The following is a 72,089-nucleotide window of genomic DNA, read 5'->3' as shown; positions in this document are numbered from 1 at the left end:
AGTACCGAAGCTGAAATAGCATAAATGAGCCGAGTACCATACGCTTCCACAGTTGGCTCAATCATGTATGCTATGACTTGTACTCGCCCCGATGTAGCCTTTGCCTTGAGCATGGTTAGTAGATATCAAGGGAATCCTGGCAGAGCTCATTGGGTTGCGGTTAAGAATATCCTTAAGTACCTTCGGAGGACGAAGGAATGGTTCTTGGTCCTCGGAGGGAGTGATGACTTAAAGGTGCGAGGGTATAGTGACGCCAGCTTTCAGACCGACAGGGACAACTACCGTTCGCAGTCGGGCTGGGTCTTTACCCTGAATGGAGGAACAGTGACTTGGAAAAGTTACAAGCAGGAAACCGTAGCTGATTCAACGTGCGAATCAGAGTACATTGCAGCGAGCGAAGCGTCGAAGGAGGCAATAGGGTTGAAGAACTTCATCGGTGATCTTGGAGTTGTACCTGCCATAAAGGAGCCCATGGAGATTTTCTGTGATAATGAAGGAGCGGTTGCCTTGACCAAGGAACCGAGAGATCATGGTAGATCACGACACATCGACAGAAAATATCACTTTATTAGACATCGTGTAGAAGAAGGACAACTCGTAGTGAAGAGGATATCGTCGGAAGATAACCCAGCAGATCCGCTTACGAAGGGACTGAGTAGGGTTAAGCACTTGCAGCATGCTAGGAGTATTGGGCTGAAGGATGATATTAGCATAGATTAGATAGTAGTAGAAACGTGTAATAGATAAATGTAATTAACATTTGATGATTAAATAAAAGAGTATTATTTATGAGTAATGTTACTGTCTTATGTTAATTGTTTAACTATTGTTTCATTTTGCATGTTTTGACTTACATAATAATTGAGTTTATTAAGGATAATCGAATTATTCAAATTGTCCACAATTGTTCATATGTTGGAAGTAGATATGAATGAAGATTGTCATGAATTGGTGTGTTGATTGTCTAAATGGTATTAGACATAGCAAAGGGTTGCTGCAACGTTCATGAGTGCTTATGAACTAGTTTTGAGCATTGGAACAAACCCGCGCTTGCTGGAATCACCTTATGGAATATGATATAAAAGGGTGATCGCAAGACGATAATATCATATAGTCTTAAAACCTAGATATATGGTTTGTTATTTGTTAATTGGTTATACATTGATAATGAGAAAACGCATCAGTAACTCGATGTTATAAAACGCATTATTGTATATAGTTGAGTAATGAATAAGTAAATGCATATAAGTCGAAGTTTATCTGTAACTTTTATCTGAAGAGGATAAAAGCGATATCTCGGCTGCTTGATGATTTGATTTGACTTATGTGCCAGGCCCGGTTAGAACTGAATTGATGTGTTCGATTAAGTTCTATGTCAAATAAATCGGAGATCAAGAAACCAAAATGCTAGACTAATTATTCCATAGAATTGTCAGCATGATATCTAACAGAGGACTGTACGATCCCTTATCTAAAGGACAAGATTGATTAGATCAGAGTTTGACAGCGTCTTTAAGAGCTACAATTGCAAATCGAATTGTACTTGTGCATATAGTTACTAGACTTATCCAAGTGGGAGACTGTTGGAATAGTGTCTAAGGCTGCAACTATATTAGGCAAGTATTTGATCCGATTGTGCATGGTCCTTTTGGGTTGCCTTCACCATAGCAACCTGACAGGATGATTTATTATGAGAGAATAAATATTATTGATATATTATGAGAATAAGATAATGAATAATAATATTGTTATTTGATTAATATAAGTCATAAATTAATTAGAATTAATTTGGTGACTTAAAGAGATTAATTAAATAAGAGGGTATAAACTGTCAATTATTTGATAGTTACACTTTGGGCTGTAAATCCTTCTTGGATAGGGTTGGACGATTTCTAGGGCTTAGGATAAGCCACAAATCGTCCAAGGGCTTATCATGGAAAGGATTTGGATTGCTTTAAGGAAAGATTATCCAACTAGGGTTTAAGGGTGAAAACCCTAGGAGCCTTACAAGTATAAATAGACCCCTAGGGCAAGGGAAATCGGCACCTCTGCTAAAGCAAAGAAACCCTGGCCGATTTCTAATCCCTCTCCTCTCTCTCAAATCATCCTCTTTCTAGTTGGTGTTTCATTAGAGGAGTGACAATTGTGACTCTAGAGCTCCAAGAACAAGAAGATCAAACAAGTGTTTCAAGGTAAGCTTCTAACTCTGATTTTGTATTGTTCTTATACTTAATTAGCCATTAGAAGTGTTGGATTCAATGCGTGTTTAATTAGAGAAACCTAGATCCAAGCATTAGGGTTTGCATGTGTACATAGGAATGTTCATATGGCCAAAACCCATCAATAAGTAACTTGGAGGGAATTTCCATCCAACTTTTATGCTTCATCTTCAAGGCCGATTTTGGATAAGATAAGTGTCGAATTAGCAAAAAGTGCGTGTTACATAAGTCATAAGAAATTTCATCTAGTTTTCAGAACATTTTAATCTCGTCAATTAGACTTATGAGTCATCAGATATACCCGAAACACTGAAGAGGAGTCAATCTGCCAGCAATATCCTTTTTGCATCTTTTCAACTCCATTCTCTTCCTTTTGCATTCCAGCTCCCATTTTTACTGTAATTGAATTTTTCAAAGCATATTAAGTATCTTTTAGTTCTAAATAACATAAAAACATAGTATAAAATAATAAGAAAACATCATAAATATATGCATAGAATAGACGTTATCAGCTGATACTTTCCAACTACATGGACCAAGGAAGGTCTAGATCTGATGTTGCAACCTTAGATCTAGACCCAGAACCCGAAATGAATCCTAATCATGCTAAAATGGCCCCAAATCAACATCCAAGACTAGATCTAGATGCAACAAGGTCAAGATAACAACTTGTTACCTTCAAACTGATGTCAATGAGCATAGAAGTCGAATCCCCTAGCTCCTCTTTGATCAAATCTTCTAGAACTCCAAGCCTTGTTCTTACAATTTATTCAAAACACTCCTTTCTTACTTTAGACACTAAAAAACAGGTTTGGAATCGAGTAGAACAACTTCTGGACGTTAAGGGGTGATAAGGAGGCTGGGGAAAGGACTCAAGGTCCTTTAAATAGGGTGCAAACCCTAGAAATTAGGGTTTTCTCTTTCCAGCACCAACTCGTCAAGTCCAGCCGCCGACTTGACGAGTTGGGTCACTTAACACGTGATCAACACCCGCTCTGACTTGACGAGTCAAGACACCTACTCGCCGAGTCGACTCCCTTAATTACACAAAGACCCCTGAACTTATTGTTAGGATTAAAACCCTAATTGTGATTTGATGAACAAGATGCGGAAAATAAGAACAAACACAAATAAAGAAGATATGTTGAATGATCACTCGATTTATTCAAACATGAGGAATAAATTACACTTTCAGCATAGACTAAAGAATCTAACACTACATAAGAAACCTCACAATGTGTCGGCTACATTTTTCCTCACTCTTAACCCTAATAATGAATAATACATGACTATTTATAGGGAAAAGACAAGCCTTGAGCTTTTAACCTACACTTCATCAAGGGCCCCATTGCCATCATCCATGGAGTGCTTTGAAACCCTACAATCTCCCCCTCAAAGTATGGAATGGATGACAATGCTTTAACTTCCAAAACAAGCATCTAGCAAATAAAAAGATCTCGCAACGAGGAATAGAGGAAGCAATCCACGAATCTTGATTCTTCAATAGTCTTCAAACACGGGCTCTAGGATATATAAATCAAGCACTGAAGTAATGTCTTTAAACTTCATTTTCAAATGTAATCCCAAAAAAATCTTCATGAAAACCAAACCCACCATAAAAACCCATTTCAAAACAAAGAAACCGAATCACTTCTTGTCTTTGAAGAGCTCTCCCTCCAAGTCACAATGATCTTCAAATAAGCTAATGATATAAGCCACCAAAAATTATCATGTAACAATCCAAAATTTAATATTCGTAATACCACTTGATCGAGAAAGTACTAGAAATCGGAGATATAACAAGTCCTTAGATGAGCTCGATGAAGAACTTCTACTGTAAATGATACTTCTCTGTAAAAGCTTTAGCAGAGCTCGATGAAGAACTTCTACTGTAAAAGCTACCTTCATAATTTTACCACAAGCTTTATAAAAAATCTTCAACTTTGAAAAGTCACAAATCCAATTTTGAATGGCCATACCAAATTCTCCCCCGATTTATAATCGAAAACGTAATTATAAATCATTCTAATGGTCATGAGAATGATCTTGAATGGATAAAAATTACTATGCTCCCCCATGACAAAATGATATAAACAATGAAGTATAAAATCCGAAAAAGTCGTGAAATTTTGTCGTTATCATGAAAAGCGACTTTCCGAACCGCCAAGATTTGATGGAATATTTATTTTTCTAATCACGAAAAAAATATGTGTGTTAAAAAATCCAAAACTGTTCACCGGCCCTCAAATTTGTAAACTTTTCTGAATATTGGGCATAAACTGTCGCTTGCTGAAAGACAGGGGCTGGAATGGAAATTCTGCATCAATACACCCCTTTATTTGTAACAAAAACCGAAAATGGTCCAAAAATACCAAATTGTGAAAACAATAGGCACCAAAAGTGCCAATTCGCTGAGGTTTCAGGGACTAAAAATGAAACATTAAGTCTTCTTCTCCATTTTAATCAACCAATGCAAATCGAACGTGAACTGCCAATCACGAGAACTGAGTTCGTTTGTGTGATGCGAATTAAGTCCATCCTTATTTCCGATTGCGAGAGGAGAACTGACTTCGAGCCAATTTTAAATGCGAAACCATGCAAAATACCGACTGCGAGAACAGGTTCGCTTTCATTCTTGATGCGAATCTCAGTCAACCTGGAATCCATAGATATTAAGCGAATCTCATTCTATACCACCTCAGCAAAAATGTGTGCGTGCCCAGAATAACGAGCTCCAATAGTTCGCAACGATTCTATTTGATCCAAATAAACCATTTGAAGTGCCTGCGACTGAATGCGAGCATTACAAGCATCAAATATACCAACAACAAACAGTTAAGTCTGAAATCGGTCTTGATTTTGACTTCAAATAAACCCTTTTGAGTGGATATGAGTGTGAACCCAGAATCCAATTCCAAATCCAAGTCGATCACAGGTGAAACAGTTCGTACCCAAAAAATTCACGACTTCAATTTTGACTTTTATTGTTTGACTCGCAACAACATCTGCTAATTCCGATAAAATCCAATCCTGATTTCATTGGTTCCGATCTCCAAACAAAATTTTCACAATTTCGATTTGATCTCCAAATCGCAAATCAAATCTGATTCCTTCATTGATCTCGAAAAACATTGAGCATCAGAACCTAACGCTTGACAACACCAAAATCATCTCCGCAAATCGATTTCTAGATCAAACCTAGATGATCGGTAGAATGCAACATAAATCTTCATGAATAGTAGCTTGAATAGAATTTTGATTCCAAGACGCCAAAACACAAATAATCTTCAATAACTTGTGCAGAAATTATCAAACCAAGAACCGATGCTTCAAAAATCAACAGATCTTCAAAGACCCGCTCTGATACCACTTGTTATGATTAAAACCCTAATTGTGATTTGATGAACAAGATGTGGAAAATAAGAACAAACACAAATAAAGAAGATATGTCGAATGATCACTCGATTTATTCAAACATGAGGAATAAATTACACTTTCAGCATAGACTAAAGAATCTAACACTACATAAAAAACCTCACAACGTGGCAGCTACATTTTTCCTCACTCTTAACCCTAATAATGAATAATACATGACTATTTATAGGGAAAAGACAAGCCTTGGGCTTTTAACATACACTTCATCAAGGGGCCCATTGCCATCATCCATGGAGTGCTTTGAAACCCTACACTTATACTCTTGAACTTTGGGATGTTACAATATCTCTTCTATCATCTAGTTATCCATAAGAAACACTTGATTCCTAGCCATGAAACAAGCACCAAATGCAAGATCTTCAAGAGTTCATGACCGTGAACCTTTCATGTAGCTATAAACCCTTCAAAGGTGCTTGATAGGACCGTGAACCATCCTTCCTTGGCCATAAACCCTTCATATGATCATGTTTGGGCCGTGAACACTTCTTGGGTGGCCGTGAAATCCTTTCATACCATCACATGTGATTGTAACACTTCATTCCAAGTGTTTCCTAGTCCCTAAGGTTGTTTCCTTGCATGTTAGTTGTTTTAAACACTAATTACATGCCTATATATGCCATTATATGTCATTTAGGACTCATTTGTGTCTTGGGAATTCATTCGTGGAACTTCTCATCCTTACACGAACCTTCAATTGAATCACCCACATAAGGAGAGTTCATACCCCTATAAGGCTATAACCAATCTTTTAAATGTTTTAAACGCTTTTAAGAGGGGGGGGGGGGGGGGATACAAGTTGAACACAATGATAATTGTGTAAATGTTTATCCGTGATAAACATCATTTTAAAGGATTTCTTATGCTTTTATAAGTGATCAAATCATTTCAAAAACTCTTTTAAAGTTATGTTACTTTGTTGTTTATAAAACTTTGTTTTTAAAGTATAATCATAACTCAGTAGATAATCAAGTCTTTTCTACAAATCAAAGACAGTACAAAACAAAATACTACTAAACTATAATAGGTATAGTATAGGGGTTCAGAACATACAATAACAAGAATAGGGAGGAACATACAATAACAAGAACAGAAAGGAACATACGATAACAAGAACAAGATAACATGTATGTGAGACTACTTCACGGCTTAGCATACTTGTTAGGTCGCGTTTTGTAACCAGAGTCTCCTGGAGGGAGAGCATGAGTTTGTGTATATATCTATACGTGATTGACACCCCATACCTTGCTACTAGCTACAGTGGGACTTGCAAGTCTACGGGTGACAAATGTTACATCAATTTCGGCGCCAGTAGGTCTTCGTGTTAAACACGTGTCATATCAGTATGGTTATAACCACATCACATTTTAACCTTAATTAACAAACTGGTTTTAAGGTAGTAAGTGCTTCAGTAATTACTTATACAATATTACTGAATACTTTCATTTTTCCCATTACATTCATATACTGATCTTCTCACATAAAAGGTAATGCAAACTATTTTCTAGTAAAGATCGTCTTAAACTTAGGAAAAGACAAACATTACAGTTGAGTCTTAGTACATTCAGTAAAAAGGGTGCCTATAATGCTAACTTTATGATTCCTCGGTAGATACATCAGGGATATATATTAATCAGGTCCGGTAGACATTAGAATGTGTGCTTTCCGCTTCATTTTCTGTTCCTTGTTTGGTTGTGGGCTTAGAGCAGATGCACCCAGTCTACTATCTATCCGATCTTAGTTATATATATATATATATATATATATATATATATATATATATATATATATATATATATATATATATATATTCCATATACACCAAGTAATCATAAAGAGTACGTTGGTATGGATCAGGTCATAGTATACAAGTTCAATATACCGTTTTCTAGTACAGAAACATAATTTTCAGATAGAACATTTAGTAGGCTAAACTAGAAACTTATCAGAAAAAGGGTTTAATTCATTTTATTAAACCAGTATAGCTTAAAGGACATTTAGTGGTTAATTCTTAATACCTTAGTTTATACATCAGGGTTATATGTAATTAATATCCGATAGGCAGTTGGATGTGTGCTTTTCGCCTTACTTCCTGCTCATTGTTTGGTTGTGGACTTATGACAGATTCACCCATTTAACTGTTCGTTCGATATTAGATTATATATAGCTTGTATAAACTAAGTGATTATAGAAGGAACTATTGTGGTTACCATTTTTACTAAAGGAAATATATGATTTTCTTAAAGAATGTTTTCATCAAATATAAAGAACTATTACAGTTAACTCCGTAAGTACCAAATGAGTACACCATGGTTATATACAACGAAGATCTAACAAACAATGGGATGTGTGACTTCTGCCTCATTCCCTGTTTCTTGTTTGGTTGTGGGCTTAGGGCAGATTCACACAATCGATTGTCTGTTTACTCTAAATTGTATATAACTTGTATCCATTTAATACTCATAGAAGGAATTGTAGAGACATTTTTACTTTCATTCATCATATCAAAAAATATAGGATTTTCTGGAGGAACATGTGAACTTTTCTAAAAGAACTTACAACTTACTTTTCATCACTTAAATACTTATGAACTCACCAGCTTAAATGCTGATCTACTCTTTCAAAATAACTTGTATTCTCAAGAAACTAGTAGACAGGTACACACATTGGGATTCAGAAGATGGAGTATAGTAGCTTCATGTCTTGTTTTGTTATTTACTTTTGGAGTCTATCTCTTGTGAACCACCTACTTTGTAAACACTTTCATATTAATGCAGTGGTTGTTTGTTACTTTGATTACTATGATGCATGTGTTGTGATACAAAACATGACGTCCTCCGCCCCCAAACGTTTCCGCCGTTCCAGCTTGGCGGTGTGACATTAACCGACGATTAATTGCTTCATACAAAATACCTACTTGATAGTGTTGTTCAAGTGCATGATTGTTATTCCTCATACGAGCTCGGACCCATCTACTAAATTCGAATGAAGATAAATCGAGGAGATATATATGTTGTATACTTGACAAAATGACTTAAGAAGATAAAAAAAATCACCTCATCTTTTACTTTTCACTTTTCTTTACCATAACACTTCGGTGGATGCAACTAACCTCGACACACTGAACATATCTTGATGTTGTATTTGTAAATCTTGACAAAGTAGATTAGTGACCATTTTTTCTCTATATACAAAACAAAATCTATTTCAAACGTAGTCATAGTAAGTATCGTAAGTCGAATCCACATTTTTTTAATTGAGGAGGGCCATAGTTAATAATTTTAAGTAGAACTTCACACATCGAACTAAGCAATTGAGATTAAAACCGATTAAAATGAGAACACAACTGGTTGCTGGTAGCCTACCTTAGCTTCTTGTAATGTTATAATTTACCAACCCAATTGAGATCTCTAACTGTCTCTAGCTCATTAGTAGAGATCAAATATGCAATTTGCTCGGTTTATGCAACTCTTAGTTTGTACGTACACTCGAAGAAGCAGAAGCACGAATAACATTTATAACAAAATATAACTTAGTAAAAAACTTATACAATGCAATGACTCTTTGTAAAGCATCTATTAATGGTATATGCAATCAATGAACAACACATTAAACATACATACATAATACACATGTGGAATTGTTAGCATATGTCAAGGGAAAGTAGATGACTTGATGATGTCGATTGTCGCATGTTCAGTTTGTAAAGATCTCTATATTCTAATAAAATAATAGTTTTATTCTTCTTTTGATATGTGTCATCATATTAGGTCTCATAACTAATGCATATTTCTTTTGCCATGTGTCACCCTATTTTGTCTCCTAATGAATGCATGCCACTTGTCAACCTATTAATTCTCCATTTTAAATTTTAAAGTCTAAATTTCTTACTCTAATTATATTAAATTGATAACATTAGAATAAAAATTAAAATAAAATTAATATACATTATAAAGTGATATAATTTTGCATATTTATTTAAATCAATGATTATAAATTTATATAACCAAAAAAAATCTATTAATTAATAATTTATTTAAAATAAATGATTAATAATTTTAAAATTTATTATTAAAATTTAATTAATTTTATATCAGGTTCATCTAACTTATAACCAGTTTAATTAATATCGATGGAATTGACTATTGAGTCCAACTCCCAACATTTAGCCAGCTATTCATTATCATTTGGGATGGCTCATGCCTCATGGTACCGGTTCAAGGCTAATATAGCAGGCCACATGCTGGGTCTTAGGATTACGACTTGGGAAACATATGGCCCAAATATTTTTTTTTTCTAATGTACATAATCATTAGCCAAAAAAATCTATTAGCCCATTTAAACATATTAATATAATTTTGTATTGATTTAATAGTTTATGTATATTTTATAAATAAAATTAGGTTTGACTATTTATTGAAAGAAAATACTACCCAAATATTTATCAAACATAATAAAATAAGTAAGTAAAGCAATTACAAAAACTTAAAAAACTAAACGACTTAGAGTTTTTATATTTTTATTTATTATTTATTATTATGCATTTTTTTTGAACCGGCAAATTTAATATACTCCTAAGCTAACAACACCTATTTCACCTATATCCACGACGGGACTTGAACCCGTCGACCTCAAAGAGGGAGGACATCACCTGATACCACTGGGCTACAAGCCCTTTGATTGGTATTTTCTGCATCCATTAGTATACTCCTTTAAAGGATAACACGTTTAGGAATAGTGACATTTTATGCTTCATAGTTTAGCCACAACAGTTTCAAGAAGTTGTCACTTTTGGTCCCTTATTTTTATGATTCATAGTTTAGCCACAACAGTTTCAAGAAGTTACCACTTTTGGTCCCTTTTGTTTTATGTAGTCCACTTTTTGTCCCTTGTATTTTATGTTTGCCACTTTTGGTCCCTTGTATTTTATGTTTGTCACTTTTGGTTCCTTGCATTTTATATATATTAAATATTAGTCACAAATGTTTAAAGATTTTGCTACTTTGGTCCCTTGCATTTATCAAATATGACCTCTAAATTTTTGTTGTTTTAAATGTACCGATTTTTGTGTTTCTTTTTATATATATAAAAAAATGTCTTGGGCGAAGGCTAGTTTCATTAATTTACCATGTTTTATTCCCAGTTTGCATTGGCTTTCATGCATACATTCCATTCATTAGACCATATTTCGGGACTTTGTGCATCTTGGTGCATTTGTTGCAATCTCTCGTTGTTTTAACGATGAGCACTCAAAAAATAAGAGAAAAATCACCATCTATTCCTACTTGAAAGATTAATAAAAAAGATGGTCAAACAGAAAATATTGCATCTGCTTGAAAAGATGTTGCATTTATTGTTGCGGTGAAGTCCTAGAACTTATTACTCCAAACATCATGAAAATAATGTTTCACTAGATATCAATGAAATATCAAGTCAAGATTATTATAAAATATTTTCAAACGTATTAAAAATAAGAATTTTTATTAATAATACCAAAGTCCACTTCTTGTATTTTACAAAAAAAATGCAAGTTTTAAATTAAAACTACGGGATTTTTTGTTCTTAAAATCAAAAAGGGTTTTACGGAAATGTTATACCTCTTATGTTATGTGTTTTTGAAAAAAAAAATCTCGTAAAAAAGTTTGTTAATTAAGGCACCTCACTTTATTTTATATAATTATAAGTTTTTATAAAATATAAAATTTTGTGTCGAGCTTTAAGGATGAGACAAAAGAATTGGGACTTTGGAATATCATTTTAGAATATATTAAATAAAATCCCATACAAACAACATTTTATCTTGCACTAATTAACAATCTAACCTTTTTTTTTTCTCCAGTTATGAGACACAATGTGATGTCTATTGATCATGTCTAGAAGATACAAAAATGAACCCAGTCACCTTATTTTGTACGATCAATCGATTTCTTAAAATATACGATCTTGATTAGTGATTGTTGGTGATTCCAATATATAAACAATGTTAACTTATTTCATAGGGTTTGCTTTTGACAGAATTGCTATCTGAACTCCATAGGCAAGCTTCCAAGTTGTAATATCAATATCTTCTACTTCATCACGCAATTTTTTTTATTCCCTCAACCTAAATACTTCATTTTGTAGTATCTAGTTGAGTGGTAGCTTCTAGATGACAATTGTAACAGCAAGAGAGTGTGAGTTTGATCCCATTATACTAAGACAAGGTTTCAAGTCTATCATAAAGGCTTCTCGTGTTTCTTGTAGATTATAGTTGAAAGATAAATCGATTAAACAAAGTAATCCATCGAAATAAAGTAAGCTCTCGATGTGGAGCTCAACCGTTATACATCTTTGTGTTTGTAATATGCTTACTTTATCTTTGTATCTTGACAATTTTAAACATTTTAAATGTAAACACTTAACTATTTGGGACCTATTTTGGCTAATTGTTTTCTTAAAAGTTTATTATTGTTTTCCAAAATACTTGAAATAATGACTTTCAAATAGTATACAAGAGGTGTTTGAGTAGCATGTGATTTATTGTTGAAAGTATATAATTTTATTTAATTTTTTATTCTATAACACCATTTTTGGATGCATCGAAAAAAAAAAGCTAGGAGTTTTTATTAAGCTTAGGGGTAATAGGGCTCATATGGCTTACCTACTATTTTGGAAATAGTGCTAGTGAGATTATATGTGTGTATATATTTAGTGATATAATACATTTATGTGATCTTCATGGGTATTGTGAAATCTTCCTATATACTAATAGTTTAAAATCCAATCTAAACATGAGATTAGTTCACTTTTATGAAAACATAATAATGTTAAAACGTGGTTTGTAACATTGCATGCATGCACATAAGTTATACATGTTCCCGTCAAGTCATTTACTCATGTTACATGTTTTAAATGACGAAATATATTGTTGGAAAAATATGTTTAGTATTTCATTATAGATGCAAGGTATGAAAATAAACAGATACATGAATTATTTATTTTATCTTCAATTTAATGATCGGTTCACCCTTCATTTTGTCAATAATAACTATTTTAACACGTAAAAGTTGATTTTATGTCCTTAGAGTACTTAAAAGAAGGTAAAAAAACCTTTTAAAACAAAATATCCGTTTGTAGGCTATATATAGCTTCATTTTCTGTTAAAAAAAATACCATAAATACATAGTCGTCAAAGGATGTGAAATGCTTATTAAGAAATAGGCACATCAAGAAATATCCATGAAGCTGAGATAAACTTTTAAATATTATTCCTTTCCAAAAATTATAATAGAATTTTCATTTAATATTTTTTGGGGCCCCTAAACAGTGGAATTAACGGTAACGTCCCAATTCCGTAACGGGAAGTTAACGTTCCAACAAACTACTACCAGAAAAGGGTATGGTCCCGTCTGAGCAAAGTTACCCGATCACTACCAACATCATCTTCCACTACACAATATAATAATATCTATATATGTAACTTCTCCTCGGTGCTTTCAATCAATCTTCATCTTCTTCCCAATTCCAGATTAAACCCTAAATCAAAATGCCAATTTGGAACTGGGGATTTCTTCTTTTCGTCTTCGTTTCAGTTAGTAGCGTAGCTTTGTCTGTTTCAGACCCGATTACTCAACAGAAGTTGGACCAGGTTTCGAACTTGCCTGGTCAGAGTTTCAATGTCGACTTTGCACACTATGCTGGGTATGTTACTGTTAATGAAGAATCCGGGAGAGCTCTGTTTTACTGGTTGACGGAAGCTGTTGAGGATCCTGCTTCCAAACCTCTTGTTCTTTGGCTCAATGGAGGTTAGCTACTTACTATGATGTATTTATTTCAGGTATTCCTGTTCTAAATACAGATTCTGCTTGATCATTGTAAATCTGGATTCGAATGATGTTAGGGCTTTGGATCAGCAATATTTATTGGTTAAAAAATTACAATAGGAATTCGTATTGATTGGAAGTGTAATATATGTGCTTATTTTAATGATCTTGTGATAATACGAACTGAGTTGCTGATCTAGATTGTTTCTATAGGGCCTGGATGTTCATCAATTGCATATGGGATGGCTGAAGAAGTCGGGCCATTTCATGTCAATAAAGATGGAAAGTCGGTTTATTTGAACCCGTATTCTTGGAACACTGGTAGGAGTTTACATTTTTTATTACCAAATTTAGTATCAGTTTATTATTGAAAACTTCGTTTAATAATCGTTAACTATTTGCAGTGGCAAATTTGTTGTTTCTTGATTCCCCTGCTGGAGTTGGATATTCTTACTCAAATACCACTTCAGATATCTTGAACAATGGAGATAAAAGAACTGGTATAACTTCAAACCTTTAAGTCACGTTTGGTTTGCAGAGAAGGAATTGGAATGTGAGATTCCATTCCATGAGAGAAATGAATGGAATTGAACTCATATACTGTTGTGTTGCAGCTGCGGATTCACTTCAATTTCTCTTGAATTGGCTTGAAAGATTTCCTCAATTTAAAGGAAGGGATTTCTATATTGCAGGCGAAAGCTATGCAGGTAAGTGATTGTAACATATAAGAATAAAACATCATTCATCATAATCTCAATTTGAAGTACAATGGATACTTAGTTTGACCTCAAAAGTCAATAATGTTATTTCTTTTAGGACATTATGTTCCTCAACTAAGCCAAGCCATTGTGAGATACAACAAAGAAAATTCAAAAAGTCCAATTAATCTCAAGGGTTACATGGTAATTTCTCTCTGACCCAATCTTGTTACAAAAGATATTAAAGTTGATCTTGCATAATTTAATTAATTTTTTTTTGTTGAAGGTGGGAAATGCCCTAACAGATGATTATAGTGATCATGTTGGACTTTTCCAATTTATGTGGGCAGCTGGCTTGATTTCAGATCAAACTTACAAGAAATCAAACGAATTATGTGACAAGGAATCTTTTATTCATCCATCACGTGAATGTGACCAAATAGTTGATATAGCTTATGAAGAAATGGGTAATATCGACGCGTATTCCATTTTTACCCCTCCTTGCACTGCAACTGGTGTCACTAAACGCCTTTTAAGAAGATGGCATGTGAGTATTTCCTTCAATTTGCCTTATATTTTGTGAGAAGGGTATTAATGGAAACATTTTGTTGTACTACAGAAAGTCGGGCACATTGGGCAGAGTTATGATCCTTGTACCGAACAACACTCCACAATTTACTTCAATTTACCCGAGGTCCAAAATGCCCTTCATGTTTTCCACAGCAACACATCAAGAAAATGGGAAACTTGCAAGTACTACTTTTACATAAAGATCATATCTTTAAAAATAACTTATTCAATATGATATTTTATGATTGTTTGTTAATATATTGAATTTTGTTTTGAAGCAATGCGGTAAACTTGAATTGGAAAGATTCTCCTATATCTGTGCTAGATGTTCATCAAGAACTTATAAGCTCGGGACTCCGTGTTTGGATATTCAGGTTCTTGATCTTTTGAAATTTTAAAAAGGTAAAAAAATGCCACCAATTTTGTTTTTAATTTTTAATTTAATTTTTTGTTATAGTGGTGATACGGATGCGGTGATTCCCGTTACTTCTACGCGTTACAGCATAGACGCTCTCAAGCTTCCGACGGTTAGCCCATGGCGTGCATGGTACGATGATGGCCAGGTAATTCCCTCCATCATCAACAACAAACCTGTATGAAGATTTGTAGGTCCCACATGTTGGGACCTTGGATGTTTGGCCCACTGATATGGGCCAAACATCCAGGATATATGTGGTCCCATTTTTTGGGACACACATAACATATGTAGGCCATGTGATTATACATGGCCTAAGTGGGGGGCCATACAGGATCACATGATTTATGGGATGTGTGGCCCACATGAGATATGAAGGTCTGATTGGTTTTGAATAATATATAGGTTGGAGGGTGGACACAGGGGTACGAAGGGTTAACTTTTGTAACGGTCAGGGGAGCAGGGCATGAGGTGCCTTTGCATAGACCGAAGCTAGCGCTTGTGCTCATTAAGAATTTCTTAGCAGGAACTTCCATGGCATCATTTGATCAAGTGATTGAGTCCAAAACTTCTGCTTCAGAACAAGTTAGCGGCTTCTAGAAACTTCTTTGAACTTTTGACTCTTGTTGACATATAAAACACGAATAAATGTTGTGACCATTTCCTTTTGGTCTTGAAAGAGCATCTAGTGGTGTTGTTTTTAGGCAAAGAAGTAGTTGATGTAGTTTGTTGAATATATATATATATATATATATATATATATATATATATATATATATATATATATATATATATATATATATATATATATATATATATATACTTTTTTCAGAAAGAAAGAAAGATGACTAGCAAAATACCAAATTGTCATTGCAAAATCTTTTATTAAAACACGATCGCAATTACCAAATAATTTAACACCCATATATGATATATATCCCATTCATCAACTATTGACCTCTGAAACAATGGTGACGAGAAAAGCTGCATTCCATGCTGTTTCAAGCACTAAACTTTGTTATGTTGCTACAATTTGCCGAATCTAACACTAAACTTTCAAGAATCTTGATCTTTTGGTAAAAGGTTTTTTTTTCCCTACATTATTAATTGGCTGTTCAAGATTGCATTTTTGATAATATAACATCAATTTTTATTCTAATATGTAATCACTTGATTTAGTATCTTACACTACCTGTCAATTGTATAGTTCTCAATGTCCATCATACTAAAGCGATAAAAAACTTCACTTGAAACTTCAATCATCCATATACACTAATTAGACTTTGTGTTATACCCATTGAGGAACTTTGGTTTCAGATCTACTATATGGTTGTAGAAAAACTTTGATCTTGGATATTGCAACTTTGTATTTGATCGTCTGATCTTTGATTTATAAACTTTGGTGATTCATATTCTTGGATGAGTAGAAAGATGTTGTAAGTTGGGATTTGGATCTTGAATTTTTTACTCTAAATTTTGTGAGTCTGTGAACTATGGAGGTGATGTTTGAGATGTGATATCTAAAAATAAAATAAAATTGGAACTGTTAATTAAGTTGATGTTTGAGCTTTAATTTCTGGAACTATTGGGTTGATGTTTGATCTTTCAGTTGATTAGTTGGAATGTAATAGGGTTTCTTGTCTTCAATGTGAAGTGTTGTATAACTTGTTAGACATAAGTTTTGTATATTATAGATTTTCATCTCATCTTCTGCAAAAGGACACTTGATAAATATTCATATAATTGAATTCTTCAACTAGAATTAAAGATTGTTTGTTACAAGATAATACAAAATCCTTGACGATTTGAAATGATTCACGCCAAGTCAACTCATAAAAGACCTAATCCGAAATGATTGACGATTCAAATAACAAAACTAAAGAGTATGGCTACACCAAGCTCAAACCAAACTAACTTTTTTTATTTATTTAGCCAGACTTTGATTAAAGGAAATAAAAAAAAAAAAATAGCAAACAAGGAGTATTAATTACATCAAGGGAGAGCATTATATATATGCTTCTTTTTTTTAATCTGTTTTGATAATATACGCTTCTTCATTATACGACTTGGTATTTCTATGGTTGGCATGTGAAGAAATTTAGCAGCATCTTGTCCTGTAACGAGAGCAGTAGGAGTAACAAGTCGACGATGAACTGCGTACTTGCATTCCAAGCAATTAAAGATCATCCTGTACTGCAACTCTTCACCACAGTGATTGCATCGACCATGACACTTGATCCCTTGAGTAAATGTTAGACGATGTTGGTGATCTTTTATTAGACACGTCCCTCCAAATTTGACATTGGCGAAATAGAAGATACATCTCTTATAGCGGGTATATACAACCTGCTCACACTGTAAGATTAAGGGTGCACAAGCAGTATGCATAGACTGGACACAAAAACTACAATGATAGAACCAAGATTCTGGGTTAAATTCGTCCTCACAAATTTCACAAAAGTAGTCGCTAGGATGGTTCTCGGCTGGATCATATCTAAGGTTTAATGGATGGTCATCGTACTTATGGCTAATCATTCCAGGCAAAAGAAAAGCACACTCTATATCCAAGTAGAAATCGCAAGAAGGGCAATAGAAGGCGATGCAATTTATTAGGTAATAACCACATGCATTGCATGGTGTTTCCGATAGACTGGATGAAGCATCTATTCTTGAGAGAAGATGGTCGGGGTGAGCTTCATGCGTAATTTCTTTGGGTAGGAATGCACAATGGACATCTACATAATACTCACAAATGCTACATCCATACACAAAACCATTGGAAGGTAACATGCAAATCTTACATCCAAAAACACCAAAGAACTTTCCAGTAACGTTACGCATGAGAAAAAGTGTATGGTTTGGATGGCCAGGGCGGTCTTCTATTTTAGGGGGTAGCCTAGCACACCACTCACGAAGAACAAACCCACGATGTCGAACACACATGTAAAATGGCATTTTTGTGATCGGTTTCACACATCCATCACATAATAGTTGAATTTTCTTCAAGGGGTTGTGAAGTAAAATCGAATTCTTATTGAGTGATGTTTACTTGTCTAAAAGAACCAGTGGGTGATTATGAGTAAGATGTTTGAGCTTTTCACCATGGTTTTCCTTAGCTACAAAGTCCTTGTGATTCTTGATAAAATGGTGCTTGAGAAGTTGTAACTTTCATCAGGAAATGGACAACGGAGAAGATTAGGATGGTCATCATCTTTGAAATTTTTACAAATCTTTCCACGACCTGATAAATATGACATACTGAAATTTTATCTAATAATCACGAGCTCTCGGAGCCTCGACCTTCCCCGACCGACCATCAGTGACACACAAGGCAACAGGAGTAGGGGCCAAGGCTGGTCTCTGAATGAGCTGAGGACACTCGACCTTCCGGTGGCCAGTCTGATTGTAATGAAAGCAAACTGAAAATCCCTTGGGGCAATCGTTCGCCATATGCCCCTCATTGTCGCATTTGTAGCAAATCCCCGATCGGCAAAATCCCTCGTGATTCTTACCGCACTTGCCACAGGTGCGGCTCTTTTGGCCTCCTGCTCTAGTATCAGCGGGCTTATCCCGCTTGGTTGCCGGCTGCGACTATACTGGTCTCTTGTCTCTCCCCTGATACTCTCTCTCCTCCCTCTTCTGAGTCTCCAGCTCGATCTCCCTCTTCCTGGCATTGGTTTGTAGCTCAGCCAATATCCGATATGATGAGTTCGCCACGAACTCTCGAATGTCCCTCCTCAAGATGCTCAAGTACTGGCTCACACGTGCCTGCTCCGTAGACATGTGCTCAGGGCAGAATAACACCCTCTCATGAAACATCCTTGTGATCTCCATCACCTTCTCTGTCTTCTGCTTGAGAGACAGAAACTCCTAGGCCAACTGTTCCCTCTCCACCTGGGGAATGAACTCATCTCGAAATAGTTGGGTGAATCTCTCCCAAGTCACTGCAGCATGATCTGTAGGAGTGTAATCAGTCGTCACAAACTTCCACTAGTCCTTCACTCCAAAGCGAAGCTGGTTTAACACAAATCGAACCTTTAGGTTCTCAGTGTAACAACGTAAATTTTCAAACAATTTTTCATTTTTAAAACATATGTCATTCATAACAAAACCCATTGTATCACATAATATCTCAATAAACAACCCCAAAATCTCAAGTAAATAAATCTTCATCAGTGTGTACAGATCATGCCGGCGCCTTCCCGCGATCCTCGCTAGTACCTGAAACACATAACACAACCACTGTAAGCATAAATGCTTAGTGAGTTCCCCAAATACCACATACAACACATACGCCTTTCCAGGCCATAACTTTGTGGGATCTTTCGATCCAAGTGTCTCAGGGGACTTCCGTCTCGAATCCCGGCAGACCTTCCGGTCCTACCCGTATCGACCTTCCAGTCAATGTCATCTTTACCTTCCGGTCCATATCATCTTGACCTTCTGGTCCTTACCATACATAACATACATAGCATATACATATCACATAACCGCATATAGCACATACATCTCATAGCATACACGACCTTCTGGTCACACATAGGTACCCTTCCAGGTACAGTATAGTGAGAAGACTCACCTCCCATGATGTCTAGTAAACCTTCTGGCTTGATAACCTCGATCGAGCCTCCACCTAACACATAAGGCAAACATCTCTAATTAATACTTTCTCTTGTTCTCATCGCTAATAATGGGTAGAAGACCATTCTACCCCTCCCTGACCTCTCTTGAATCAGCTTGACCAAGACCCCATGGTCAACTGAAGTCAATTCTAGTCAACGGTCAACTTTGACCAAACTCGTCGAGTGCACCCAGGTGACTCGGCGAGTCCACGCTTGTCCTCTGAATCCTCCTAAGGTCTCACTCGACTCGTAGAGTTAACCTTTCACTCGACGGGTTACCACTAGTCACGAATCGTGGGGCAACCCGACTCGACTCGTCGAGTCCCCATATGGACTCGGCGAGTTCCCTCCATGGCATCACTCAAATGACCTTCTGAGGTCAGATCTGTTTTTCTAACTTATAGATCTGACCTTCTTACACCCAAAAATCACATAAAGGTTCAAACTTTAAGCTCATGCAACACTCTTATGCCCTTATATGAAGAAATAGCTCCTAAAATGGCAACCTAGATCCATACAATGGAACAACATAAAACAGAATGGTTGGGACTCTCTGGACCTCTTAAGGTCCAGATCTAAGACTTATTCCACCTTGGGACCTCATAAGCTTCGAATCCAAGCTAAAGAAGGAATAAGAAAACCCTAGATTCAAGAAAACCACCAAATACATGAGAATGAGCATAGATTCATACCTCCTACAACAGTCCCATGCGAAGAGATGCTAGATCCACTGCCCCATCTCGTTCCTTGCTTGAGTCATGCCATTTTCCTTCCACAAAACCCACTAAATTACTTGATTTCATCATAAGAACTCTCCCAAGGCTCCAATGGCGATTTAGGGTTTCTCACAAGAGATATGAGGCGCATCCAAGGTCATAAGTTCCTTTAAATAGGCTCCAACCCCGGAACTTAGGGTTTTCTCTGCCCAGCACCTACTCGGCGAGTCCATACTTGGACTCGTCGAGTCCTTTCATTAAATACCCACAATCAAATCAACGTGACTCGGCGAGTCAGACTCCGACTCGCCGAGTCCCTCCTAAATCCTCCAAATTAAAACACAAACTAACATACCCGAAATCCCAGATGTTACACTCAGGGCATGAACAAGTATAAAAACATCCCTCGACGTCAGAGATCCATCTCATCGCAACAATCGGGTCTTGGGTCCTGTCAAACTCTGGTGGCTTCATGTTGCTAAACTCTCGAAACATCAATGAATCACTCCCTGTGGCCTTGCATCTGCAAGGGCTACGGTGGCTGCGACAACGGCAACCTCAGTGACGGCAGCATAACGCTCATTAAATGTCTCGATCAACGTAGTCTTAATAGACTCGAACATCTCCGGAATGGCCTCCCTGATAGCTACTGCCACCTCATCCGCAATAATCATGTGGATCTCCTCGTCACTGGTACTCGCCCTCTCGGGGTTGCTGGAGTCTGAACCTAGGGTAACCACCATAGTCCTCTCTCTGGAACACAAACACATAAATCATTAGGGACAAGCTAAAGCGCACACACACATTTACACACCCCTACATGTTCCTTAGTATCCTAAGATTCCTACTTGAGTCGCGTACGGATCCGATGCTTTCAATAGTACGGGCCCAATACTGCCTTCCACACTAACCTGTATTTATCCCAAGTCCTCCTCTTAGGACCCTAATTGTCACACCCCCAAACCGGAACGGCAGAAACGTTTGGGGTCGGAGGACGTCATGTACAGTATCACAACAATTGTATAATAACAATCAAAGCAACAACAACCATTGTGTTCAAAACATTTCCTGATTTACATTAATACTATAGCAAAAGATAAGACGTAATATTACTATGCTTCGTCTTCGCAACGCCTGAGAGGGTACATGTCTACTAACTTTCCTGAGAATACAAATGGTTTTGAAAAAGTGTTAACATTAAAGTTGGTGAGTTTATTAACGTTTTTGTTATAGAAAGTATATTCTTTATTCTTTTGGAAAAGTTCGTGTGTTTCTCCAGAAAATCCTATATTTTCTTATTAGTTGAATGGAGTGTAGTCTTAGTACCTTAAGACAAAAATATATAAGTTTCTTATACTTAAAGAATGACGCTTTGAAATTATATAAGTAATCGTATTTGTTTCCAGAAAATTTGATTGTAAATCGTGTGCTTGTAAAATAATGATGTTTATCCTGGAAAATCCTATATTTTCCATAAGTTGAGTTGTAGGCGGAGTCTAGACCGATAGTTCGAGTGCGAGACATACTTTTTTTACTTACGAGGTGAGTCTTATTACTATACTTACATGAGTGGTAATTATTGTGCAACCGTATGGGCTTATCTGTGATATTGACCGGAGGTTCTTATTTTCTTATACTGAGATATGTGATATTATGCATTCTGTCTTTGTGATTTATGTTGTATATTAGTCTGTGTATTTATTGAGATAGGACCGGAGGGTCCAAACCGAGTCGTGAGACCGGAGGGTCTTCACTGAGACACAGGACCGGAGGGTCCAACCCAAGCCGTGAGACTGAAGGGTCTTCACTGAGACACGTGACCGGAGGGTCCTTATCGAGATATAGCTATGGCAGACTAATTATTTGTGTGTGGTATTTTGGGGAACTCACTAAGATTCGTGCTTACAGTGTTGTGTGAAATGTGTTTCAGGTACATCTCAGGATCGCGGGAAGGTGCCGACATGATTGTACACACTAGCTTGTTGATTTGTGTTTTGAGGATTCTGGGATATTTGACAAACAATTTTTATGTTTTGTGTTTCGAAACATTAACAAATTGGGCATGAAAGACGTTAAACTATGTTTTGTGTGGAATTAAAAATGAAAATTTTATTTGAAAACTTAGAGTGTTACAAGTTGACATTGAAATGAAAGAAGATAATTTGAATAAAAATGAGTTATTTGTCACTTATACGATATTTTTTTTTAGTTTTATAAAATAATCTTTCATGGATATTAACTTTAAATAGTGTGTGCATTTTTGTTCCTATTTGTGAGGAATCAAGTGTCAGAGTTCTTGGTGGTATAAAGTTGTGTTGATAAAGGTGGTTGTATGCAATTAGAGAATGACACATGTCAAGACCTAGAGACCACGGATGTTAGTTTTGTAATTTCCTTCCTAAATAAAATTATTGCATACCTTTTTTATAAATGCTAAATGTGTTGGTAATTTTGGTGTGGTAGATGATCCGTAATATTCAACACAAATGTTTAAAGAATCAAATCTGAAGACCAATCGGCAAACACAATATTTCCTTCCTCATTTACTTTTGGTCAGAATTGGAGTTCAATTCCATTCCTATCTCGCATTTGGTTTAAAATGAATAGACACCAATCTCCTTTTCATCAACATAAAAGCTTTGCTTCCAACAAAAATCCCTAATCTAGGGAAAAGCAAGAAGGCATCAAAGTAAGTAGCACCCGGTCCTATTTCCATGGGACTAAACAGGAACTGGAATCCAGTTTCATTCCAATCCTTCTTTCGGATGTAAGATATCAAGAAATAGAGAAGATGTATGTGGAAATGCAAAATATGAGATGAAATTCAAAATTATGGTACATTATACTTTGAAACAAATATTACTCAATGTTAAACTTTGACACATGCTTTAAGTATTTTAATGTTAATGTTTGGATTATATAACTATTGGATGTGTTTGATATTTAAATGTTAATGTTTGGTTTGAGATTTTATAATTATTTGATGTTTTTGATATTTTTGTTTCACATTAATAACGAAAAATAAAATATGATACTATATATTTGCGAGGGATTAGCTAGGGAAAGAAAAAAAATCACATCCTAAATTTGCGAGGGATTAGCTACAGAAAAAAAAAAATCACATTTTAAATTTGTGAGGGATTAGTAACAAAAAAATTGAGATTTGCAAGGGATTAGTGACGAAATATTGTATTAAGTTCTGTCGCTAGTGTCCTTAATAACCATATTAAGTGACCAATCGTCGCTATGGCCGTCGCAAGAAAAAAAACTGATCCGTCGCTAAATCTCTCGCTAAGTCATTAGCCACACTTTAATTGGCTATAGAGTAAATATGTCGCTTATCCGTCGCAACGCTCTTTGCGACGGACTCGTCTGTCTCTAAAACCTATGTTTCTAGTAGTCAGCTGTGATATCTAAAAATAAAATAAAATTGGAACCGTTAATTAAGTTGATGTTTGAGCTTTAGGTTGATGTTTGATCTTTGAGTTGATTAGTTGGAATGTAATAGGGTTTCTTGTCTTCAATGTGAACTGTTGTATAACGTTTTAGACATTAGCTTTGTATATATTATAGATTTTCATCCCCTCTTCTGCAAAAGGACATTTCATATATTTATTCCTGTGATCACCATCCGATCATGAATAATTGAGTTCTTCAACTAGAATTAAAGACTGTTACAAGATAATATAAAATCCTTCATGATTTGAAATGATTCACACCAACTCATAAATCCAAAGCTAGTTAAAAATGATTAACGATACAAATAACAAAAGTAAAGAGTATGGCTACATACACCAGGCCCAAACCAAACGACTTTTTCTTTTTTTTTTTTTTTTTTTTTTTTAATTATTACATCAATGGAGAGCATTATATGCATATGTTGGTATTACAGGGGAGGCTAAAACTGGTATATATGCAGGTTTTATGAATTAAAACAGGGGACAGAAGGACGCAAAAAAAAGGCTGCACCTTTATTCACTTTCACAGTAAAACAATAAGAACAAGATGGGACGATACCATCAACGTACACTTTGCCATTTTAAACTAAAACAAATGCAAGAAATAAGGAAACTGACTCGGTACTATAGCCAACATGGCATATGATTTATTCAAAACTCTAATAAAACAAATACTTTCTGCAATAATAATTAAATAAAAAAGCTCAAATATCTGGATTAAGTCAACAATGATTGGTCCTCGTTTTTAATATGCTTTGATAATCTAGGTTGTTGCTCCTTCATTATGAAATATGAAATAAGTTTTGGGAATTGCTCGTTTCGTCTATTGGCTGGTTGACGACATTCATAATGAACTGCGTACTTGCATTTCAAGCACTTAAAGATCATCCTATATTGCAACCTTATTATACAGTGATCGCATCGACCATGGCTCTTGATCCCTTGAGTAAACGTTAGAAGATGTGGGTGATCATTTATCTTAAACGTCCCTCCAAACTTGACATTAGCGAAATAGAAAATAGATATCTTATAGCGGGTATATACAGCCTGCTCACACTGAATGATTAAGGGTGCACATGCAGTATGCATAGACTGGACACTAGAACCACAATGATAGAACCAAGATTCTGGGTTAAATTCTTCCTCACAAATTTCACAAAAGTAGTCGCCAGGATGGTTCTCGACTGGATTGTATCTTAGGGTGAATGGATGCTTATCGTACTTGTGCCTAATCAATCCAGGCAACATAAAAGCACACCCTGTATCCAAGTAGAAATTGCAAGAATGGCAACAGAATGCGATGTGATTTCTTAGGTAATAACCACATGCATTGCATGCTGTATTCGATAGACTGGATGTTGATGAAGCATCTATTCTTGAGAGTAGATGGTCAGGGTGAGCTTCATGCGTGATTTCTTTGGGTAGGAATGCACAATTGACATCTACATAATACTTCCAAGTACTACATCCATACGAAAAACCATTGGAAGGTAACATGCAAATTTTACACTTAAAAACACGAACCATTTCGGTAGTAGTAATATTGTTTGGCATGAGAAAAAGTGTATGGTTTGGATGGCCAGGGTGGTCATCTATTTTAGGGGGTAGCCTAGCACACCACTCATGAAGAACAAACCCACAATGTACATCTTCTAAACACTTGTAAAACGGTATTTCTGTGATTGGTTTCACACATCCATCACATAATAGTTGAATTTTCTTCAAGGGGTTGTGAAGTAAAATCGAATTCTTATTGAGTGATGTTTGCTTGTCTACAAGAACCAGTGGGTGATTATGGGTATCATGGTTGAGCGGTTCACCATGGTTGTTTTCCTCAAGTACTACAAAGTCCTTGTGATTCTTGATAAAATGGTGCTTGACAAGGTTGTAACTTTCATCAGCAAATGGACAACGTAGAAGATTAGGATGGTCATCATCTTTGAAATTTTTATAAACCTTTCCACGACCTGATAAATAAAACAAATACTGAAATTTTTATATACACACTCAGTTTTACTTTCTTATTTTTTTCATTTCTTTGTTTTTTATTATTTTTATTTTTTTTGTATTTTTTTAAAATATATTTACTATGAAGTTACTAATATTTGTAGGTTATATTATTTTTGAATCCTAAAATTTTGGATTATAAAATTTTAGATCAAATAATTTTAAATTATAGTATTTTGGATCATATCATTTTTAAACCCATTATTTTGTACCAATAATATATTCAATAAATAAATTTTTGTTTACAACAAATTTTGGATCATTATATATTTTGAATTATAAAAGATATATAATTAACGATTATAAAATATTTGAATCAAAACTGTTTTTTAGATAGTAATAAATTAAAGATTATAAACATAATGAATAATAACTTTTTTTTATTCATAAATATTTTAAATTGTCTTATTTTGTATTATATAATGTTTAATATTTTCTTTTATATATATATATATATATATATATATATATATATATATATATATATATATATATATATATATATATAATGTTTTAAAATTAAGTTTGGTGTCTTATTTTTTAAAATTTCATTTCAACAAGTTCATAATATAAAATATCAAGTCTTATTTTTCATAAAAAGTTAGAAACATTTAAATAAAACGTTTGTATCTTTAACAATAGTATTTTTGGAAAAAAATAGTTACAAACTTACAAAAATGGTATTATGAAGAACTCTATCATTTATTTTTTTGAATTTGAATAAAAAATAAATTTATGTTATACTTTTTAAAAACAAATATTTCTTAAAATCAAAATATAAATACTTAAAAAAACTTATTTTTTTAAATTCTTTTTACAAAGTCGCTACTATAATAAGTAGAAATATTTTTTAATTTTTTTTTGAAGAATTTTTTTCAAGTTTTTTTGTATGAAAAATAAAAATTAACTTTTTTTTTTTTCGGATTTTCATTATTGTGCTTATTTTGTAGAAATTAAATTTTAATAATTCTGGGTTTTTCACATTTTTATTTTTCCAAAAAAAAATTATTGACAAAAAAAAAGTTGTTGAAAATTGAAAAATACCCACCTTCCCGGGAGGCGACACGTGTCACATGTGGGGAGAATTAGGCACATGTGGCACGTTCTGATGAGGATACCTCAACTACTCTAATAAATGAAGGTTTATTTAAATTTAAAAAATAAAAAAAATCAATTTTAATAATTCATTATTTTTCTTATTATCTTATAAATCGAAAATTCTTTGATATTTAGACCTTTATATTTAATTTTTTTTATTAATTAACATATGTAATATATGGATCATACACCTAGTATTCTATTATTTTTCTACTCCCAACTTAAAAAATGGTCCCTTCTTTTTTTTATGATAATTAGGTAAATAAACCCATGTTTTCCTAGACTTGTTTATTTTTAGCTTAATAAATCTTAGCTATCAAAATTCATCAAGAAAAAAATTCTATTGTCTTCAAGTATGTAGTAAAAATATAAAAAAAAAAACAAAAAAAAAAAAAAAAAAAAAACAAAATAATTTTTTTTTTAAAATGGAAAAAAAACGTTAAAACCAAGCCTATCTATTTGATTTTTTTTTCTGATTTTTTTTAACGAAAAATAAAATAAAATAACAAAAAAAAAAAACTTATTTAAATGACATTCTATGGACGTTCGTCGCACATGATTATTCCCTCAAAATTGTATTACGTTCCATGAACATGCGTCGCGTACGAACGTGACACGACCAAGGAAATGAGTTTAACATTTGTGTCCTTAATGAAATCATTGATGGAGAATAGTCCTTACGATTCTTACCAATTTTTGGGTTTTTATTGTATCGGGACCTATATATATATATATATATATATATATATATATATATATATATATATATATATATATATATATATATATATATATATATATAAGGTGATGTTCAATAGAGAACCATAATTAACCAAGGAACCAAGAAACCAATATTTTTTTCAACTTTTAGGACTTATTTTTTATCAAAAAAAAAAAACTAAAAATACAAAAATTCATAACTTTTTATCCTTTTTCAAATGATATCAAATTTGATAAAAAAAAATTTTTTTTCGTCAAATTCACAATGTGAATCCAAGAAATATATTTAACATTCACAATGTTAATTTATAAATTTAGATATTTTTAGTTTTTTTTTTTCGATAAAGAATAAGCTAAGCTGTAGAACTTAAAAAAAGATTTGGTTCCTTGGAGAACCAATAATTATGGTTCTCTATTGAGCTTTTGCATATATATATATATATATATATATATATATATATATATATATATATATATATATATATATATATATATATATATATATATATAAACTTTCATAGTAAAAACTCAAAATTATTAATCAATTATTTTAAATAAAGTATTAATTAAGAGATGTTTTTTTAGTTATATAAAATTATTATAGTTGATTTAAATAAATACATGATTTATTAACTTGATTTTAATTTTTATTCTTATGCTATTAATTTAATGTAGTTAGAGGAAAATTTTGAAATAAAGAATCAATATGTTAGATAAATGACATGAAATTAATTAGGAGACCTAATAGGATTAGGTTACACATGGCAAAATAAAGAATAAATCTTTTTTTTATTAGAAAACGAATATATATATATATATATATATATATATATATATATATATATATATATATATATATATATATATATATATATATTACCTGGGCGCAAAAACTGGACGAACTTTGAAGTTGCACAGTGAATGTGGACATAGTATCGACATTTATCACACTTGTAAACCCAAAAGTAAATATAGAAGCGTGTATCACAAATTCTACATCTGGGATAGAACTTGACTTCTTGATCAGTGGCGGGAAAGGAATATGTAAGGGTAAGTGGATGAGAATGAGTGAAAGTGTGATTAGTAGGTTGTTGGATAAGTAATTTGGTAGGCGACAAAGCACAATCCTGATGGATCCAAAACCAATAACAAGTGGTGCAGTGGTAGAAAGTCCCTTCATGTTCACGACCACATGCATTGCAAATAGATACCAATTTCTTTGGGTTACGTTGCAGTTGGTGATGGTGGCTAGGGTGGTCTATCTTTTGTTGAGACATGGTAGCACAAATTATGTCCATACTGAATTTGCAAATGGAACAATGGTAATTGAACATGTTCTTCCGTTTACGATTGCAAACACCACATGTCCATTCTTGATCAGAATGAAAATAACGATGACTATATTGAAATATCTTGGACAAGGTAAGGTTGTGGTTAGGATCATGTAATGGGTGGTCTTGTAGGGTTTTGGGGATTTCTGCACAAAATTTGTGTAAAGAGTAGTTGCAATTCTTGCAGGTGTAGTAACACAAATGAAATGAATAGATGTCTTCCTCACACATGTTGCATTGGCCAACATGGTGGTCTTCAACCACAAAGTCATCTACATCTTCCTCTTCCTCTTCCTCTTCATTGTGGTTTGGCTGTAGTTGGACAAGGTTGAGTGGATGATTGTGACTGAAGTGCACAAGTTGCTCCATTTCAGATATCGATGAAATGTCTAGCTACACAAATGGATGCAGCTAGAAACGTGAATATCTATGCCCTCATAAGAAAACAAAAAAAAAATCATTGGTCAATCGTGCGTAGAAATATCTTACACTCTTAATTAAGTTTATCAAGTAGAAACCATGAGATCAAGGTTCGATCTCAACTTGCACATTAAGTGAAGTTCATGGTTTCAACATCTAAATAAATCTGAATACGACATATAAATCATGCAGACAAATGCTCGTCTTAATTAGCTTGGTTTTTTTCCAAACAAGATTTTATGATCAAAGGCAAACTCATGATCAATTTCCTTCTGCTTATCAGATATCATGGATACAGGATACACAACAAAACATATATCCTTTTACTTGGTGATTTCAACTCAATCTTTGTGAACCATTTTAAAATCCACAACTAAATATCACACCACCGTTCTAATGAACAATAATAGAATTGAAAAAGCATATAACATGATTAAATCCTACTTCTTTATGTTTTTCAGTATTTCCACATATATAATAAAAACTCAAAAATGAAATAGAAAAAGCCTTACATGTTGTATTGAGATGAAACTTGTACCTTAAAGCAGCACAGTGGATACAAAAGTTGGAAGGGGACTAATGTTTGGGCAATAAAGACGCGATATTAACTGGTCCTTACTCCTTATAAAGGAATGAATAAGAATATGTTAGGTTACACGTAAGGAACTTGCTGTTTATCAAGAAATCTCAACTTTCATGCTGCAATAGAAAGTCATCCTAATTCCATTCTTAGATTGAATCCAAAGCAAATAACACTTGTAATATTCCCCCTTACTGTTTTAAGAATAACTTTTTAAAAACAGTACTTATAATGGAGTCGAGGAAACAACTAACTGCATCAACGGAAGGACATACAGAAAAAAAAAGTATACAAAATTGTAATGAAGAAAGCAAATAAAGAAAAAAAATACATATTTAAAAGATCTAGAGGAATGCATTTGATAGAAACAGAAAAATACGCAAAAATGTGTACTTTAAGAAGGATTTTACAAGAGCAAGAAGATGACCACTAATCACAAAGATGGCTATGTATGGTCAACATGAGTTTGATGTAAATTTGAAATACTATTTCATTTTATTCAGCGTTAAATGTATATAAAGTAGTAACATAAATTTATCTATGTGGCATCCTAGTTTCATTAATTGTTTCTGTTACCACATTTTTTTTAAAAAAGTACCAAATTATAGCAATATCATGATAACTGCTTTGGGAGATGTTATAAAAACTGTAGTTTTTTTTTTTTTTACCAGTTCTAAACAGTAAACAAATCTTTAGTAACAGACACACACAAACAAATACTCTCTCACATATTTCATTAACAACTTAGAAAACTTACAAGAAAAATAATTACCAAAACAAATCAATCCCCTGTGAGAGCACGTGGTCTATGCTCGAAGGTAAAAAGAGACATTCCTGTTTGTGAAACAGCTCTAACAAATCCCATGTTAGCAGTTAATGTTGGAGCATGCCAATAATCTCCTGTCCCAAAAACAATCTTATTCTTCAATGCCAGTTTTCTAGTGGTTGGAAGACTCATCATTCGTGTTGAAGGACTATCTTTAACAACCACCACGTGTTTCACCAACTCACCTGCCCTTAACTTCTCATTTACCCCTCCACACATCAAAACCAAATCCTTAAACTCCTCAAAAACACTCTCGCATACAATACCTTTTCTCCCAAACATAACCTTCCCTATTTCCACATGTATCGGATCCTTAATCTCAGACATCACCTGGGAGATAACAAACTCCGTGTTCCCTTTAAACTGGGATCTTAACTCGTCTTCAGGTGTATCCAAAAGCTTTTGTGTTCCACCATTGCTGATACCCGATACAATAGCAATCAAAGCTGTTGTATCAAAGTTTATGTAATTTTCATTATCTGGTGAACTCATTTGTGAAACAAGATCGCCAAAAGAGCCTTCAAATTTGACATCACTAGGTTTTACCAAAGGGTTAGTTACAAAAGGCTCCTTTATGACAGGTGGAGAATCGAGCTTTATTTCAAGAACAGATGCATACTGATATGATCTTGAAAGAACATCTATCCATCCATCTTCTAGTTCTTTGGAGAAATTAATGTCAAAATTCGAAAATGTTGATCCCATGTCAACGGGTTGAAATTCGTTAAGAAAATTATCGAGTGTGAATCTGTCAAGTCCGTTTGAGAAGAAAAAGATTATGGAAGTAGGTTTTAATGCTACAGAGGTGTGAGCTGCTTCAAGAAGAAGATGGATTTTAGCCTGTAAACCTTTGTTTTTTAAAGATTCTTGATGGGTGTTCCATGATATATACTTTGGGTTCCTATCGGATACAATAAACCAAACTGGGTTTCCATTGAAAGTGCAAACTATATCAACATGCGCACCTTTATGAAGCTCGTTGTGTCTTCTGGGTTGGAATTTGATTGTTTTGCAGACGCGTGTCACACCAGATATGTCTGGATGTTGAAGGACGTGAACTACTGCTTCAAAATGGCCGATGTTGACAGAAATCGATGGGTCGGAATTTGGAGTGAAGTCATTTGATGAAACGCGAGAGAGGAAAGAGAGCTCTGATTGGATCAATCTGAGGAGAGTATGCTTGCAGGATGGATTCAAGGATAAGGTTTCTAGTGTACTAATCACAGCCTCGCATCTCTTTTTTGCTTCTTCAACCATTGCGCCTAGAACCCTAAAAGCCCCATGAAAATTTTTAATTAAATTTAGGATCTTGCATTAGTCTCCGCCAAAAAAGGACTTGACTTGTTGATTTTATTTCCAACACGAATGAAAGCAAATTAACTAGGTGATCAAATTCTGATTGATTTCGAACTTTAGGGTTCCACAAAACGTGTTGCTATAAGTAAATTGAATGGATGCAATCATCAATTTGGGGTTAAGATCAGATGTTTGAACTCACCGGAGGTCAATCAAGAAGATTCGGTCCCTTCACTATAAATTGTCCCTGAAAAAAAAAAAAAAAAAAAAAAAAAACACAGAAACCCTAATCCGGATTTCACCAATGTACACATGGAGGGCGGGGTTCATATATTTTTTTAATTCGATTTTTTCTATAATAAAAATTAAAATCTCTCAAAAAATATTTACCAAACACACCTTTAATTTGAATATCAATAATGAATTTTATAGATTTGATTTGGTTAATAAAATTCTCTTTTCCAATTTTATGGTAAAAATAATAAAATTGAAAAAAAAATTAGTGTAACAAAATTGATTTTTATAAATAGATATAAATTTATTTAAATATATTTTAATACCACCATACTTCTTTTTATTAGCTTATTTTAGTTTTCAAGCTTGATACTAATTTGTTTACTCAAACAACCAGCCCTAAATAACTCTGACTCTGTAATATTAGTATGAAACTTTGGTGGTGGAAATATAATAACTAGACCATGTTGGACTATTATGAAAAGAGTTTGAAAAATGCCATAAAAATCCTTAAGTGCCTAAGTTTTATGGGTTTTTATGTAAAGGTGTATTTTAGGTCTATTAATGTTTCAAATTTATAATTTTTTTTAATTTTACCATTTTGCAAATATATCCAATAAAATTAAAAATTTCTGTCAAATTTAAGGGTTTTAATGAAATAAAAACCAAACTTAAGAGTTTTTATGAATAAAAAATAGATAAAATCAAACAATTATGTGAAACATAAGAGCGTTAATAAACCAGAAGCTAAAATTGGAAAAAAGAAAGTTACAAACATCTAATTTTAATGAATTTAAAATCCACAAAAAGAATAAAACAGATAAAAACTTACAAACTTTAAGGATTTTTATGTCCCTAAAAGAAAAAGAGTTTTAAAGAGGAGGAGGCGCACAAAGAAAAGTCGAATATGACAGCGTATGGCTAAACTATTGAATTTGCAGAGCACACACACGTATATATAGACACGTATATATAGACGCTTTCCCCAAATTAAATCATTCACACCCGTAAAGCCCTAGAAATTTCAAGAAGGCGAAAATGGCGAGACCTGCAAGGCAATTGGCAACGTCTTCAATGGCAACGACCACCACTACCATAACCTTAGAGAACCCATCTCCGCCGCAGACAACAACCCTAACATTGACGCTCAATCCAAGGAAGAAGAAGGTGACATGGAAAGAAGGCACCGTCGATAACGAGTTTCTCCAAAAGAAGAGCTCAAAAAAATGTTGCATCTTCCATAAACAAAAACCTTTCGATGAAGATTCCAGCGACGACGAGGATTGTCACGATCATCATCATGACCATGATTGCAGCGGATCGAAGAAGGATGACGACGGAGCATCGACGAGCTAGGTTATTTCTATCCGCTTTTGATACTATACAGTTTGTAAAATCTATGGGTTTTTGCGAGGGCTAAAACTTCTCGGGAAAATTTTGTGTATATAGAAACCTAAACATGATTCCAATATATCGAGTCGGATGCTCTAGATCTGATTACGTATTGGAGTTGGATTTGTGTGATGTTCCAGCATATTGATTGGATTTTGTATTCTATGTGGCTGTTGAATGAATTTTGATTTCTAGATGCTCGATTCTACTGTTTTTTACGAATTGGTATCCTAGAAGCCTTTCCTAACATTTATATCATATGGAGTTGGATTTGTGTGATGTTACAGCATATTATCTCTGATTTAGGTTTTGTTGTATGTAAGCGGATATGAATGTGATGATTTCAATTGCCTCTATAAGTTGTTATATTTGGAAGAATGTGGGTATATGATGTTCTTATTGATGATAATTTGATTACTTGGTATCGAATTTTGTTTAGATTTATGATATTGCTTAATCTTAATCTGCAATACACTGAATTTGAAGCCCTGTAGAGACTGTAAATACTACTATAGTAGTAAGACAAACGATGGATTATAAGCAGGACAAAAATGAGAATAATGTTAAGGAAATAAACATACTTTTGCACTATAATGTTAACTGTAATAGCAATGTATTTGTAATTTTCTATGGATTATTGCATTTTTCAACCAGAAGAATTTTGCTTATTTGTTAATGCTTGCGTGGCAGATGAAGTGGAATAACCCATGCCATGTAATTCTATGTATAGGTCTCACGTTTCATATTTGCCCAAGCTAGAAAATTAAAATCAATTTAATAAATCATAGGTGAAAATTAAAATATAGTGCATATTGATGGAACAGGCAAACTACGTTGCTATTTTTTGCAATTTGTCTTTTTTATATTCAAAACCAGCTTTTAGGTCAGCTAGTTGGGTAATATAATGATCTTGACCGATAAGATAAAATCAGTACAGATAGTCATTTTGAATAAAAAATAATGTATAAAATAAGGAAAAGAAAAGTATACCAGTTTATGATCTTAATCTGCTAAAATTTACCCATTGGAATTTCCATTATCTCACTAAAAGTGATCACAATCTCATCTAAAATATGACTGGGAAATTTTTTAGAATTCCAATTTCTTATCGACTTGGAGATTGGAGAATGATACGTAGGGGGTGAGGGTCTCAACTTTGTGATTTTATTTTTGAGTTATTATGTATCTTATGTTAGTATTATGGATTAAGATGTAACATAACAAACTTCGTATTCTTATTACCACATATAATATTCAAATGTTATTTTGAAAGTGCATATATTGATAATAAAATTATAAATGTTATGAAAATGTAAATGGTTTGGGGTCAAATAAATGAAATCGGGTATGTAAATGATTTTATTTTTGAATTATTATGTAACCATACCAAGCCTATGACAATAAATATAAATTATTTTTTGACAAAACTTCAAAAATGGTCCCTATGATTTTTGAAAATATCAAGTTTAGTCTTTAATTTCAAAAAACCTCACAGATGGTCCTTGTGGTTTCAAAACTTTTAATATTTGGTCCTTATGACTAACTCTGTCAGTATTTGTCCGTTAAATGAAGACATTTTCGTCATTTCACTATCCAAGGACCATTTATGAGGTTTTCGCTTACGTTTTTTAAAATAATAATAATAATAATAATAATATTTAATATTTAATATGAAAGGGTCTCAGATCTCTGTATCTCACTCATCTGCAAAAATATGAAGCCATATGTTCTTTACCATTTTAGAGGGCAAGACGATTACATGAACTTTGGGATGGACTTGAGGCGCAAATTTGAATTTTCAATACCCAATTAGATTTCATATGTAATTTCCAAGAATTTTATTATAAATGCCCCATGTTTCAATCCCAAATATCGATCCAATTTTTTGGGTTGTGGTTGTTTCTCTCTTGAACCACTTCCAACCCGTTTCGATTTGGTAAAAAAATTCGTTTTTATTAATTTAACCCACGAAAATGACGACGAGATGGAGTAGATCGAAGAAGGCGAGAAGAATTTTTCAGCAATTTGATTTTAGCAGAGATGGTGGCTTCAACAGAGAAGAGATGTTTGTTGTCGCTGTAAACCCTAGGGTAAAATTCAGTGACGAACAAATCAGCGCTATCCTCGACGAGGTTTTCCAAACGTTCGACGACTTCATTAGCTTTAGAAGAAGCTTCCACTTCATTGGTGCTGGAAAATGCTTCATCTTTCTCAAGAGAATTAGAATGATCCAAATTAGGTAAAAAAGGAAACATATGGTTGTGATATACTGAAATCCCTTTAATGGATCTCAAGCAGTCCGATACATCAAGCAGTGAAACTCCTTGGCTCAAATGATTCAAGGTGATGGTTACCGCTGTTTGGGTGTTGATTATAGATATAATGAGGGTGATGAAGGAAGGGATTTTGTGGGTTGTCTTGATCTCTTTGAGCTAATAAACTGGTTGCAAGATTTCTTGATGGGTTTGTAAAGGAGAGGTTAGTGTAAGTAGGTTGTTGCAAAGTATTTGATTTGGATGATAAATCAATATTATCACTGTGAATCGAAGAGGACAAAGAGGAAGTGTTAGGAAGGCTGATGTCGAGAGAGAGATCAGGAAGTTGAGTTGAAGAGGAAGAAACACAACACCGACACCAACACCAAACACAAAAGAAAAAGTAAAAAATTGAAGGGTAAAAAGCTAAGAAATCTCTTTGAATATAAAAAAGGAGAGAGAGAGAGATATATGACCCTTCTATATTAAATAATTATATATTTTTTATTTTTTTAAATAAGGCAAAACTTCATAAATGGTCCCTATAATAGTGAAATGATAGAAATGTCCTTCACTTAACGATCAAAAGCTAACGGAGTTAGCAGAAAGGACAAATTGTTAAAAGTTTTGAAACCACAGGGACCATCTGTGAGGTTTTTTGAAATTAGAGACTAAACTTGATATTTTCAGAAACCACAGGTACCATTTTTGAAGTTGTCTTATTTTTTTATTTATATAATCAAGTTGTAAAAAGAATTTTGATTATTATGTAATCAGACCAAGCCTATGACATTACTGTAATCAAATTTTATAAAAAAATTCACACTTTTGTTTTTCAAATATCAGAAGTAAAGATTAAAAAGAACAAACAACATAGAATCTTCCTCCCCTTTTCCACATACAACAAAATCAAAATCACAAACTTTTTCTTTGTTTCTTTCTTTTTTACTTCTTTTTCTTTATCTTTGCCTCCCTTTTTATCCCGAAAAACCATGAGAACATAGTGTAAAGGTTGGTTGGAAGTCACTAATAGAGGTGCCAATCAAATCATATGAAAACAAACTAATTTGGGTTGTAATTTATTTACACAATAGAAAAATAAAATAAATAAATAATACCAACTATAAAAATTATACTTCTTAAGTATCTTTTAGCTAGAATCAACAATTACACTGCAAGAATTCATTTAGTGTTATCTCAAAATACAATTCCACCACTATTGAGTCAACTTTCACTGCAACTGCGACTTCAAAAATACAGTATATGATATGTACAAGTATATATGCCATAGGTACAAACAAATCTAAAAAGCCACCAACCAATCAAATCACAAGAACCACTCTCACTTTACACACCAAACCTCGTAGTTAGAAACATAAACACTTACATGGTAAATCACCAATTAGGAAGATTGTTAAATCACATTACAGCCAAAAGTGCAGCATTGCCTGTTCATATATTTCAACAAAACATACTCATTAGTTATTCCCAATAAAGACCAAAATTGCAAGACAAAGCTTTTAGGGACCAAAAATGTAATTAACTCAAACTTCCCATCAACCAAACACACACAAGTGAAAGATAATAATAATAAAAATACCTCTGAAAGTTGAAGCATTTGCAAGTCATAGCTCTGAGACATTTTTTCATTTTTCTTTTTCCCATTTCTGATCTCAAATTGTATTGAATCCAATTTCTGATTTATCTCATTTAACAATCTCAACACTTCTTCTTTTCCTGTAATTCCAACTTGTTCATCTTCTATCTCATCTTCTCTTCTCTTCACTTGTTGAGATGACCCTTCAACAGGACAATCAATCGCCATCTGGCAATCCACAACAATATTCTCTCTAGGCAAAAAAACCTCCTTTTCTTTCTGTTTCAAAAGTAACATTTTTTCGTATGATTTTATAGCCTCTTCAGGAAAAATCAACACTTTTTCCAACTTATTTTCACTTTCCAAGATCAATTTCCCATTATTATCTTTCACCTCGTTTTCATGGTTTAAAACAATTTCAGGGACTTCAAACACATCATGCACACTTAAAGAACAAGTATCCGAAGGCATCTCATCATTTTCCAACTTTTTGACACTTTGATTTTCATCTAATTCATTAAATTGAGATAACCCTGATGAAGATTTTGAAGATTTAACCCTTAAACTGACATATTCATCATCTGCCATCTCTTCAACTATCTTATCCAACTTTCGAATCTGATCCCAATAACTTTGTTTCTCTAAACTTTCATCTTCCCCTTCATTTTCATCCAATGTTCTTGAAATTATATCAGAATCTGGACTTATGGATCGATTTCTTTTCAAATAAGCAAGTCTCAGAAGTTTTGGGGGTGCAGAGTTTCTTCTCAAAAGACTTTCATGGCTTGTTTCACTGGCTCCAATATCTTCAAACCCTAAGCTTGCTAGCTTGTATCTGTAGGCTTGAAGTTGACAATCTAATGAAGCAATTTCCATTTCTTTTTGGTGGATTTGTTCTTCGAATATTTCAATCGATTCCTCTGCATGACACATTTTTTCTTCTGCTAATCTTTTGTAGTGCTCCGACTCCATTTTTACAGAAGCTTTTTCTCCTTGAAGACGAAGAATCATTGCTAATGCTTCACTAGCTGCTGATGAAGAGGCTTCTCTTTCTACATCTAATTCATTGTAAAGTTTTTGAAGTAGTTGTTGTTGAGCACGAAGAGTTTCTTTTAAAGATTTGCCAGTTTCTTCTATTGCCATTATTGAATCTGTGTTGTTTTCTGTCATTTTAAGATTGATATTCGCTATCCCATAACATCAAGCCTCTAATATATACCAAAGATTCTGCAAAATAAGCATGGAAGGTTTATATTATTAGTATAAATATGGGTAGTTGAAGAACTTGAAAGATTTACCACTATTTTTCTTAAGGTTTCTTGTGATTTTATATGGAATATAGATGCGGATTTAAGCCCTTGTTTAGAAAAGTCGACTTGAAAGTGTTTTGGACTGGGAATTAGGAACCTCGAACAGCCCAGGTCCAAGAACATAATTATTAATTAAAGATAATGAAAAAACAACTCAAGAACAACGCCAAAAGGCAAAATATATTTTACCCAAACATAAGAAAGGAGAAAGAACAGATGCAAAAACTTCTCACAGACACTTCCACAAACAGTTTGTATGCATTCGAAATAGTTTACCTTTGCACGTCAAAGAACATCCAAATGTAAAATCCACGCAAACACATCGTTGATCAGAAAGCCACAGCGACTCATCAACGTCCAATACTTCAAATTTGAAAATGAATCAGTAGATGTTCAGATAAGAACCCTGGGGAAGATTCGATCATGGAATCCGATCAAAATTGTAAAGAAGAAACCGATTCTAGTAAACAGTATACAAAAAGAAAAAGAAAAAGAAGGTGATTCACAAGATTAATCCAACAAATCGATGCGTCTCGTAACTGTTTGCTGTTTTGTCTTATCGAAACGAGAAACAGATACCGATTTTGGGGTTTAGGTTGTTTGGATGAATAAATTTGTTTGTTAGTCTCAGAGCCTAACTATATGGGTGTTCAATACGACTTTTGAACTGTAGTCATAATTGAAGTACATATAAATACATATTTAAGCATTATATTCATATTTATTATGGCTATAATCGCTTTAATTAAGTTTAATATTTTCAAACATGCCGCTTTTTGAATTTTAACATCATGAAATCTAATAATACCAGATAAAATAATTAATATTAGTCGGTAGGATTTAATTGTATGATTGTGATGGTTAGACCTCTTTAACATTTTCTTAAAATAACTTATATTAATCGATCGTGAAACTTGGTTGATGTTCTTTTATAATGTATTTTAAAATACAATTTATTTGATTTTATGACACATGGGGCCACATTAATGAAAGGGTGGTAGAAGAAAATAAAATAAAGGATTTAAGAAGTCGTTGGATCCCATATTTCCCGGCCGTTCTGCTTAAATATGATCATATGCTTTTTCTTTCACAGTTCACACCTCCAACATAATGATCCTTTAAGCAGAAAGATCTTTTGAAATAAATGTGAGATTTATTTATAATATATAATTCTTCCAAAAATATATGTTCCTTTTCGAAAATTTGTTTTAAAGTTCAAACTAGATTATAGCCCGCGTTAAACGCTGAAAACATATAAAAAAAAATATAATTGTCTACACATATTGCATAATGATTATAAAAAATATTTGGTTATTGATATTATTGAAATGTATAGAAAATAAATTGAAAACGATAAATATCTATAATCATTGAAAAACCTCTTTGTAGACAACATTTTTTTGTTTTATTAGTTGAACGACCTTCATCGTCTCATATAGTTATGATATTGTTATATAATTATAAACATTTTAATTAGACGTTCTTTCCATAATAAGGTTATCTAATTTAAACATATATTGATAACCAATATACCGTTTTTTCCACTACATTAAATATTGACAGCTATTTCATTTATTCAAATAAAGTTATATAATATAATTTATACAATGTTAAATGTTATATGGATTTAATTTTAGTATATCATCAATGAAGATGCTTTTCTAAATCATGATTGGTTTATTTTAAATTGATTATGAATATAAGTGCTAGCTTTTATGTTTATTATTATTTATTTGGTGTTCGCAAGAAATTTGCATTAATTTTGGCGCAACTTTAAATAATTTTAGTATATCATCAATGTAATTTGGTATATCTTATTATATGAAATATCAAATAATGACATTTCATTACTATTGTGATAATTTAGTTTATATATTGTATTTTTACTAATTTTAACGGTCTTCTTTTTTCTAATAACTGTAATGCTTTTACTAATTGTACTTTTTACAAATCTCCTAATATCTTATAATTTTTATCTTACTGTATAATTTTTCATAACTATATTATTTTCAAGATTAACTGCCTTAATAGTATTTTTTTCAGTCTATTCAATTTTATATTTCATTATACAACATTATCGTTTGTATGTATTCTAAAATTTCACTTTAAAAATGCTTAATGTTTACACATTGATATTAAATTTTTTTAATAAACTCGTGTAATAATCTTCCTATCCTAATAAAAATAAGTTTAATATCCTATTGACAAGTGACATTATATTAGAAATTCTCATTAAAGTTATATGTCCCTTATCATGCCACTTGTCAACATATTAATTATCCATTTTAAATTTTAAAATTTAAATTTCCCACCATAATTACATTAAATTTTAAATTTCAAATTTTTTCACTTTAATTATATTGAATTAATAACAGTAAATTAAAAAATAAAATAAAATTAATATAGATTTTAATATGATATAACTTCACGTATTTATTTAAATCAACTATTATAACTTTATATAACTAAAAAAATATATGTTAAGTAATAATTTTTTTAAAATAATTCATTAATAATTTTGATTTTTAATATAAAAGTTTAATTAATTTTATAACCGTGGTTCTCACGGGTTATAAACTAGTTATAGAATATATATCTCGTTTCAATTAACATTTACTTCTTTCATTAAATCAAATTCCTCATTAAACGAATATATTTTTGGAAAATAATAATTATAATGGGGCAACATTATCTAAGACGTAAATGCTTGATATACTTTTGGAGGAAAAAAAATCAGGATCATTAAAAAAATTTCTATAAAGAAAATACAAATTTAAATTTGGTGAAATTATGGATAAAATTACTGACGAAAATTATTTTGGAGGGAGTTGTATTTTGTAAAGTATAATAATATTACAAAATTCGAAATATGTATATTTGTTGTGTAAATTTATAAGTTTTATTATTACTATATAAAGATTAAAAAAAAAGTAGGTTGATATGATATACAAAACATAATAATTTCAATGATACTTTAAATTTATGTCAAATTAACCGGATTCTTATGAAATAAAAATTAAAAAAAAAATCATAATCATCTATAATATATAAAAGTAACATTTTCGTAATTAATGTCAGTTCCCAAGATAGTTAATTTCTGTTTTGTTAAAGATACTCTTTTCCTGTTTATTTGAAAAGTTTCAGAAAAGTAGGTAACTGATTTCATGTCATTTATGACAAAGAAAATCGAAATATATGAATACATATATTTGATATAGGAACAAAAAAAATAATCGAAAAAAATATAAAAAACGAACGAAGGTACTAACCTTCTAGTGCACAAGAGCGAATGTTTGAAACTGAGAATGATGATGGAAGTTATAAGCAATAATAATGATGTCGTAGGAGAAGGTTGAAGAAAAATAATTGAAAATAAGTGTGAGCCGCAGATTCAATGATGAATCGTATATGTATGTGATAAGTTGAAAATGATTTTTTTGTATTAATGATTTCCTAATAAAAATAGATTTTATATTAGTGTTTTACTAATTTAAACGGATTTTATTAATAGTTGATATTAATGTCTTGATTGAAATGGTTTGTTACTAATAGGCTTTTATATTGACCATATTAAAATCTTCATAACCGGAAATTCAAGATTTCAAATATGGAAAACTTTTATTGGAATTAAATACATTCCATTTCAAAGAATGTAAGTTATTGTTTGACGATTGGAAAACATTTATTGGAATTAAATACATTCCATATGGGAAAGATGATGTAAGCAATTTAATCTAAGGGTAAAAAAAATAAGATTGAAATACAATCAAGTGTCCAGATTATTTAAGATGATGTCATAATGTTTCTCTTTTAATAATATTTAGATATTATAAGCATTTTAATTAGACGTTTCTTCCATAATAAGGTTACCTAATTTAAACATATATTAACAACCAATATACCGTTTTTTCCACTGCATTAAATATTGACAACTATTTCATTTCTTCAAATAAAGTCATATAATATAATTTATAGAAAGTTAAATGTTATATGGATTTAATTTTAGTATATCATCAATGAGATTCTTTTCTAAATCATGATTGGTTTATTTTAAATTGATTATGAATATAAGTGCTAGCTTTTATGTTTGTTCTTATTTATTTGGTGTTCGCAAGAACTTTGCATTACTTTTGGCGTAACTTTGAATAATTTTAGTATATCATCAATGTAATTTTGTATATCTTTCAATTATATGCACTATCAAATAATGACATTTCATTACTACTGTGATAATTTAATTTATATATTGTATTTTTACTAATCTTAACGGTCTTATTTTTTTCTAATAACCGTAACGTTTTACTAATTGTACTTTTTACAAATCTTCTAATATCTTTTAATTTTTATCTTACTTTATAATTTTTCATAACTATGTTATTTTCAAGATTGACTGTCTTAATAGTTTTTTTTTTTTTTTTTCAGTCTATTCAATTTTATATTTCACTGTACAACATCATTGTTTGTATATATTCTGAAATTTCACTTTAAAAATGTTTAATGTTTACACCATGATATTATTTTTTTATAATAAATCTGTGTAATAATTAAGAAATATATATTTTGTTTTAATTAACATTTACTTCCTTCATTAAATCAAATTCCTCATTAAAGGGATATATTTTTGGAAAGTAATAATTATAATGGGGCAAATTTAAAAAAATTTATATAAAGAAAATACAAATTTAAATTTGGTGAAATTATGGAAGAAATTACTGGTGGAAATTATTTTGGAGGGAGTTGTATTTTGTAAGGTAGAATAATATTACAAAATTCGAAATATGTATTTTTGTTGTATAAATTTATAAATTTTATTGTTATTATATAAAGATAAAAAAGTAGGTTAGTATGATATACAAAAACATAATAATGTCAATGATATTTTAAAATCATGCCAAAATTAACCGGATTCTTATGATATAAAAATTAAAAAAAAAATCATTATCATCTCTAATATATAATAGTAACATTTTCGTAATTAATGTCAGTTCCCAAGATAGTTAATTTTTGTTTAAAGGTACGTAATATCTTTTCCTGTTTATTTGACATGTTTCAAAAAAGTAGTTAACTGATTTCATGTAATTTGTGACAAAGAAAATCAAAATATATGAATACATACATTTGATATAGGAACAAAAAAACAATCGAAAAAAATATAAAAATCGAAAGAAGGTACTCAACTTCTGGTGCATAAGAGCGAATGTTTGAATCAGAGAATGATGATGGAAGTTATAAGCAATAAGAATGATGTTGTATGGGATGGTTTGAAGAAAAGAAACGATTGAAAATAAGTGTGAGCCGCGGATTCAAGGATGAATCGAATATGTATGTGATAATTTGAATATGATTTTTTGGTATTAATGATTTCCTAATAAAAATAGATTTTATATTAATGGTTTACCAATATAAACAGATTTATATTAATGGTTGATATTAATGTCTTGATTGAAATGGTTTGTTAGTAGTACGCTTTTAATATTGACCATATTAAAATATTCATAACCGGAAATTCAAGATTTTAAAATATGGAAAGCTTTTATTGGAATTAAATATATTATATTTCAACGAATGTAAATTATTGTTTGACGATTGGGAAGCATTTATTGGAATTAAATACATTCCATATGGGAAAGATGATGTCAGCAATTTGATCTAATGGTGAAAAAAATATGATTAAAATACAATTAATGGTCCAAATTATTTAATATGATGTCATAAGGTTTCTCTTTTAATAATATTTAGAGATTAAAGGTAAGATTTTGACGAGTGAACTGTTTTTACTTTTTATATTTTGTTTTATGATATTATTGTATTGGGTTAATGATAAGAAAACCTTTATATTTTTGTCAGGGAAAAACCATAGAAGTCATTTGACTTGTAAAATCAAGCCAAATAAGCAAGGCAACTTAGCAAAGTCGAATGAAACCAAAACTAAAAAGAGACAAGACAGAGGGACCAACGACACACGGGATGGATTGGTCATGTGGTTGTGGCGGATCGATCAGGCGGTATCGAATGAGCCAGCGGACAAATGACAATCGCCCTGAAGAGCAATGATCGATTTGATCAAAGCTAAAAGCGAGGTTTCGTTTTAAGCTTTGTGGACACAAGTTTCGAGCTCTAGCTTTTGAGAGCTATGATTGTTGACAAAAATTAGGCATTTTGTTTCCTTAATTTTAATATTTAGAGTAAATTACAATCTTATGTGATTTACATAATAAAGCACTTTTGATCTAACTTTTGGCAAAATAACACTATTTAGAGTAAATTACAGTCTTATTCATGATTTTAAACCGTATGTAAGAGTGGTGATTACCATGCTGTCTGATTTCTTTGGGGTTTTGAGCGTGGCTTTGTTGAATCTTTGAAAGAAGACACTGATAGATTCACATTCTCCTTGTCTACATCCCAAGATAGCTTGTGCGTCTGTCGTGTACCTTCTTTGTTGTATAAAATGGTCAATGAATTCTTCTTGTAATTGATTGAAATCACGTATGCTTTTTGCCGGTAAGCTTTTGTACCATAGTTGTCCTGCTCCCGATAAGGTAGTTGGGAAGAAAATACACTAATATTTTTCATCAAGGTAATAGGCGTTCATCGTCCATTTATAGTTCTCTATATGGTCATCGGGGTCTCCGGTCTCATCGTACTTATTGATCTATGGTATGTTGGCTCCAGCTGGTAATTTATATTCCCTGATGCTTCTTACCAGTAGTAAATTATCTGATTGTAAAACTCGTCTGATAGAGGTGCCATTATTCTTGTGTTGCTCAATCTGTGTGTTTGGTGGTTGTTGGGATGTTGGTTGTCCCACTAAGGTAGGTTGTAGGGTGTACGGTTGTTGATATTAGGGCGACCAGTAGGCTTGGTAATGTGTAAATGGTAAAGGTGGCGGTAGTGGTGTGTATGGTTGTATGTGGTGGTCGGCCATCAGGCTTCTAGCGAAGTGTTGTTGTAGCAAAGTTGACAATGATTGTGTTGTCGCTTCCTTATTTTTCGTTGTAAGTTTGGTTGGTTCTATGGGTGTGCTTGCACCTGCCGTATTCGAGTCACTGACTGTTTTCCATTGTGACTGAATTATCCTTCCTGGCTTTCTTTGCTCAGCCTGTCGCTCGTTCACTTGTTTCTGCCTCAATAAGTGTGTTTGGTTGGGGTGAAGGTGTGATGTGTACTTGTGGGTCAGTGACCTTGGTTGTAGACCTGGCAATGAAGCGGGTTTTGACCCTGATCCGATCCAAATCCGTAAGAATTATATGGGTTTGGAGCGTAGTTTTTGATTCGTTTACTCGTTAATGATCCATACTCGCTAACCCTTTTATTAAATGGGTCGGGTATGGATCATCACCTATCCGCCCCATTTATAACCCGCCCCATATAAATTTTAGAATTATATATTTATATTTTATACTTCTTAACGTTTAATTTTAATTCCAATAAAAAGTCCAAAGAATAAAATGCTTTTACATAGGAATCGATAAGTCGGTTTCTAAACTTATAGACTTCTATCAAGAATCATAATGCCATTCAATTTATATTCATCAAGAAATCGTCATATGCATTTCTAATTCAATAAATCATTTTTTAACATGAAAAAAGTTGGCAATTGTTATTCGCTATCACTACAACCGACAGTCATAAATCAATTTAAAGTTGTTGCAATAGTGATTTTTAATTCCGATTGAAATTCAATTAAAATGTGTTTGATTATTTAAAAAACCTCTGGGTTACGGGGCGGGTTCTGTAACACCTGTGTTTCTGGGTCTGTCATTAATGTTGATATAATAGTCTAGGTTAACATTTGTAACCCGTTTTGAAATAATAGAAGTGTATTATTTGAGTATTATGTGTTTTGTGTTTAATTGCTTAATTATATGGTTTGATTAATTAAGAATAAAAATAAGCGTCAAAATTTAAGTGTAAAATAAACTTGATATCTTTGGTTAATGTTGTAGTAGTTGAAACGAGGTTTCCGAAAATATATAGAACGCCCAAATCTGACTTCGTATGAGGAAGTTATGACTTATCGAAGTTTCGACTTAGCGGTATGCAGCCTGAAATACTCGATTTGAGATCGAGCGGTTTTTAGCCGAAGCAATCTAAACGAGGATCGAAGGTCTCGTTATTGGTATCGAAGCGATGAAAAGTTAGGCGAGAACGGACGTCAAACGAAGAAGTTATGAATTTATAACGAAGTTTTTCCTGTCCCGACCTACTAAAAATAAATAATAAAAATAAAGTCAAAATTAGCCGACGAAGTCTAAACGAAAGTTGTAGAGCGTAGTCTCACCTACGCGTGGATATAAAGAACGTCGAAAACGGAGTTCGTAGGAAGAAGATATGAATTTCCGAAGTTTATTAAATAATTAATATTTAAATTTAATTATAAAACCCGGTATTATCTGAAGGGGGAGTCACCGGGCATATCCGAAGTACGCCCCGCGTACAGCGAAGCATGACGACCTTCGCACTCGAGTTCTTCGGATGACGAACGCAATGACGATTTCGGACGAGTACGCCTTGCATACTTCGAGGCTCCAGCCTCCTATAAATAGGAAGCGAGGGCAGCCAACTCCTTTGCTATTTTTCTCTCTTCTCTCTCCCGTTTTGCATCGATTTGCATGCCAGAAGTACCCCGAAGCCCCGGTATCATTCCCGAGTCCCGAAGCAAGATCCGAAGCCCTGAGAATCCCAAAGAGCGTGATTCCCGAGCCGAAGCTCTGCCCGCGAGAAGTTCGATTTTTGTGAAGATCTTCCAGATCTGCTGGAGAATACTACTTCTACAAGCCGTAGTGTTGTTTGATCGTCTTCTGATCACGTGAGTGTATACTACCTTTCATAAACACGATAATAATACAAGTATGGTTTGAGTGTATTAAGTATATTGTGGTTTATACGTGTGAGTGTGTAGTTACTTTTTTCTAACACATAATTATGAAGTATTTTATACGAAATACGTGTTATGTGTATAATTTTGTTGTTATGTGCGTGAATATATATATTCATTCTCTTCTATCTCATAGATCTGATTTACTTTCTATGAAATACGTGTTGTGTGAGTGTGCCTCATCTGTTATGTGGAATATGTATTGAATGAAAATGATATACAGGTTTTAAACTATGTATGAAAATATATACTTTTATCTACTAATATGTTGGGTAGAACATGGGTAGATAGTTGGTGTGTAATAAACAGATGAGAGGCCTCGATGTTGTTGTTGTTGTTGATCTAGTTATTCAGCGGAGTATGGATAACGACCATAGACTCTTTCTAGACAGTCCAGTGGAACACTAGCAGGTTCATAACTTGTAGGTGTTGTGAACGATGTGTTCACCGGTGTACTCTATCCCCCTCATGGTTGCCTTTAGGATATCTATTGTTGAGGAAACCCCTTAGCAGTGATGTCCGTCCCGATGAAAATCCTAGATTAGGTCCCTTGAGATAGATGTTGTTTTAGGGACGTAAAGTGAGGATAACGGGAATGGGTAATCGGGATAGTGATTGGTTGGTGAAATTAAATATAATTAATTTATTGTGGGTTGAAAACCCTATATGCTCACCAGGCTCCCAAGCCTGACCCACTCAGTTTTATTTGTATTACAGGAAGTGGCGCAAGGGCGTAAGATGGATGAATCATCGAGTTGTTTTGTTTACAAGTCTGTATATGTATATATTTGTTCAATGACTTGTAATGTTATCGTTTATGCTTTATGGTCTGTATCGGAACATGACATCCCAAGTTTTGATTATATAATGAAAATGCATCTCTTGATGAAATGCTTTGATAAATATTATTTTATCATGTTTTGTTTTGGGAACAAATTCCGCAACACTTTTAAATCAAAAGGATTTACTCTGAAATTATTTTAAAAAGCATAAATGAAATCGGTCTTTTTTGGCCGAGATTTTGGGGATGTCACAGTTGGTATCAGAGCATTAGTTTAAGCGAACTAGGAATTTGTAGGATTTCTAGACTTAAACTTAGAATGCTAAGTGGAGATTGTGAGAAGTGTGTCTGATATATTATAGACACGAGCACTAGTTTATTTTAGGAAAGTTGCCTAAAATGCTTTTATGTGCTAAATGTTATATGTTGCCATATATGATATTAATTGTTCGGATCTACGGTTTGTTGCCAACCAGATCTGAAGGTTTATGTGTTTAGGATTCTAAGCGTATGTTTACGATATTAGAACTAGCATGTAATCGTTTCGGAGTAATAAGGATGATTTGAAATCTATCGTGAATGAAGATCTAAATTTCACCTTATTCGGTGTGTAGATCAAAAATGGTGAGAACAAGGAGTGGCGTTGGAAATGCGGATGAAAACAGGAATCAACCGCCAGTGATTGAGCAAATACCTGTTGTAGCAGCAGTACCAGAACCAATAACAATGGCTGGGGTGTAAGCCATGATCCGGGCTATGTTAGCCGAACAAAGGGATGAGATGTGACAGATGTTGCATGATAATAGGGACGAACCTATTATACCTATTGAGGAACCCGAATTGATTCCTGAGCAATCGGAGGAAGGGAACAATAGTCGCATTATGAGTCAAGTTGGGACTCAAGGAGAACGAAGGAACGATCCGGAAAGGAGAAACAACAAGGATGGGCGAATGTACAAGAACTTCTTGGGCGCCAAACCGCCAAGTCTTTCTGGGAGCCCAAAGCCTGTTGAGATAATGGATTGGATCTCCGAAATGGAGATGGTGTTTGAAAGTTGCGACTGTAGCAACAAACAAAAGACTGTCTTTGCAGTCAGACAACTGAAGACTGGAGTCTTGAGTTGGTGGAAGTTGTTGGCAGATACTATGCCACGAGGGGAGCCCTGAAAATGTCATGGGAAGAGTTCTTGGAACAACTAAGGGTGCAATATTGTTCAGAGATAGATCTGATTGATCTGAACAATGAGTTCCAAAACTTAAAGAAGGGGAGGATGAGCATAGATGACTATGCTACTGCATTCACTGAGAAAATGAAGTTATTTCCATACCTAGTGCCTACAGAACTCTCCAAGATTGAGAGGTTTGCTAATGGACTGCCTGCCGACTTTGGTCCGACAGTCAAGATGGCAACTACTCTGAAAACGGCTGTTTGTGCAGCTAAGAATGTGGAGGCCCAGCAGATGGAAAAGGGTCTAGAAAGGATAGATGTTGGTGAAAAGAGGAAGTTCGATGGAACTTCAGGGTCCAACAAGAAAAACAAGTTCTCGAAGTCTGGTTCGAGGGGAAGTGGAGGCGAAGTTGCTAGTGGCAAGTTTGTACCTGTTAGCCATCGTATGAAAAACATCTTAATTGATATGAATGGGAATAAGTTCCACGAGGAATTATTGCCTATCGAACTTAATGGTTTCGACATCGTGCTTGGAATGGATTGGCTTAGCGCCAATGATGCCGAAATTTTATGCAAGAAGAAGATAGTTAAAGTGAACCCGCCTGGGAAAGATTCGTTTATGGTGTATGGGGACAAACGCAGAGTAAATTCTGGAATCATTTCCCTAATGAAAGCCAGAAAATGTTTGACTAAAGGGTGTACATCATACTTAGCATTCGTGATCGATGCTAAGAAGGAAAATAAGGTGATGCAGAATATTCCTGTTGTGTGTGATTATCCGGAAGTATTTCCCGAAGATCTTCCTGGATTACCGCCTGATAGACAAGTGGAGTTTAGAATAGACTTGTTGCCAGGGAGAACGCCAATAGCAAAAGCACCTTATCGATTAGCACCGACGGAGATGAAGGAGCTGATGATGCAACTTCAGGAGTTATTGGACAAAGGTTTCATTAGACCTAGTTCATCGCCCTGGGGAGCTCCAGTGTTATTTGTGAAGAAGAAAGATGGAAGTATGAGAATGTGCATCGATTACAGAGAGCTGAACAAGGCAACAATAAAGAATAGATATCCGTTGCCAAGGATTGATGACCTGTTTGATCAATTGCAAGGTTCGAGCTATTTCTCGAAGATCGACCTAAGGTCAGGATATCATCAGCTGAAAGTAAGAGAGCAGGATATAGAGAAGACTGCATTCAGAAACCGATATGGACACTACGAGTTTTTGGTTATGTCATTTGGACTAACCAATGCTCCAGCGGCATTCATGGATTTAATGAACAGAGTTTGTAATCCGTTCCTAGATAAATCTGTGATAGTGTTCATAGATGACATTCTGATTTATTCGAAAAGCCAAGAGGAGCATGGCAGACACTTGCGAGAAGTGTTAGAAGTCTTGAAGAAGGAGAAGCTGTATGCAAAGTTCTCCAAATGTGATTTTTGGATTCGTGAAGTCCAATTCTTGGGTCACGTGGTCAACCAAGAAGGGAGAATGGTTGATCCAGCGAAGATCGAAGCTGTGATGAAATGGGAACAACCGAAAAGTCCCACGGAGATCCGAAGCTTTTTGGGATTAGCCGGATATTACCGAAGATTTATCCAAGGCTTTTCTTCGATCGCTACTCCATTAACAACTTTGACCCACAAATGAGCTACTTATGCTTGGAATGATAAGCATAAAGAAGCATTCGAGAAGCTAAAGAAGAAGCTATGCGAGGCACCGATACTTTCTCTACCCGATGGAGTTGAAGACTTCGCTGTTTATAGCGATGCGTCTGGGGTTGGATTGGGTTGTGTTCTGACCCAAAGAGAAAAGGTGATAGCATATGCGTCTCGACAGCTGAAGGAGCATGAAAAGAACTACCCGACTCATGATTTGGAGTTGGCAGCGGTAGTTTTCGCTCTGAAGATATGGAGGCATTACCTGTATGGCACGAAGTGCAAACTTTTCACTGATCATAAGAGTCTCCAATATCTCTTTAATAAAAAAGAATTGAATATGAGGCAACGACGCTGGCTAGAGTTACTCAAGGACTACGACTGTGAGATACTTTACCATCCCGGTAAAGCTAATGTTGTTGCTGATGCTCTCAGTCGGAAAGTCAATCTTGAAAGGAAAAGGCCAAGAGCGTTGAGAATTGAAGTTGTCTCGACTATTTTGGAAAGTATAAAGAAAGCTCAAAGCGAAGCTTCTGAGAAGAATGACCGAAAGGAGGAACGTTTGGGCAAAACGTTGGTGTTCGGTGTAAACAGTCATGGACTGAAGGTGTTCCAAGATCGGATTTGGATACCTAAGACAGGAGGAGTCAGAGATCTTCTGATGGAAGAAGCTCACAAAACCATGTACTTGATTCATCCCGGTAGCACAAAAATGTATAGGGACCTAAAACCCTACTACTGGTGGCCGACGATGAAGCTTGATGTTGCAAAGTATGTGGCTGAGTGTGTGACTTGTGCGAGAGTAAAGACACAACATCAGAAATCGTACGGGAGTTTAGAACCTTTGCCTGTGCCTATGGGTAAGTGGGAAGACATTATTATGGATTTTGTCACTAAACTGCCCAGAACAAAGAATGGTCACGACATGATTTGGGTGGTCGTTGATCGATTCACTAAGAGTGCGCATTTCATAGCAGCCAAGGAGAAATGGTCTATGGAAAAGCTTGCGAATTCTTACGTGAAGGAAATTGTGAGGCTTCACGGTGTTCCGTTAACGATTGTGTCGGATCGTGATAGCCGTTTCACCTCGAGGTTTTGGAAAAGTCTACAAGAGGAATTGGGTACCAAGTTGTGTTTAAGTACAGCTTACCATCCGCAGACTGATGGTCAGAGCGAACGAACGATACAAACACTTGAAGATATGCTGAGAGCTTGTACCTTGGAATTCCTAGGTAATTGGGATGAACATTTACCTTTGGTAGAATTTTCCTATAATAATAGTTTTCACTCGAGCATTAAGATGGCACCTTACCAAGCTTTGTATGGACAGAAGTGTCGTACGCCGTCTTGTTGGCTTGAGGCTGGGGAAAAGCAGTTTATGGGACCGGAGATGGTTCATCAAACTGCTAAAAAGTTGAAAATAATTAGGGAAAGAATGTTAGCAGCTCAGGATCGTCAAAAGAGTTATGCTGACAAGAAGCGAAGACCGATGACTTTTGAGGTTGGGGATTCGGTTTTGCTTAAAGTCTCGCTGTGGAAGGGACTTATAAGATTTGGTAAAAGGGGAAAGTTGAGTCCAAGGTTTATTGGACCGTTTAAAGTTCTTTAGAGGATTGGGAACCAAGCTTACAAGCTCGAACTACCAAAAGAATTGAATGGAATTTATAACACTTTTCATGTGTGTTATTTGAGGAAGTTCACAGGAGAAGTTCCCGATACAATTCCAATTTCTGAATTGAGAATTGATGAGAACAAAAGGTTGATTGAAGAACCAGAGGCAATTGTTGACCGAAAGACTAAGAAGTTGCGACGCAAGATGGTCGCGTTAGTGCTTGTCCGATGGAAACACACGAATGGGCCGAATCTCACCTGGGAAACGGAGAGTGACATGATGGGTCGCCATCCGCATTTGTTTGTTGATGTGTGATTCCGGGGACGGAATCATTCTAAGGTGGAGAGAATTGTAACGCCTGTGTTTCTGGGCCTGTCATTAATGCTGATATAATAGTCTAGGTTAACATTTGTAACCCGTTTTGAAATAATAGAAGTGTATTATTTGAGTATTATGTGTTTTGTGCTTAATTGCTTAATTATATGGTTTGATTAATTAAGAATAAAAATAAGCGTCAAAATTTAAGTGTAAAATAAACTTGATATCTTTGGTTAATGTTGTAGTAGTTGAAACGAGGTTTCCGAAAATATATAGAACGCCCAAATCTGACTTCGTATGAGGAAGTTATGACTTATCGAAGTTTCGACTTAGCGGTATGCAGCCTGAAATACTCGATTTGAGATCGAGCGGTTTTTAGCCGAACCAATCTAAACGAGGATCAAAGGTCTCGTTGTTGGTATCGAAGCGATGAAAAGTTAGGCGAGAACGGACGTCAAACGAAGAAGTTATGAATTTATAACGAAGTTATTTCTGTCCCGGCCTACTAAAAATAAATAATAAAAATAAATTCATGATTAGCCGACGAAGTCTAAACGAAAGTTGTAGAGCGTAGTCTCACGTATGCGTGGATATAAAGAACGTCTAAAACGGAGTTCGTATGAAGAAGATATAAATTTCCGAAGTTTATTAAATAATTAATATTTAAATTTAATTATAAAACCCGGTATTATCCGAAGGGGGAGTCACCGGGCATATCCGAAGTACGCCCAACGTACTGCTGTACGCCCCACGTACAGCGAAGCATGACGACCTTTGCACTCGAGTTCTTCGGATGACGAACGCAATGACGATTTCGGACGAGTACGCCTCGCGTACTCCGAGGCTCCAGCCTCCTATAAATAGGATGCGAGGGCAGCCGAATCCTTTGCTATTTTTCTCTTTTCTCTCTTCCGTTTTGCATCGATTTGCGTGTCAGAAGTACCCCGAAGCCCCGGTATCATTCCCGAGTCCCGAAGCAAGATCCGAAGCCCCGAGAATCCCAAAGAGCGTGATTCCCGAGCCGAAGCTCTGCCCGCGAGAAGTTCGATTTTTGTGAACATCTTCCAGATCTGCTGAAGAATACTATTTCTACAAGCCGTAGTGTTGTTTGATCGTCTTCTGATCACATGAGTGTATACTACCTTTCATAAACACGATAATAATACAAGTATGGTTTGAGTGTATTAAGTATATTGTGGTTTATACGTGTGAGTGTGTAGTTACTTTCTTCTAACGCATAATTATGAAGTATTTTATACGAAATACGTGTTATGTGTATAATTTTGTTGTTATGTGCGTAAATGTATATTCATTCTCTTCTATCTCATAGATCTGATTTACTTTCTATGAAATACGTGTTGTGTGAGTGTGCCTCATCTGTTATGTGGAATATGTATTGAATGAAAATGATATACAGGTTTTAAACTATGTATGAAAATATATATTTTTATCTACTAATATGTTGGGTAGAACATGGGTAGTTAATTGGTGTGTAATAAACAGATGAGAGGCCTCAATGTTGTTGTTGTTGTTGTTGATCTAGTTATTCAGCGGAGTATGGATAATGACCACAGACTCTTTCTAGACAGTCTAGTGGAACGCTAGCAGGTTCATATCCTGTAGGTGTTGTGAACGATGTGTTCACCGGTGTACTCTATCCCCCTCATGGTTGCCTTTAGGATATCTATTGTTGAGGAAACCCCTTAGCAGTGATGTTCGTCCCGATGAAAATCCTAGATTAGGTCCATTGAGATAGATGTTGTTTTAGGGACATAAAGTGAGGATAACGGGAATGGGTAATCGGGATAGTGATTGGTCGGTGAAATTAAATATAATTAATTTATTGTGGGTTGAAAACCCTATATGCTCACCAGTCTCCCAAGCCTGACCCACTCAGTTTTATTTGTATTACAGGAAGTGGTGCAAGGGCGTAAGATGGATGAATCATCGAGTTGTTTTGTTTACAAGTCTGTATATGTATATACTTGTTCAATGACTTGTAATGTTATCGTTTATGCTTTATGGTCTGTATCGGAACATGACACCCCGAGTTTTGATTATATAATGAAAATGCATCTCTTGATGAAATGCTTTGATAAATATTATTTTATCATGTTTTGTTTTGGGAACAAATTCCGCAACACTTTTAAATCAAAAGGATTTACTCTGAAATTATTTTAAAAAGCATAAATGAAATCGGTCTTTTCTGGCCGAGATTTTGGGGATGTCACAGGTTCGGATATTTGTTGATTCGATGGATAAGGGTATGGGTCTGATTATTTAAAACCTTGCGGGTTACGGAGCAGGTTTGGATCGGATTTTGAAATTTGTTAAAAGGGTTTGGATCAAGGCCGATTCGCTCCAAACCCGCTCCATTGCCAGGTCTACTTGGTTGTTAGTGCGGTCAGCATGAAGGCAGGGATTAAATTGATTGGGCTAAATGGTGTTTGGTTTCCTAGCCGAGTTGATTGTGTTTTTTCTTGCATAGTTATATACGGATGACACTAATGTTGCTACGTAGCTTCTCGGATGCTTGCGGTAGACTCTTTTAGGGTTTTCTCCAATGAGCAGTCCAAGTAGCACATTGTATGATATGTGACAAGTATAGGTTAGAAATCCATACCGAGGGCGGACCCCTGATATTACTCTTTGATGCCTAAATTAGAAGTCATGTTTAAGGATTTAAGTGTATATGAATTGCTTAGAATGTTTTCTCCTTACCTTCCACCGAAGGCTCATTGTTAAAGCAAAGGATTGGACCAGTTCTTGGCTTCTTCTTTTGGGTTTTACATTAATCTTTAGGTCACGGTGGTGAGCCTCCTTTTCTATTAAAATAGTCTTGTTCTTCCTATGTTTCCTGGAGATGCTTTAGGGTATGTACAATGATAGGGTGATTCTTGCTTTAGTGCTCGACACTTAGGTAGATGCTTGTGCTCCGGGCAGGTAGGTCAGGTTGCTCGACCAGCCTGGTTTTATGTGGATTGGTGGCCCTACCCCATTGCATTGTAAATAAGAGTTCGTTGTCGTATAATAAGTTAGTGTGAGTTGAGCTTTTGGTAAACTTACACAATAATTAATGTAACATCCGGATTCCCAAGTATCTTATTTTATTTAATTATTTTGGAGTTTGTGGAGGAACTCGGCGAGTTGGAGCCAAGACTCGCCGAGTATGGTCGCGGATGTTCATCCGGGTTCACGTCCGGACTCGGCGAGTCTATTCGTGGACTCGGCGAGTCCACGCTGTTTAATGAAACCCTATTCCCCCGGGTTTGGAGCCTATTTAAGGGCCACTTATAGCCTCCCATTACGGCTACCAGTCCCTTGAAAGAACCCTAAGTGAGCCAAATCGTTGTGAGGAAGAAGAAGTCACTTTTGATCCTTGTACCTTTGGTTTAGCAAGAAGAAGGTAACCAAGAGCAAAGAGGAGGTGTGATTCTAGCAGTTCCAGAGTTCAGAGACTTCATTTTGAGGTAATAGTTCGAACCTCCTTCAGTTTTGGTTTTGATTATTAGAGATAGGGTTTTCTAACCCCTTTGGAGAGTGATTATGTGGAGCAAATGGTCCCTCTTCAAGTTTGTGCCTTGGATCTGGACTCAAAGAGGTCCAGAGACCTTAACCCTTGGAGCTTTATGGGTCAGTTTGGGGTTATTGGACTTAGGTTGCCATTTTTGGGACTAAATCTCCTTTTGATGCCTTGTTATTGATATATATGTTGGATTAGTGTCTAAGTCCATAACTATTTTGGTATGTACTTGACCCAATGGTGCATGGTCCTTTTGGGTTGCCTTCACCAAAGCAACTTGATAGGATGAATTATGGAGAGAAAGGATTAAATATGATTTATTAATATATTATGAGAATAATATATTAAAGGAGAAATCATATTGTTTAATTAATATTAGTCAAGAATTAAGTTTGTGGCTAAAAGAGATTAATTAAACTTAAGGGACTTGAACTGTTAATTGTATAATAGTTGAATATTGAGGTAATGAACTCCATATTAAAGGGGGTGGACGAATTCTATGGGGAAACCCATTAGAAATCGTCCTAGGGCCCTTAAGGAAGGAGTCCATGGGTTGCTTAGGGCCTAAGCATCCAAATTAGGGTTTCCTTGTTAGATAACCCTAATAGCCTCACTATTTAAGGAACCCTTAAGCCCCAAAAACGTGGTGAACTAATTGGTTAGGGTTTCCACACGTTTTGGGCAGCCTCCTTCTCTTCTCTTCTTCATCCTCTTGCTCTTGGTGTTTGTGAACCATAAGAGGAGTGACATTTGTGACTCTAAGCTTTCTAAAGTCATTACAAGGAGGATTTGGGACTGTTATTGCTACATAACAATCAAGGTAATATCTTAAACCCATTATTATGTTAATATTGATTATCATATGCTAGAATTAGGGTTTATAGTCTTGGATGAATTGCATGTACAATAGAGAAACCTAGATCCAAGCATTAGGGTTTGTATGAGCACATAGGATGTTCTTTTGGCTAAAACCCATCAGTGGTATCAGAGACTTGATTGGTTTCTATTATATTGATGCCTTGTTTGTTTGTTCAAGCTGTAAAATCGATTTTTTGGCCCCTTGTCTGATGAACTCGGCGAGTTCCAATGTGGACTCGGCGAGTAGCTCCAACTCGGTGAGTCCATAGAGGAACTCGGTGAGTTCGAGTGTCAGAAGGAGGTAGTTTCAGAATTTTTTTTTACCTATTTTGACTTAGGATAATTGCCATAATTGTTTAAAATTAATAAAATTAGAATTTTATTGATTCATTATGATTATCCTTGTCAAAATAAAAGATTTTGGTCATCTAATTAGATAATTGTTACCTTATTTGATAAATGTTAAATTATGGAAATTATTTGATCATTATCTTGCAAGAATTTGAACTAGATCTAATTAATAACCACCAATTAATAGTTAATTGCCTTATTTGAATTATATGATCTAGAATATTCTTGACAAAGTTTGAAAAGTTTCAATTTTTCCCCTTTAGGTTTTATAGTTTAAATTTGAACTCAAAAGTTTTTGTTTTGAAATTTAAATAGTTGAAACCCTAATGTTTTGAAAAAGGTTTCAAAACTTGCCCTCAAGTTTTGGAATTTAAATTTTGATTAAAAAGTTTAGTTTTGAAATATTTAAATTCTAAACCCTAATGTTTTGAAATGTTCCAAAACTTGTCCTCAAGTTTTGGAATTTAAAAGTTGATTAAAAGTTTAATTTAGGAATATTAAATTCTAAAACCCTAGTATTGTTTTGAAAAGTTCAAATCACACCCTTATGGTTTTATTAATTAATTAAGGTGTATTATTAAAAGAGGTTTAATAAATCCATAAAGTTTTGGTTTACAATTTAATTGAATTAAAAGTATAATTGTTAAATTTAACCACCTAGTATTTTAAAAGTGTAAAATACACCCTATACTATATATAACATTAAAAGTCTAACCCTATATATATATGTATAAGTAAAAGTCAGTCTTACCGTTAGTAGGCCTCATTCACGAAGCTGGTCTATAAGGGGTGTTTAAGGAAATTGCCTATAAAATGACGATTGAATGGGTATCCACTCTTACCCACCGCACTCTTGACTAGTGGAGGGTCGTTAGCCGAACGGGCAGGATAGGATAAAAACCTTCCATTATAAGTATAATGAAGTACAAAAGTAACTAAATGCTTTTTCAAAATTCCCAAACTTAGTTACTTTAGGCAAAAGTGAATTGATGCAATTCCATGAAATTACACTTTGTACCCTTGCGAAGACGTTAGTGGAGTGTGTGTGGTTAACCGACACACTAAATGGTTCTAAGCAAAGGTAGCAAAGGATGACTCAATGTTTATCATAGTTCGGTAGAGCGTGTGTGGTTAACCGACACATTGAATAGGTGACTGTAACATGTGGGGGCACCATGTAGATTTGCATGGTTATTCACACCCGCTTTGTGATCCTCGGCATCCCAGTCACAAACTAGAGGGGCATATCGAGATTTAAACATGCCATTGAAATGTTCAATGAATCTCAAAGGATCTAGGAGTTTTCATAGATTTAAGACTTAAATTTCTTTTTTCGTTTATAATGGTAGAAATTAGTGAATCGTCATTCACTTACCTTCAAATATTCTACAACTAGATTACGGCATCCCTTTTCTAGGTTGTAGCATATTGTGTTGGGTCCTAGCCTTGATATCTCATTTGGGTGATTTATTAAGGACTCAATCAATCAACTAACTTGAATCTGTTTTCTCCCATTTTGTAGATGTCAAAGTACGACAACTATGGTCTTCCCAAATCCCGTGGAACAAGCATTCCACATGAAGATGATATTCCACGATTCGGTCGGGGAACAAGAAATCATGCTTCACTTCCTCCACCTCCTCCCATTATTCTCCCTAACCCACAAGATCGAAGAATTGAAAGGTTCAATGTCACTAAAGCCCTATTGGAAATGAAACATGAAGATGGTAAACCCGTGTGTGCCCACGTTCTAGGAATGAAATCACACATCGATAGGTTGATAATGTTGGGTGCGTCATTCCCGGATAAGTTGGCTGTGAACTGGGTTCTGCAATCACTTCCTGAATCATATAATTAGTTCAAAAGAAAGTATTATATGATGGATCATGACAAAAACCTCATTGACCTAACTTACATGCTCATTGCTGCTAAATCAGAAATGATTTGGCAAAGCAATGGAGCGTATTTGTTGGGAAAGTCAACCAACCATGCTTCCGAGGACGTTCTAGGAGAACCGACCTGCGTTTGCTGCCAAGAGAAAGGGCGTTGGATACAAGTCTGCCCTAAGAGCCTGAAGAGTCCAGAAGATGGGAGAGTCAAAGAGTATGGTTGTGCTTCAGGTAAAATCCACTATCTAACTCCATTAAGTTCCTATTCCTTGATTCTTAATACATAATGTGATAAGATTGCATTTGAATGTTTTGCAGGATCAGTGAAAAGAGAGGAGGCTTGATGGAAAAGCAAGATGAGTCTAATCACAAAGAAATGGATCTCGATCGCATGGACTTGAAGATTAGATTTTGAGCATAGAAAGCTATGATAGAGTTGTTAGGAATATTTATTACATAGTTTTTCAATTGATTTTGCATTGTAAGGACTAAATGTTTTCCGCTACTTTATGAATAAAATAAAATTTGATTTTACTCATTTATTTATTTATTTCCTTGCAATAAAATCGTTATGAAAAATTGATGCTTGCATATTTCTACAACAAATGGATGTGATTCTTAATTATGGTATTTGTGGAAAGGTCAAGAATTTACCAAATAGGGAGAGTTTCTCATCGCCCAAGTTTCAATTGGACAGCAACTTGGAATCAAGCAACTTGGTTGCACGATGAATGAGAAATTTCATATTTGGAAATTAGACTAATTCGTTGACAAAGTGTCAAGTGAAGGACTAGGAGATCGAGTACACAAAGTTGTGTGTTGATCAAGTCCACCATAAAAATAACAAAGATATTCGTCATGATTCACTAAAGGTTTAGTAAATATGATTATACTTATAAGAGTATGTGTAATTCTGAATTGATTGAAAGAGTTTAAATCAATAGCAGAACGAATAAGAAGAATCAAGCAGGCAGAAAGATAAAAGTTTCTCTGTTCTAAGAAGAAGAGAGAGTACCTTTTATTATGTTTATGATAGGTCTTAATGATTAAGAACCATATCTCAATTGATCCTTTAAGTGAATATTTGTGCAATTGTATGTCTGAGAAGAGGAATCAAGAATTAAAGAAATGGTTAAATCAAGAAGTCAATCATACTTCGTTCCAAAACAAGTCTTAAAGTTAAGATTGTGATATTGAGTGACAAGTCTTAAGAAGGTTTATAACATTCATCAAATGTAGAATTTGGAAAAAGTTTTTTATTCTTGCACATTTGAAATTGGAAAGTTGTGATGTCTTGGATAAGACAAAGACCAACTAGGACCAATTTATGAAGTGTTTTGTCTTGATAAAAGCTACACTAACTCTTGAATATTTGTTTTGTCAAGAAATGCTTATTGACAAAAGAATATTATATGTCAAGGAGTCAGTGGGAGACTTAATGGTCTTGAAAGGTTTCAAGAACTAATTAAGAATAACCTTATCGATCATCACTAGCACACGAGTAGAGGTTTACAACCTATCGTGTTGACATTATCTTGTTTTTGTGCCGTTCCAATCGAGTTAATTATGCATATGAGTTCTATGAGTTCTCATTTGAGTGCATAAAAGGCAAGGACCTTAATCAATGAAAAGTACATTGATGGGAAAAGGGTGAGCTGCTTAACTACTTGGAAGACATGGTGGGCAGCCGTGTTACCATAAGGCAAGAAATCAAGATTGAGAAGGCTCGGTCCATAAGAGTTTGAATTTGTCATAAACTTTGGTTTTAACAAATTCACATGGATAGGAACACATACACCATTAAAATAGAAGTGTCATAAGATTTCCTCCTTCATTAAAATGACTGTGAGGAAATGCTTTCACTAAGAAAGATTTTAAGAAGATAGTGATTGTGATAATTGGATTCTCGAATTCGATTATGGTTACGGTATCCCTTTCCATGATTCGAATTGTGAGATTTGGCAATTAGTCTTAATTATTTAGACACACATATGAGCTATCTAAAAGAAAAGTGTACAAGTTCAAGAGCCTTAATAAAATATTATCAAAGCATTGGGTATTAGAAATATGAACTTAAAGAAATTTAATAGGCTTTTTCTGAAAGTTAAGCTGTTTCTGAATACGTGTCAAAGCTAGTGGGAGCATAAGCGTTATGTTTAAAATAATCATCATGATAGTGGGAGCATAAATGTTATGATTGTATGATTATTAAAGCAAGTGTTGAAAGTTAGAAATATTAATTATAGAAAACAAGAGTCATACTTTGCAAAGTTGTAAGGGTTGAATAGTTGTTTTGCTATAATTAAGGGAGAGAATATTATGTTTCATTTCAAATCTAAAAGCTTAGGTTGTGGAATGTTAATAAATTTAGTCAAGGATACATAGTGTGTTCTTAAATTTCGATTAAGATTATGGCATTCCTCTTCATATTTCGAATTATGAGAACGCAACACGTAAAATATTATGGCAGAAGATTGATAAAGTATCAAATCTTTATGTAAGACATTATGCATCGTGTCCCATACGCTTCGGGTATAGGATCGATTGCAAATGCTATAATATTTGACCATTCTAAAATTTTTCAAATGTCTAGCACATTTAGAAGGAAAAAGGACAAGAATCATTTTGACTAAGATCATTAAACAACTATCAAAGGACAATCCAGGGTTCATCAAGGATTGGTCGCTTGTGAGTAGTTGGAAGTATAGTATTGGATGGACCATATTGACATTATTATGAATAGATAAGATTCTATTAAGAATGAGTTGTCATATGGTAAGTATGGAAAGGTTTCCATATTGGGAGTTAGATATTGAGAATCTATGTCTAGATTAGAAACTTTTATGCAAAAGGATGTTCAAAGGAATGTACCTTGAGTGAGATACATCACATCTAAGGCATTGTATTATAACAATCTCCGATAAAGGATTTTGTAATTTCGTTGGCAATAGTCATTGTGACTTTTATGCTATGACATTACGAAAGGATTATTGCATAAAATGTTAGAATCTAACATATTATATAAGTGGCAAGAATTTGACATTCTTTCACTTATGAAAAGGATTGGGAGTTGTGGAATGAGTAGGATTGGAAATGTATTCATTTGATCTATTTCACAAAGTAAGAACCATAGGTAAACATTGTGTGCATGTTAAGAGAATGGGACAAGTGTAATAATTCAAGTAAGAAGTTGATTACCCGAAACGACAAATAATGAGTAATCGATATGGTGATAAATAAAAGGTGTTTTATTTATACTCAAAGGTTTGAGGCCATATGGGATTAGTATTATTCTTGTGTTTCACTTTGCATGTTTTGACTTCCTGAATAATTTAATTGGGTTAGTACAGTCAATTTATTCGAACGGGCCACAGTCGTTCATATGTTGGAAGTAGATATGAAAGAAGACTGTCGTGAATTGGTGTATGGATTATCTAAAGAGTATTAGACATAAGCAAATGTTTGCTGCAACGTTCATGAGTGCTTATGAATATGATTTGAGCATTGGATTAAACCCACGCTCACTTGGATCACTTCATGGATTTGTATCGCGAGTGATTAGTGAGACGATAACATCTTATATTCTTGAAACCGAGATGTGTGAGTTGTATCTTGCAATTCGGTTGCACATTGATAATATGTAAACGCACCAGTAACTTGGTGTTATAAAACATATTGTTGTGTGTAATTCGGTGAGTGAGTGCAAGCGAGCATTGAGTCAAAGTTTATCCGTTCCTTTTATCCAAAGTAGGGTGAAAGCGATATCTGTGGGCCCCTCGATGATTTAGTGATGGCACCTAAGTGCTTGGCCAAGCCGGGACTAAATTGATGTGTTCAATTGTAGTCTGTTGTCAGTCGTCATAAATCTGAATTCGGGAAACAACACATAGACAGAGAGAATGATTTAGATCCATGTCTCAGTCTATATGATATCTAGAATGGAGGAATATATGATCCCTTATCTGAAGGACACGCGTATCTGATAAGATCAGAGTTGACAACGACTTTGGAAAGCTACGATTGCAGATCAGGATCTGAAGTCATGCGCAAAATAGTTATTAGACTTATCCAAGTGGGAGACTGTTTGATTAGTGTCTAAGTCCATAACTATTTTGATATGTACTTGACCCAATGGTGCATGGTCCTTTTGGGTTGCCTTCACCAAAGCAACTTGATAGGATGAATTATGGAGAGAAAGGATTAAATATGATTTATTAATATATTATGAGAATAATATATTAAAGGAGAAATCATTTTGTTTAATTAATATTAGTCAAGAATTAATAAGAATTAAGTTTGTGGCTAAAAGAGATTAATTAAACTTAAGGGACTTGAACTGTTAATTGTCTAATAGTTGAATATTGAGGTAATGGACTCCATATTAAAGGGGGTGGACGAATTCTATGGGGAAACCCATTAGAAATTGTCCTAGGGACCTTAAGGAAGGAGTCTATGGGTTGTGATGGCGTGCCTAGGGCAGCACAGTAGAGTTGCATCCAAGCCCTAGAACCAGGCACACCAGCCAGACCCAGCCCAGCAGGCTCAGCGCCCGCTGGCGCACCCGGGAGCGGAACGCCCAGGCGAAAGGCTCGCGCCCGCCAAGTGACGATCTTCGCTCCAAGACAAAAGTGTGTCCAGGAGACAAACAGTGGGATCAGAGCATTACCGTCAAAGCCAATGAGAGCGCTTTGACAGTGGAAGGCGCATGACCCTCTAATCAGCTCTGCTGATCCTGTCTCCCCAAAAAAGCGATCCTGTCTGGTACGGACCAGGCAGGAGCGCTAGGTATAAAAGGACGCATTCTCATACTAGCGAGGTAAGCTCCCCAACCGATCTAGAAAGAACAAATAAAAACCCTAAAGCCATCCTAACTTGACCGTCGGAGCGTTCTCCCGGGAACTCCTCCCGAGAAGCGGCTGACGGCCCTTGTTCTTTGTGATCTTGCAGATACATCCAGGCAACCAAGAAGGTCCCATCCTAGAGTCAGAAGCGAGGTCTCATCAAGAGCAAGGTTCCATCATTTGGCGCCATCCGTTTGTGAGACGAAGAACACAAACAAAAGCACGAAATCAAGCATCAATGGCGTCCAACGGTAGCGAGGGACGACCAGTTAGTCCCATACGTCCCATGGCAACGTTGGACGAAACGCCACCACCTACATCGACCAATAGGCCAGTTTTGGGCGAAGGAAGTTCTACAGCAGCCGCCGGAAATATTTCGCAACCGTTGTCTTCTCAGCAAAGAGCAACTCCGGTGGAGCTACTTTCGCCCACACAGCTTCAAACGCCACCGTTCTTTGCGCCGCCGCTGCAACAGACGCGGACAGTCTACTCAACTGCACCTCCATCGAGCCACGTTTTCAACCTTTCACCGTCGTTTGTAACACCTACATTGTTCCAGACGACTGGTGGACAGAATTCCGCAGCGCTATTACCACCATTGGCGCAAATCATGATGAACAACTCGTCACCCGTATACCCAACGGTCGGAGCATGGACTGGACCGACTATTCCCCCAAACAACAGCTTACAACAGCCGATAATGATCAACCCTGTTACGTCCATGCACCCTTTCTCCACTAGCCATCCCCTCTAGTTACCATTCCAACCATACCCCTTTTATGGACCAAGCCCAAGCTACCTTACGCCCCTACAGCATGGGATGAGTTCGCAGTACCAGCAAGGGACGTCAACTGCTCCAAAGTAGGATGGTTTTTCCCGGAGTGTAACATCTCCGTTCGTTAAAGAGCTGCTGGATTACGAAATACCAAACACTGCGAAGCTCCCGACGCTTAAAACGTACAATGGAACCACCGACCCAGATAGCCACATTGATACGTATGAATGGACGATGACGTTGTTAAAACTTAACGAGAAGTTTTTGTGCACATATTTCCCGACGACGCTCGATGGGAACGCCGACACATGGTTCAAAACGCTACAACCGGGCAGCATTTCAAACTTCGCTCAGCTCAAATACCTCTTCCTCACCAACTTCATGCAGCTACGTAAATACAAAGGCGATTCTCATTCAATTATAGGCTGCAAACAAAGGGAGGGGGAGACTATTCGAAAATACTTTACAAGGTTCATAAACGCTTGGCTGGATGTACCAGGGCATGACGAAGGGCTCATCGATGGTGCTTTCACATGGGGACTCCTGCCTGGGCCCCTCTCGCAAAAACTCATGGGAAAGAAGCCTCTAACACGAGCTGAGTTGAAAGAAAGAGTGGAGCGGTACCTATGACAGGAAGAGGGTGAGGCAGCCAAGCAGGCCTACTTGAAGGCTATGGCAACTAAACATCACCACCCGACCCACACGGACTTCCGAGGGGGAGGAAGACACTATGGCCAAGAAAGAAGACCATCACCGCGTTTTCGACCATTTATTAAAGACAACAAACGGGGTCGCCGCCCAGAAGTATATGCAGTGTCTGAGAAACAACAACCAGCCAATTCGTCTAAGAGTCGGTACTGTAAGTACCAAAAAAGCAAAACGCATGATACAGCTAGCTGTTCGGTGGTAAAGAAGGAGATGGAGGAGAAACAACTTAAGGGAGACCTGGTGGAGGTGGCGCGAAGCCTACGCGCCAAATTCGATGCTGAGAACGCCAAGGGTCCATCCCGCGAAGGAGTTCAACCCAAGGAGATATTCATGATACGCAGCAAAAGAAGTAGGGAAGAACAGCGAGGAGAGCAAATCATTGTTAAACCGCCAGCACGTGCGCTCACGTTCTCCATACAGGATCCTCGGCCAGACGGTTGGAAGGGCAACAACCTTTTGATAATACAGGCATCCATCAAAGACGTGACTATCCATAGGGTCTATGTCAACACCGGGAGCTCAGCAGACATCATATATGAGCATTGCTTCCGGCTTCTCCCGGATAGCTGGAAAGACAATTTGCGACCTACGACGGGTAGGCTGGTAGGATTCACCGGCTACAGCCTGTGGCCGTTGGGTACAATCCACCTCCCCTTAACAATCACTAGCCACGACAAGCAGCAGAAGAAGACCATCCTGATAGACTTTGTGGTCATTCGGCACTCGGCGGAACACAACATCATCTTGGGAAGGACCGCCCTCTTGAAGCTAGGGGTCGTACCTTCAACCATGCATGGGATCATGAAATTCGACACGCCAAAGGGCGAAGCCACGATTTTGGCCACTCCGCCCAGAGAATTACGGTGTTATACGATTATGAAGCCAGCAGAAATAACCAAAGGGCCCATGAGGCCCAGGGGCAGTCCGGCAAAAGGGAAGGAGGTAATCAATGAGGGATACCCCGATCAGCCGATCGATGTTGGAAGCGACCTCCCAAGCCACACAAGAAGAGCACTGGTCGACCTGCTCAAACGCTACAAACATGTATTTGCTTGGACCCCCACGGATATGGTGGGGGTAGTAAGGAAGGTCATCGAACATAAGCTGATGATCAAACCGGGGGTAAAAGAGGTTAAGCAGAAGAAAAGAGTACAAGGAGGAGGCCGTAACTGGCGATCAATGCAGAAGTGTCTAAGCTGACGAAGGCCGGAATAGTAAGGGAGGCGACGTTCTCAACATGGACCGCAAACCCAGTTATGGTTCGTAAGCAGGATGGGTCGTGGCGCATGTGCATTGGCTTTTCTGATCTAAACAAGGCATGCCCTAAAGACTGCTACCCACTCCCGGAAATCGATCAGAAGGTAGAGTCGCTACAGGGATACAAGCTAAAATGATTCTTGGACGTATACAAAGGGTATCACCAGATATTGATGAGCAAAGAAGACGAAAAGAAAACAACCTTCTATACAGACCATGGCATGTTCTGCTACACCAAGATGACTTTCGGGTTAAAGAACGTAGGGGCGACATACCAACGGCTAGTTGACTCGATATTCGCCAAGCAAATTGGGAGGAATATTGAGGTATATGTAGATGATATGGTGATCAAGAGCCCAAATGAAGAAAAAATGCTGCAAGACATCGAAGAGACTTTCAAAACATTAGAGGTAACCAAGATGAAACTAAACCCAGCCAAATGCACGTTTGGAGTGGAAGAGGGGCAATTCTTGGGTTACTATGTTACTAGACAAGGCGTCCAGCCCAGCCCGATCAAGGTCGACGAGTTCATTGAGACGCCAACCCCAAACTCTCTTAGAGATGCACAAGGTCTGAACGGGAAGCTCACAGCTCTAAGTAGGTTCATCTCAAAATCTTCCGACAAGGCTATGCCACTGTTCCACACCTTAAAGGGATGCATCGAGAAAAACAATTTCCAATGGAGGAGTGAAGCTGAAAAGGCGCTCCAGAGAATCAAGGAGGCACTACACGAGCTGCCGACCCTGGCAACCCCCATTCCGGGAGAAACATTACAAGTGTATCTATCGACGTCAGGTGAAGCGATATCATCGGTATTGGCTGTGGAAAAGGGAAGGAGAGCAGAGACCGATATACTTTGTTAGCAGAGCGCTGCAAGGACCAGAACTCAATTATCCCACACTGGAAAAATTGGTGCTGGCACTTATTTACGCTGCGAGACGATTAAGGCGATACTTCCAGGCACACCAAATTGAGGTACTCACAAGCTACCCCATTAAACAGATTTTGCTTAAGCCAGAGACGTCGGGTCGGCTGGCCAAGTGGGCAATTGAACTGGGAGAGCACGACATAAACTACTGCCTAAGAACAAGTATCAAAGGGCAGGCGTTGGCTGATTTCTTACTAGAAATTCCTGACGGAGGGAATCCGGCGAAAGAAAAGGTGTGGGTAGTTGAAGAGGCCCCTACCGGCGATGGTTCATGGACCCTGTATACGGACGGAGCGTCCAGCAGGAAAGGCTCAGGGGCGGGGCTGATCCTGACTAGCCCAGAAGGAGAAGAGGTAACCTACGCCCTTCGCTTCAACTTCCGCACGTTGAACAACGAGGCGGAGTATGAGGCACTGCTCGCAGGATTGCGACTCGTCAAACAGATGGGTGCGAAAGCTGTAACAGCGCTAACTGACTCAAGGTTAGCAGCGAACCAAGTCAATGCGAGTTTTGAGGTAAGAGACCAAAGAATGGGGAGGTATGTAAAGATGTTAAAACAACTGGTAGGATCGTTCAGCCAATTTACAATCAAGCAGATACCCAGAAGTGAGAATAAGAGGGCAGACGCTTTGAGCAAGCTAGCGTCCACTTGTTTCGACCACCTGTCAAAGAAAGTTTTAGTGGAGGTGCTCCGGGAGAGAAGCATTGATGAACAGCAGGTGAACATCCTGACCCCCGCAGGACCCACATGGATGACGCCGTTTCGGGAATACCTCCAGAGAGGGGTGTTGCCGGACGACCATGACGAAGCCAGAAAAATACGTATAAAGGCGCCCTCATACACAATGGTGAACGGGGAGTTGTAAAGAAGGGGTTCACGTCTCCATGGCTAAAATGTTTAGACCAAGCCAAGGGAGAGAGATATTGCAGGAAGCACACTCAGGGCAGGTAGGCGCACACGAAGGAGCGAGGGCTTTGACAGGAAAGGTGCTACGAATGGAGGTATACTGGCCAACGATACATCAAGACGCAGTAGAAGTAACCAAGAAATGTGGGGAGTGTCAATCTTATGCCCCAGTCCAGGCGGAACCCCTGGTGCCGCTAAGCAACATATCCAGCCCATGGCCTTTCTACCAGTGGGGCATAGACATAATGGGTCCATTCCCAGAAGCACCAGGGAAGCTGAAGTATATGGTGGTAGTCGTGGATTACTTCACAAAGTGAATTGAAGCTGAACCATTGGCATGCATATCTGGGAGGAACATGATAAAATTTGTGTGGAAAAACATCATGACAAGATTTGGAACACCTAAGGTTCTCATCAGTGACAATGGTTTGCAGTTCGCTAAGAACCCGTTCAGAGAATGGTGCACTACCAAAGGGATAAGCCAACGCTTCACATCGGTGGCACACCCACATGCGAACGGTCAAACGGAGGTGTCCAACCGAACCATTGTCAATGGGATCAAAAAGAGGTTGGGCAAAGCAAAAGGGAATTGGGCAGAGGAGATACCAATGGTGCTATGGTCATACAGGACTACACCACGGAAAAGCACAAGGGAAATCCCTTTCAGCTTGACATATGGGACTGAAGCCATGCTCCCCATGGAAGTGGCAGTGAATACGCTAAGGGTGGCCAACCAAGATGAGGAAAGCAATGTACAAGGCCTGAGGATAAACTTAGATATCCTAGAGAAGAAGCGTGAAGAGTCGTGAGTACGCCAAGCTGTGTATAAACATGCAACAGAAAGGTATTACAACCAAAGGGTAAAGGAGAAGGCCTTCAAAGTAGGCGAGTATGTTTTGAGGAAAAATGAGGCCAGTCGGGCACATCCCCAGGGAAAGCTAGGCCCAACGTGGGAAGGCCCATACAGAGTCACAGAGGCAAACAGGAACGGGGCATATGTGTTAGAGACGATGGAAGGAAGACCCATTCCAAGAACATGGAATGCTAGGAACCTAAAGAAATATTTTTTCTAAGGAAGAGGAAAGATGTAACTCTAGTTGGATGATGTCCCATTGAGTATATTGCACCTTAGAAGTACTTAGAGTACATTTATCCATGCTAAGTGACATGAGAATTGATACTCAGTGTATTCCTATATTTAAAGGCATGAGTTTAGTACTCGACATATATAAAATTTCATGCATAAGTGACATGAGCTTAATACTCAGTGTATTTAAAAAACCCGCAGTTAACTAGTAATGCAATTGCTGATTTCTCATACTTAGTGTAATAATCTCCAACGATTGAATGATGAGTGCTAAGCGCACTCAATGTGAACACTTAGCGTGTCAATAATAGCAGACAAGGCAAAATATTTGGCACATCTTGAGCAATAGGCAATAAACGAATAAGCCAAGCACAAAACACAAAAGGAGATAATAGATAATGCTTAGTGCATAGCAAACACATACATATAAAAGAAAAAAAAACATTGTTCTGGGCAATTCAACCATTGCAAAGCAAAGCACATAGACTAAACAAAACAAGGAAATATTACGGCTTCGAACCATCACCAACAGACTTATCACTAACCACAGCTCCATCCACAACATCATCCGCACTCACCTTCCCAGCTAACCCATTAGAAACTTCCCTATCATCTGCCACCTCATCAACACCGCCACCTCCAACGCCTGCTCGACCATCACCACTAGCACCACAATCTTTACCATTCCTTCCCACACCAATGTCATTCACAAGCACCATTTCACGACTCGCAGCATCCTCAGGAGTGACCTCTGAACCAAAATAACACAACTCTCACAAACCGTCAATACCCATCTCTCCCAGACCCAAAAGACCAGCGTGATCCATACTAGCAAAGGATAAGAGAGCATCACTTACGCTAACCACAGGCCCGACAGATAGCGAACTAGCAACCGCCTCCCCACTTTCACCACCACTTAAAGTTTTCTGGACAGATTCAACCCCGGCCACATATGCAGCATGGCGGATAAGACTGATAGCATTGGTAAAGTCAGGATGCTCTATCAGCTTATCAACGATACGCACAACACCAATTTGCAGCAGCCAATCCAAATCTCGACAAACAGTGCACACATCTGCTTGCAGCGACGACACAAGCTTGTCACGGTCAACGACGTCACACTCGAGACTTTCAACCTGGATCATTAAGCCTTCATGCATTTAAGTGAGAGAATCAACCTTGGCCTCTAATGCAGCCCTAGCCTCATAGCAATTCACATTTCTTTTCGGTGGAGCAAAGATCATCGCCAAGCTCACCCAGACGGTGCTCCAGGCTTGCCACACGCGACCCGCAGGTGGTATGAGCGGCCTCCATCTCACCAAGGCTATGGATGCGCCGGGAACCTGCAACAAGATAGAACATCGCTTGCGCCGCAGCATAAGCCATGTTGTGAGAAAGGGCAGGGCTACCCATCGCATCCATATCCCCCGCTACAGCCGGAGGGAAGGCATGGCGCGAGAACTCCAAGGCATTGGCACGAACAGAAAGACGAGAATCTTCGCGAAGATCCCAAGATGGCACAAAAACCGCCGACCCAGAAGCACCATCACC

General features: G+C 35.7%; 7 protein-coding genes across 11 annotated transcripts; 3 read left to right on the top strand and 4 right to left on the bottom strand.

Moving 5' to 3' along the window:
- Nucleotides 1-13,055: 13,055 nt before the first annotated feature.
- LOC111906933 (serine carboxypeptidase II-2) lies at nt 13,056-15,848 on the top strand. The gene is made up of 10 exons (XM_023902722.3): nt 13,056-13,435; nt 13,667-13,774; nt 13,858-13,953; nt 14,068-14,160; nt 14,270-14,355; nt 14,438-14,698; nt 14,771-14,904; nt 15,000-15,095; nt 15,179-15,284; nt 15,542-15,848. Exons 1-10 carry the CDS (start codon nt 13,177-13,179, stop codon nt 15,734-15,736), a joined length of 1,434 nt encoding a protein of 477 aa, XP_023758490.1. The 5' UTR covers nt 13,056-13,176; the 3' UTR covers nt 15,737-15,848.
- A 1,280-nt stretch (nt 15,849-17,128) lies between these two features.
- Nucleotides 17,129-18,091, bottom strand: LOC111906918 (uncharacterized). The gene has a single exon (XM_023902705.1). It carries the CDS (start codon nt 18,089-18,091, stop codon nt 17,129-17,131), a length of 963 nt encoding a protein of 320 aa, XP_023758473.1.
- A 6,331-nt stretch (nt 18,092-24,422) lies between these two features.
- On the bottom strand, nt 24,423-30,644 carry LOC111906936 (uncharacterized). Of its 5 annotated transcripts, none has more exons than XM_052766101.1 (3): nt 30,021-30,644; nt 28,638-29,515; nt 24,423-25,899 (listed from the first exon to the last, which is right to left on the bottom strand). In XM_052766101.1, the coding sequence occupies exons 2-3, from the start codon at nt 29,455-29,457 to the stop codon at nt 24,650-24,652; spliced, it is 2,070 nt and encodes a 689-aa protein (XP_052622061.1). In that variant the 5' UTR covers nt 29,458-29,515; nt 30,021-30,644; the 3' UTR covers nt 24,423-24,649. The 5 variants fall into 5 exon arrangements, with proteins under 5 accessions (XP_052622061.1, XP_052622063.1, XP_052622062.1 ...); XM_052766103.1 differs by having other exon boundaries at nt 28,638-29,481; XM_052766102.1 differs by having other exon boundaries at nt 30,047-30,644.
- A 153-nt stretch (nt 30,645-30,797) lies between these two features.
- On the bottom strand, nt 30,798-32,530 carry LOC111906934 (uncharacterized). Its single transcript, XM_023902723.3, has 2 exons — nt 32,413-32,530; nt 30,798-32,184 (listed from the first exon to the last, which is right to left on the bottom strand). The coding sequence occupies exon 2, from the start codon at nt 32,169-32,171 to the stop codon at nt 30,870-30,872; it is 1,302 nt and encodes a 433-aa protein (XP_023758491.1). The 5' UTR covers nt 32,172-32,184; nt 32,413-32,530; the 3' UTR covers nt 30,798-30,869.
- An 886-nt stretch (nt 32,531-33,416) lies between these two features.
- On the top strand, nt 33,417-34,032 carry LOC111906937 (protein phosphatase 1 regulatory subunit INH3). Its single transcript, XM_023902726.3, has one exon. It carries the CDS (start codon nt 33,483-33,485, stop codon nt 33,798-33,800), a length of 318 nt encoding a protein of 105 aa, XP_023758494.1. The 5' UTR covers nt 33,417-33,482; the 3' UTR covers nt 33,801-34,032.
- Nucleotides 34,033-37,213: 3,181 nt separating this feature from the next.
- Nucleotides 37,214-39,665, bottom strand: LOC111906938 (probable myosin-binding protein 6). Its single transcript, XM_023902727.3, has 3 exons — nt 39,275-39,665; nt 37,692-38,915; nt 37,214-37,539 (listed from the first exon to the last, which is right to left on the bottom strand). The coding sequence occupies exons 2-3, from the start codon at nt 38,856-38,858 to the stop codon at nt 37,516-37,518; spliced, it is 1,191 nt and encodes a 396-aa protein (XP_023758495.1). The 5' UTR covers nt 38,859-38,915; nt 39,275-39,665; the 3' UTR covers nt 37,214-37,515.
- Nucleotides 39,666-67,789: 28,124 nt separating this feature from the next.
- LOC111906920 (uncharacterized) lies at nt 67,790-69,410 on the top strand. The gene is made up of 2 exons (XM_023902707.1): nt 67,790-68,428; nt 68,619-69,410. Exons 1-2 carry the CDS (start codon nt 67,790-67,792, stop codon nt 69,408-69,410), a joined length of 1,431 nt encoding a protein of 476 aa, XP_023758475.1.
- Nucleotides 69,411-72,089: the final 2,679 nt, after the last annotated feature.

The sequence above is a fragment of the Lactuca sativa genome, chromosome 8, assembly GCF_002870075.4.
Source record: "Lactuca sativa cultivar Salinas chromosome 8, Lsat_Salinas_v11, whole genome shotgun sequence".
Classification (NCBI taxonomy): Eukaryota; Viridiplantae; Streptophyta; class Magnoliopsida; order Asterales; family Asteraceae; genus Lactuca; species Lactuca sativa.
The sequence above is the reverse complement of the archived record's forward strand: the minus strand, read 5'-3'. Positions and strand labels throughout refer to the sequence as shown.

Coding starts and splice junctions, on each gene's coding strand:
- LOC111906933 (XM_023902722.3), top strand. CDS start 13,177: ATGCCAATTTGGAACTGGGGATTTCTTCTTTTCGTCTTCGTTTCAGTT. Junction 15,096..15,178: donor CTCCGTGTTTGGATATTCAG/GTTCTTGATCTT, acceptor TTTTTGTTATAG/TGGTGATACGGATGCGGTGA. Junction 15,285..15,541: donor CATGGTACGATGATGGCCAG/GTAATTCCCTCC, acceptor AATAATATATAG/GTTGGAGGGTGGACACAGGG.
- LOC111906918 (XM_023902705.1), bottom strand. CDS start 18,091: ATGCCATTTTACATGTGTGTTCGACATCGTGGGTTTGTTCTTCGTGAG.
- LOC111906936 (XM_023902725.3), bottom strand. CDS start 29,457: ATGGAGCAACTTGTGCACTTCAGTCACAATCATCCACTCAACCTTGTC. Junction 25,900..28,637: donor CGTCCAGTTTTTGCGCCCAG/GTAATATATATA, acceptor TTTATTTATCAG/GTCGTGGAAAGGTTTATAAA.
- LOC111906934 (XM_023902723.3), bottom strand. CDS start 32,171: ATGGTTGAAGAAGCAAAAAAGAGATGCGAGGCTGTGATTAGTACACTA.
- LOC111906937 (XM_023902726.3), top strand. CDS start 33,483: ATGGCGAGACCTGCAAGGCAATTGGCAACGTCTTCAATGGCAACGACC.
- LOC111906938 (XM_023902727.3), bottom strand. CDS start 38,858: ATGACAGAAAACAACACAGATTCAATAATGGCAATAGAAGAAACTGGC. Junction 37,540..37,691: donor AAATGCTTCAACTTTCAGAG/GTATTTTTATTA, acceptor ATATATGAACAG/GCAATGCTGCACTTTTGGCT.
- LOC111906920 (XM_023902707.1), top strand. CDS start 67,790: ATGAGCAAAGAAGACGAAAAGAAAACAACCTTCTATACAGACCATGGC. Junction 68,429..68,618: donor CAGGTGAAGCGATATCATCG/GTATTGGCTGTG, acceptor CCCATTAAACAG/ATTTTGCTTAAGCCAGAGAC.